Source organism: Epinephelus moara, chromosome 8 (genome assembly GCF_006386435.1).
Source record: "Epinephelus moara isolate mb chromosome 8, YSFRI_EMoa_1.0, whole genome shotgun sequence".
In the NCBI taxonomy this organism is placed as follows: Eukaryota; Metazoa; Chordata; class Actinopteri; order Perciformes; family Serranidae; genus Epinephelus; species Epinephelus moara.
In genome coordinates, this window is record NC_065513.1 from 19,511,673 (window position 1) to 19,572,620 (window position 60,948).

The following is a 60,948-nucleotide window of genomic DNA, read 5'->3' on the forward strand; positions in this document are numbered from 1 at the left end:
TGGTTTACTGACTACACATGTTTTTTTTTGTCTCTTCCTCTTCTTCTCAGAGGGCTTGAGAAACTTTTACTTGATTACGGATGTCCAGGCCAGAACATGTGATTACTGCTTCCACGTGAAGTGAGAGGTGAGTTGGACATCTTCCCTGCTTAACTACAGGGCAAAGAGTGTGGAGATGGAGGGAAAAGGACAGCTAAATTGGCAGTTAGCCAAGCTGGACATGTTTGAAAAAATGAAAATGAGCGCTTTCAGACACTGTGCTATAAGTTAGGACGTGACAGCACGTTTTTTTGTTTCTTTTTTTATTGTTCTTTCTTTGCATCCCCCGCCATACACACTGACAGAGCTGGTGGTCAAGGTTATTCAAAATGAGACATACAGCAGAGATCTGACACACGTACACATGTGCACTCTCCACACACACACACACACACACACACACACACACACACACCAGAGCACGTACATGTGCACACGCACAAAGCACCCTGCAGCAGATTAAAGTTGACCCTTTGTGCTTCAAAAAGGGGTGTGGCTGGACGAAGGGGCCGAACGAGATGAGGGAGCTGAAAGGTTCAACTTTAACCTCATAAAGTGAGCCCAGCTACTCATTAGTTACTGTAACATCTGTTGTGCAGGGACGATGACCCTGTGGTAATGACAGAAGGACACTCCAATTAAATAAACAGCACTGTCTGTCAGGAATGGAGAGCCGCGCAAAAACCTTCAAAGTCACTCCCAAAGTCTTCCTGTTCAGTTACTCGATCGGTGAACAATCACTGGAACGCTTAAATCATCGACTAAAGTTCCCCTATACAGCTTTGACACACAGCCGTTATCCTCTTCTCTAACTCCCTCTGTAATTTTTTTTGCTCAACCTTTTCATTGTCATTTCTTCAGCACATGAAAACTGCAAGACATAACTGTGCAGGAAGTACTAGGCAAATGAGTCACAAAGAGAGCCTCTAATTATGCATCTTGTGTCTCGAAATGAGGAGTTCATGCAGAGTAGAAAAAGCCAAAGCAGTTAACTGTCTCTTTAATGGGCTCGGACAATTAAGCCAGTCCTCTCACAGTCCTTTCACTGGACTTTCCCCTCACGCTTTCCCCAAAACAGTGGTTTCAAGATGAAAAGGAGAACTCTTTAGCAAGTCCACTAATATCATGATCAGTCAGGGACTAAAGCAGTGCTGCCTTAAACAGCAGCAGGCTGTGCCATAGGCTTTTATCAGTATTGTAGTCAAGAAAGACCACCGAAACCAAAGTCATACCCAAGACCAGAGTGTATCGAGACCAAGACAAGACCAAGACTTTGAGGGTTTGAGACCAATCAAGACCAAGACACAGGCAGGGCAAGACCAAGTCAAGACCAAGACCAGACGCGAGGGAGTCCCACACTGCATGACACGCTTATGATAAAATGTGGAACATGCAAACCATAGACACTCCTCAAATTGATCTGAAACATCCACATTCCCATAAAAACACCCACAGAAAAAAAATGAAGAGTCCCCTTCATCCATCTCTTTACTCTGAGTGTACCACAAGAAAAATCTTAATAAAATAATCAAAAGGCATTGCAGATGTGACTTTTGTGTGTGAGAATATTCCTTTGTTTTCCAAGACTGAGACCCTGGAAAGTCCTGGTATTAACATGAGTTTCTTCAGTTATCCAAACACAAGTGGAAAGCCAAGACACATCGCTGTTCACACCTGTGCCTATCATGCGCCTATCATGCGTCTCTAACTGACCATGTGTGTTCCGATTTTGTTACAGCCCCGTGCACAGTTATAACAACCACACACTTGCTAGCTGCTCTGTAGCTTGCTTGCTAGTCACGTTAGCAGTTGTGTCAGTACAGCTGGTACAGCAGTGTCCTTCCATGGGACAAAACTATGGATGATCACGCAACACTTAGTCCAACTCAACATAAAATACAGCATTAGCCGCTGTTACCAAAACCACCACATGCTGCACTGATGACAGTCCTAGTTGGGGATGCATTAGTGTTTGCAATACAAAAGATATGTGGTCACATGCATCCCAAACCGCCTCAGCAAGTGGTTTAAGTGATCGGATCACAATGCGTCTTGGTGGTCATTTACACTTGTATTTAGCACTGTCTACTTGTGATTGGAACACCCAAAATGCATGTTGATACCAGGTGTTCGCAGACTCCGAGACGTTGAGACAGAGTAAGGATTTAGTTGAGTCCAAGACAAGACCGAGATCTTCAAAGTGTGGTCTTGAGACAAAGACTGATTTGGAGTACTGCAACACTGCCTTTTATTCATTGTTCTTTCCAGGTATTGGCTACCTTAAGCCACTTGACAAATAGAAACAGTATTAGCAAATAAAACACAGTCACCTACAATGCAATAAATCAATACAATGAATCATGGGCTAAAGGCTGGCGTGTGTGTGTCGCCATAAATTGACTCACGCATGCCTCAACATAAAGACCAGGTTTAAAAAACTAGTGTATTTAACCATGGACACTTTTATGACTCATATTCTTGCTGTCTGCAAAGGTGACTGTGATGTAGTGGTGATGGGTCTGGGTTATGCTCTTTCTCAACCTGTATGACAACAGGATGCACCCTCTCTTACATGCAGATTTAAAGATTTCATATCCTCATAAGGTTGCAAAGGCATTTGAGATCGGTGACAACAAGTTTCAGACATACTGTATATCTTATATCAGTGACAATGTGTGTTCTTAATGGATTATGTGGTCAATACAGCACTACTACAATGCATTTGTGTCCCTACTCCTTACAGTGAAAATTCTCCCTGGTATAATTTTAACTCTACTGCTAGCTGGGATGACACTTTTAAAATACTAGGCAAAAAAATTAAATGAGAGCAGAAACTAAACACAAAAGTACTGCTGCTGGCAGCTTAATTTAGCTGAATAAGTTATACACCGAAAAATCTACGCTAGATATTGTAATGCAGTAATTTAAATTCCACTGAAATCACACAAGGAATAAATATAACTTCAGTTAACAACACATTTCAGAATAGAAGCTGCAACACTGGTTGTTTGAAGAAGAAGAAAAAGTAATCTGCAATCTACTGGACCAAACAAGAACAGCAATCACAACGACTTCAGCTCTGCACCCAAAGCCTTACAGAGATGACTAATTTCAACAAGAGTGCAGTCCTTTTAAACACACATACATTGCTAGTCTGCAAGGGCTGCCCTCCTGATCTCAGCTCTCATAACGTTGTATACAACATCTTGTTATGTCTGGATTCTGCCGCACTGTAACAGGTCATTTTCACATCTCCAGTATTCACACAGGAGTATGTGACAATAGTGAAAAACTACACTGAGCTCTGTTACAAATGTAAGGCAACTTTCACTGATTATGGCTGTGTACAAGTATAAAGACCCAGGCATGATACAACTTGTGACAGCACAACATCAATGGGGGTGTAACTAGCCTGACTTTCCTTTTCATCTGCTCTGCAGTTTACCGAAGTCATATTTTCTTTGAGGGTCACAACCATGTGACAACGTAGTTACTCCGACAAAAGTTTTACTCTTGGCTTTAAACTTTAATTGTTATTCTGATTTTGGCCCCATGTCCACTCTCATATAAATCTAAAAATATTGCACACTGAGGCTACTTCAAGCCTTGATTTGACTGCAGGGATCAGGCATGCCTGTCCTACGGTAGCCTAAATTGGTCAGTGCACTGTAAACGATAAACTTAATCACATTAAGAGGCAACTTGACTCTGTTTAAAGTACACTTGCTCATCGCCTGCTCTAAGAAACCAGACTCTCCATCCCAAGACTTAAGTCTCTTTTTACAAGATTTCATCCACAAAACATTATTTATGAGTGGTTTACAATCTGACAGATTTCTTCTTACATGAAGAGCTCCCCAGGAGTCACCAAGTAGGAAGGGTTCAGGGGGATTTATGAAACATGGTTTCAATGCAATCAAGATGCTGTCGTGGCTGGTTGGAGGGAGGAGACTTCATTGTGAAAACTCTGAGGGAAAAGTGGACCACAAAAATGTCAGTCTTACGTCACCATAGAATAGACTAGGATCTATTAATCTATAGTCCTAAAAATATCAGACAAGATTTTTATATAGAAGATTAAAACTAAGTATTTTTTAATATAGCCTGTGTCCACCTCAAGTTACCAGTTACTTTCAGCACTAGCCTACAATTGCCTTATGATAAGGAAGTTCACTTCCTTCTTCTACCCCTTAGATGTTATTATTATTCACAGCCTAATTACCCTAATATAACATTATAGCAACTTTGGGTTCTGCAAGTGCTGTCTACCTATCCTCAAACTACCTTTTCTGGTGCACCACAGTGGAACAAAGCATGGTAAATTATCGGTACAGTCAGATTAACACGCCTTTGACAGAAAGGCGCCGAGCCTATGGGTCCGTGCAGCTCTTACAGTCGGACTAATTTCACTCCATGTTTGCTTTGGGTACAACACTCAACGTACATATTTCCTCAAAACACTTACGGTAACGTATGGGCTAACTACTGCGGTGTCCAAACGAAGGCATTTTTGTCTAAAACTGAAATCATTGCAGCTCTCTCTGTTGACACACTTTGACAGATTCAACTGTTGTGCTTTCAGCCAATCAGAAAACGCGGTTTCGCGACGCAGTGCGTGATGACGTTACGTAAAACTGTTCGGTGACGTTACGTATGTTCCGGAGAGCAGGAAGTGTGATGTGGCTTTGACTCACAACAAAAATGGTAAGCGGTGTTTTTACTAATTAAGTGCTTTTTCTCTTTCACAGCGTATTTTGACCAATAGCTATAACACTCATCCAACATCAAATCTGTCTCGGAACAACACTATGGCAACAGCACATGCTTGCATTCGTTTTAAAGCCGGACGTAGAGTTAATGCTAAACTAGCTTGTTAGCATTGGCTAGCTGAAATAGGCTAAAGGGTTAGCCAACCTAGCTATCACATGCATATTTCTGCCCATTAACATCATTGCATTATACTTTTATATCATCACGTAAGTTGCGGTCGTGTATCAACACGAGTCGTGTGATAACTAAGGCTTAAGTTATCATTATCATAAATTAATGAGTAAGATGAATGCGTGCATCGCAGTGTTTAGGGGTGTGTGCCACGTAGCTGCACTGTAGTTCAAGGAGCATGCATTGGAATGTGTGTGCCGTGCGGCTACATACTGTGGATTGGCATTATGAGGTTGTTGTTTATAAGCTTGCAATAACGGAAGTATTTAAAACAAAGGTGTACAAGTCAGTAGGTAACATACGCCTAATAATTTACCTTACTGAGCTGAAAAATAAAGGATAAGCTGACAGTTTTTTAGAACGTTATTCCTGATCAAAACATGCAGCAACAACAAACACAGCAAAGGAAGTTGGATAATCGCTGCAGGCAAAACTCATATGTACATCTCACTTTGCAAAATTATGATGCAAAATACATGCACTTAAGGTTCAAAATGGTTGTAATGCATCAATTGTGCCAACATTAAAATCGTTGTAATAGTGTAGTGGAATAAGTGCTATATGGGGACAAGACCAATACAAATATTATGTCCTTGCTGCTTTTTTTAAATAATTTTTTTCTGTAATTACTATATTCTACTTTATATCATTTTATTTTTTATTTTATTGCATTATCCTTCAGAAAATGCATGTTTGTCACAAGATATCACACATTTCTGTACATAGAAAGGGAAGATGCCAGAAGGGGCTGCATCAAATCATTACAAAGCCCCTTGGTAGCTTCAGAGTGCCTGTACAGGTAGTTGATAAAGTCTATCAGCATCCTTGTCTCTGTCTCTGAGGTGTCCAGTAATGTTTCCACCTAGCATTTTAACCACTCTTCAAAACTTTACATGACTGATCTGTGTAACAACAGAGCCACGCATTTATACCCAAACAGGGAAGGGATAAATTAGCCAATATAGTGGATGAATTATGATTTCACTATAATCCTCATTTAGAATTACGCCCCATTTACTTACCAAAAAGCTGAAACAATATGCTTTTAATACAAAAAACAAACTCTAAATCACAAATCTACAATTCAGTCTGATGTGCTGTGAGTGTAATAAAGTGGGGTCCTGCAGCTTTTAAATGTGCGACATAGTTTAAAGCCATGTAGGGCAATCTTAGGTCTCTGTTTTGTTACACGGCAGCATGAGATTGTGATTTATCTTATGCACCAATACCTTTTTTAAGGCAGGTGGTTGATCTTGTAAATTGTATGTATAGTATTGTAAGATAATTTTGACTGTCAGTCTGGAAAAACATGCTATCTGCAATCTGTTGTAAAGTCTTTGACAGTTCTGTGACTAACTGGGTCTACACTGCCAGCCCACTTTTTTGTCACACAGAATTAATAGCTTGTACAATAACATTACTTGTGACAAGTAGCTTAACATCAGTGTTATTAAATTAACTACAGTGAAGGCAGCATCTCTAATATTTTTTGACGTATTGCTTGTAAGCTGCACCAGATCGTGTCTGTACTAAATATATCATTCTCTTTCATCCTGCAGTCGGCCATTTTCAACTTCCAGTCACTGCTAACAGTGATCCTCCTCCTGATCTGTACCTGTGCCTACATCAGAGCGCTGGCTCCCAGCCTGCTAGACAAGAACAAGACCGGGTATGATCAGATACTATTACAATGAAGCTGCCAGTGGGGTCTTCCGAGTGATTAATTGACGCCTCAAATACCTTCCATTGTCTCTTTGAATGGGACACGATGTTATATCAGACTGCGTTAACAAATCATTGGAGTGTTAATACACTCACCATCAAAGGCAAAGCCTCAGGGTGGGACATTGGGTGGGAAAGGACATTGGAAAAGACCACATCCCAATCTCATGGTCCCTATAATTTCAGTCAGAGCTTGCTACTGTGTAGTGGCACCGCAATTACTGACAATGCTAAGGCAGTTCTAAGACACACAAATGATTTGCGTTTCCTGTTAGCGCTGTACATTGTGCTCCTTTGCTGTCACCATCAACTTTTCCACTTTCACCAGTTGATTCCAGGCAGTTTACTTCTGTATTGCAACTTTTATTGGAGCTGTTTGATTAGTTTCTGTGGTAGAAAACCTAATTTTTACCAACAAAAAATGTCTGTGATGTAGCTGATTCTCCTGGAGTGTAGAATCAGAATGGAGTGTGTGTATATATGGGTAAGGGATCTCTGTAACTCTCTGTAGCTACGAGGGACTCTTGCTTATTTTTTCAGCAAATGAGAGGCTCCTTATTGAGGCAAGCAAAGTAGCAGAATGCCTAAATGTTCATCATCACTGGATCATTATTATTCTTGGATGTAGAAACTCCATGATTCACTTCTAATAAGTCTGGCACAGCCCATGAACAGCCAGACACACTCTCACACACTTACACTCCTCTCTCTCTCTCTCACACACACACACACACACACACACACCATTAGAGCAGGGAGGGACATCCTCTTCAGACAAACACATGAGAGTGAGTGTGGCAGATGGGATGATTTAATAGTTTTCCCTCTTGATTGATTTGTTGACTGAGACATGAGCTGTTATTTGTGTTGATTTGGTGCCACATATTATGCAAATGCTTCTTGTGTGGTAGGGATAGGCCTCAAATCTGAGGGGAAGAATTTGTGTTTTGTACAGAAAAACATCTGTATGTTGTTTGAAAATAATATTTTGTTGGAAAAAAATAGTCTGCTCTAACTGTAGAAAATGCAACTTTAAAACCTATCATAAGTCAATAAAAGATGATTTCACAATGGGATGCTGACACCATCTGGTCAGTTTGAAACTTGAAGAAAGTTGGCTCTTACACATGTACACTTGCAGACACACACACACACACCCTCACACAGGCCGACAAACACATCAGAAAAGTGAAGGCCTGGAATGCCACATTCGCCTCAGCTGTCATTAGATAATAAGACGTGCCTGCTGTCTCCCTCTCTTCCAATGTGTGCACCCCCTTGCATGGAAATGGACATCTGATGGCTGTCTGAGTTTTGCAGGAGAGCAATTACAGTACTCTTGTAAAATTATAAGAGGTCAGACTAACAGTTACTATAGCTACGACCTTGACTTATCAACACAGCCCTTATTTTAGCTTTTAATATCACCACAAGAGTAATTTCTGTCTTTGTATTTTATTGCAGTTAAAGGACAATTAACTTTTACAAAGCACTAATAAATGGAGGCAACTGTTCAAACGTGTAATTTTTTGTTTTATTTTATCTTTTAGGCTTCTAGGAATTTTCTGGAAGTGTGCCAGAATAGGTAAGCTTATGAATGCCCCATTTTCTTTTCTTTGACATTAGGTCATATTTTTTCTTATAATATGATTAATATGCTGCTTCACGATGTAGCCTTGAACTTAACATATTTTCTTTTCTCCAGGTGAGCGGAAGAGTCCCTGGGTGGCTTGCTGCTGTGTCATCATGGCTTTTAGTATACTGTTTCTACAGTAACAGTCCAAAGAGAACGACGAATGGAAATACCGGGGAAATGGACAGACAACAAGGCATGGACAGTACGATCCTAGAAGCACAACAGGACTTCCGGTGGTTGTCACTTAGATAATGTAAAAACGGAGACCCGTCGCCACTCATTGAGCCACGGAGAGAGAGAGAGAATGTGTCTTGTGTAGTGAGAGGGATGAGCTGATAGCCCCAGAGTGTGTCTAGATCCCTCCACGGACTTCCCAGGTCTGTCCTTGTGTTTGCTAATGTGGAATGTTTACTCCGGATGTATGCAAGTGTGTGTGTTTGGGGGGCAATGCTTTCTGTTATCTGCCATTTAGTTTAAAGGAAAGAAGTCACATTCTGGCATCATTGGTGGGATCAAAATAATACATTGTTTGTCCAGGCATTTCAAACTGATATGTTTTCCCCTCGAGTTTGTCACAATTGCATCGAACAGTTTGAAATGTTCTCCAAAAAAGGACCTTCATAAATGCTCATAACTGTTTGTAAACTGAGGTATAATGAGGTGTGACTTCAAATCATCTCAGCGCCCTCTTTGTAACCTGTTCACTTTGTTGTATCTAGAAATGGTGATCAAATTCCACAGCAAACAAAATGACAGTGTAGTTCTTCAGGTGGATATTTGTCCTGCATAATTGCCTCAGAGAGCTACTGATGTTTTTTAAAGTCAGTCAGTTTGCCACTATTTATTAAAGAACCTTTTTGGAAATCTGGTTTGAGAACGCTGATTTTTGTCATTTTTTGCTGTCGACACCTGTTTGTCTGTTGTAATAATGCCACACTTTAAGATGAAGTGTCATTGATAATGACTTTGAACATGCAAAATACATGATGATAACCTGTCAAACTTTTGTCAATCTTCTCTCTTTACGGGCTTGATTACACATACCGTACTTATGTGACTGCTACTGCAGAGTTAGACAAAGTATTTATTTAGTATAGGTCCAGTTTGTGCATGTGTGTGTTCGGACCTGTGTGTAATTGACAACAGAGTGTAAAATTGAATTTCCCCTCGGGGATTAATAAAGTATATAAAATTAAATTTAAAAAAATTAAATTAAATTAATTAAATTAAATTAAAAAAAATATTTCTTGATTATTTTTAGGTTAAAGGCGCTGTATGTAAGAATGTGGCCAAAACGGTTACTGCACTCAAATTCAAAATACTGCCTCGAGTCGTGTCCGCCCCCCCTCCCCTACAGATTCGAGGTTGCTGGACAGCGGCACCCTGGAGACTGATTTGTTTGCCCACGGGCAGCTGCCGTGGCAGGGCCACATCGCCACATCCTTGATCTTCGGTTTTCCAGCGGACCATTTGAGCAAGTCCGGCTTCTCTGCTGCTAACGCTGCTGCTGGGATAGAGCTGAGGAGACTGCTAATGCTATGTACTGGGACACTGCTAATGCTGCTTGCCGTGCTGCTGTAGCTCAGTCGTAACTGTAACTGATGCTGAGACTCTACTGAGTGTGTGACTGGTAGACGGCGGTGGGTGGCGCAACAGGCCAAAACACAAATTCAAAACAAACATGATTTGCGGACTGTAAAAAATTTTTTTANGACATATTAGGAGGATTTTATGACTATTTGCTTTAGATTTCTTACATATAGCTCCTTTAAGAGGAAACTATAACCTTAAAGGAACAGTGTGTAGGATTTAGTGACATCTAGTGGTGAGGATTGCAGATTGCAGCCAGCCTAAACTTCTCCCATGTGCCAAGCGTGAACTCACAGTTAGGATCCCTTCAGTGATTATTGTTCTGGAGGTTTTTTACTGGGAGCCAAATCATCCAGAGGTCTCTTCCACTTCAAAACAAATGGGCGAGGTGATTAAAATCGGTACAAACATCAAAAACATGTTACAAATGTGTTTCTGGCGCTGTTCGGCGCATCTCAGACGGATGGCTAGCCCAGCACCTGCTAATGTGTGCCCACCTTTTTTTCCTCTGATAACTTAAGATCCAGGTATTCAAGATGTTCTTACAGGGAGTCAGATTATCTGCAGAGGTCTCATCCGTTTGTCCATTCTGGGCTACTGTAGAAAAATGGCGGACATGGCAGACTTCGCACTCAATGTAGACATAAACGGCTCATTCTAAGGTAACGAAATCCAAGGCTTCTTGGTTTCAGGTGATTATACATGAATGAAAAACTACTTGTGTATATTATACTCAGTTTCTGCCAATATATCCCCTTAAATCCTACACACTGGACCTTTAAGTTATCGGTGCATTGGGTCACATCCGCAGTGTAGTGCTCATGAAGTGAGCTGGACAGTGAAGAGTTTACGATAACCTCTTCTATAACCTCACAGTCAACACTCATCCTCACAGGGTTTCCTGCACAGAGCTGTTAGCTGATTGTACCACACAACATGACATCCCCAGATACTGTCTGGTATTATTTCCTGTTATGTGCACTTGTAGCGTAAGCTGTATTCGAATTCAGAACAGGGTTTACAGACCATTGATGTAATGCCTTGAAGTATTGGACGAAATTCAGGAGACTGTGGAGGACATGAGGAATGTTTATGAAACGTTACAACCATGTGTAATTGCTGATTTAGATGACAAATCCTCTCAAATTCATATTTTAACTGAGGACAACTGTGGCAGCATAAAAGCAGAATTCCAGATAATGTGACATTATTTCAAACACCACATCTAACAAGCTTAAATTATATGATTCCTATGAAAGCATTGTGGCAAGTTTTGACTATAGAACATAATGTCTGACTTGATTTATATGGTCAGCCACAAAAAATTACCAATTTATCAAATCTGACATGTGCTCTTTGAGGAAATAGTACAACTGCATTATGGGTTTGTCATGAGGAGCTGGAAGGAAACTCATAGAGGTAAACACTCTGTTATTCAGAATAAAAACAATCCCACACACATTTTTCTGTCTTGTGTGTGGCACAGATTTAAATACAGGAGGTGACTTGTTGACACACTCACCTCTGATACTGTGATCACTGATGAGTGTCCAGATCCCAACACCCCCACACACAGCCCCTTGTTAGGGAACGTGGATCCCATATTGGTGTGCATCCGTTTTGGCTCTCCCAGGTTAAGATAAAGCATCAAGTGAAGGCTGCCGGTAAAGTTGTGATTATCAGGCAGTGACGCAGATACAGGAGACACAGAGGAGCAGGAGGCTCTCAGTCATCTGCTGCTATCTTGGGAAACAGAGATACTGGTGAACTGGAGGGACTGGGTCAATGAACCAAGCTAATGTCTTGGGTGATGATGAAAGGAAAACGATACAGAAGACCTGAAGTCACTTACTCCAGCTGATGATAGCAGCTGTTATCACCGGTCTGGTTATTTGCACAAAATTAACAAACTTAAGAATATTGAGTCATTTTTAGTGCGGTGATGAATAATAATCCTACAAAATAATGACAAAGTAAACAGGTGGTTGGAAACTGCAGCGTCCTCGGCCTTGCTTCGAGGCTTTTTGAGGACAAAGTCAAACTGACTAACTTCGATTACTTTTTGAATCAAAATGAATTTTCCTAATCTCCCTTAAACTCTGGGCGCAGTTGCAATGACAAAGACTGTCTGGCGCCTAAAACAACATTTGGACTGTTCCTGCTGTTTCTGAAGTGACTGGATGCACGTCCTGATTTCTGTGTTTGAGTTGGCTGATCAAAAAGTGAAGTGAATGCCAAATGGCTAACGACATATAGACTTTTATTTTCAGTGTGTCAGCACACTGTTACACATGTCGTTATTACCCTCATCCTTTTTGTTTCTTGCTCATGGGTCCCACAGGTTTTGAAATGGTCTTCCCAATGAAGTGTGATGTGCACTGTGCATGTCAAATATGTCTTCTTTTTTTTTACTACTGTTTAATTTGTTTCACAATTTAAAAACAACACTTAAAGGGACAGTTCAACCCAGTATCAAAAATACATATCTTTCCTGTTACCTGTAGTGTTATTTATCAATCTAGATCGTTTTAGTGTGAGTTGCAGAGTGTTGGAGATATTGGCCGTAGAGATGTCTGCCTTCTCTTGAATATAATAGAACTAGATGGCGCTTGACTTGTGGTGCTCAAAGTACCAAAAATAAATACATTTTTAAAAACTCAGCAGCAACGTTTCTGTCCAGAAGTCATGATCCACTTACTCAAGATAATCCACAGACCTTGTTGTGAATGTAGGAACTAGTTTCTCTCTACTGAATTGGACCTGACAACCGTATCACCACGCTAAAGGAAGCGTGCATCTGCTCATGGATGAGAGGCTGAGCTGTAACGTTAGCTAGCTCACTGGTGCCTGTTGAGCTAGCAGTAGATTAGGGCTGCCCCCTAATAGTCGATAAAATGTTAGTTGACCTGAAAGGACAGACACAGGAAGTGGCCACACTCTGTAGGCAGACATTAGTCAGGTTACAAACCAATCACAGCCGACAGATATCTTTCCCTTCTTCTGTAAATATTCAGTCTGATGAATACGAAAAAGTTGATCATGTTAGTGCAGGGCTACCCAGAGCTTTACATCTGTCCCACCAACGATAGGCCTACACACTTATAAACAGCGCCTGGAAGAAGATCAGCTCTGCACTCAGGATTTCAGGTAAATAGGCTATATGGTGTTTGACGCAACTTGCCACTGTGCTCTTGAAAGCTGGCCCAAAAAAGGCACACCCGACCTCATGTTTTCCAGGTGGTTAAAGACGTGGCATTTGCACGGCCCCTAATTTACAGGGCTGGTACCTGCGGTTATTACACAGGCTAGTTAATAACATGTCAGGCAGGAAATCCAAAGTGTGGGATCATTTTGAGAAGGTGAAGGACGAACCCAAGCTGATATGTAAACTCTGCAGGCAAACATTTGCCTATCATTCATCGGCTACAAACATGTCGTATCATCTGAAACATGGAAGTAGCTACATGCCCATTAGCCACTATCATCTGAAACATGGAAGTAGCTACATGCCCATTAGCCACTTAGCACAATCATCACTGCTTTGCTGACAGCGTCATTAACAGGCAGCTCGCTCAGTGTGTGACGTGCACATGTAGATAAAATATAGGCCTATATTAATGAAGGTTCATTAGTACGGTTTTGTATTTCTCTATAATGTAGCACAGTGTTAACAATGTTACTGATACTATTCTTTCTCAGACCTTCAACTCAAACCATTGTGTTGCCACACCCCAAATATATAATTTAATAATTAAATCAATATCGTCAACATGCAGGTGACTAGTTGACTTATGGCCCTAAATGACGACTATTGGTCGACTAGGAAAATTCTAAGTCAGGGGCAGCCCTAGAGCAGATGCACACTTCCTTCTGCGTGGTGATACGGTTGGTGAGTGTAGTTCAATCGAAAGTTTGTGGATTACCAGGCCATGATTTCTGGTAAGACACATGACTATTGAGTTTTACAAAAAAAACTTTTGGCATATGAGCACCACAAGCCGAGTGCCATCTAGTTCCAATATATTTGAGAGATGGCTGATATCTCCAACACTCAGCAACTCGCACCAAAAAAGAAGAGACTGATAAATACTTGGTCCTAGAGGTAAGAGGAAAAATATTGATTTTAGAGTGAACTGTCCCTTTACATTTGACTACCTTTATGCCAACTAATAGGGAATCAATATTCCACCCACGAGATTTGTATTCCTGGCAGTGTGAAGAAGGATTTGAAACACCATCTCGGCCTTCATTGAGGAAACTAACATTCACAGACAATTTAATTTAACAGTTAACCAAATTAATAAGATATGAAAACTTGGTGTTTGTTCAAAACTTTCTGTGGTTTCGGACTCAAGACCTCAGTATTTCTAAAATCCCGGCTATGACCCTGTTATTTTTCATGCAAAAATGTCGATCATCTTTCATAACCGAGCTCCACTTGAGACTCACCAGGGAGCCTTTCTCCATGAACCTTTAATTTTGCAGGGATAAGAGGACCAGCCAAAGATGTGACAGCATGAGGTGGCATGAAATTTAGACATCTAATCCAAAACACCTCATCTAATACAGTGTGGTGTTTCATGCATCATTAATTTTGCAGGAGTAATTGCAGCAAATGTCAGCTGTGTCATAAAGAGGTGAGTATGATGGATGCAGATAGTCGGGGATCATGTCGACCTCACTGATTGGCACAATACTGAGCTCATTCAGTTTAATTTCCTGATGCCTTTTTTTTTTGTCCTGCAGCAATGATGGAAATAATTCTCAGATGAGCCATAAGGATGTTTACATTGAGGTTAAACCAAATGCTCATGACATGCTCATGTATTTACACGTTCCTTCAGCAGGCAACTGGAAATTTGTAATGCTCCTTGTGCAGCTCTACACTGTAAGATATGACAGTAATATCCACAATAACTATATTTATGCAGTATACACCAGCAGCTGCACAGTTCCAGCAGGCGAGCACGTTATTCTGATTTCCTTGTCTGTTTCCTCCTTTGATCAGGCAGGAGAGTCTCTTGCAGTCGTTTTGTGGACTTCAAAGGCAATCAGGCTAATAAAGTCTCTGCTGTCTCCTGCTGAGCGGACCAGAAGTGTCCAAATAGACCTTGACCCTTTAAATGATCAGTGGAGCCTGTTTGAATCACCACACGTTTTTGGAGTCGGAGGGAATGAAAGATTAACAGAGGAAAAGAAATAACTGGACAGAGTGATAATGGCAAGGAGACAGAGAAAGAGGAGAGAAAAATACATGGATAGAGTGGATTATTACACCACTGCTGTATCTCAGTGATCAACCTCCCAGTGACCTCATATTTTGCGCCTGGCTTATTTATTTATTTAAGAGCTTGTGGTGTCTTAGTTTACTGATAGCGCAAGTCCTCTCTTGTGGCTGCTCCTGGTTTCAGTCGCAAGCCCAAACTCCTCTTTAGAGGCTTACAAAGGCCACAGTATGATAGATTGAAAACGCTTGACATCACATTCATACTGTAAAGCCTTTGTTCTGTCCTCACTTCCTCATTAGGAAAGTGCAACCTTTGTTTTCAGCCCTGTTCCTTGATGGAACAAATGACAAGAATAATGTCGCCAGCTGAAAGACACCAATATCCTCCATGTAGGGCAAGTTTGGGTCGGCAAGCCTGACGACAATGCGTGTGATTGACTTTAGACGCTGGATAGTTTAAACGTGTACACTGTACGATAGTTTAGTCGCACCCTGAGACCCCAGCCTTCTAGGTTGCTTTAACTCCTTCCACATGTAATCTTTTACCATGAATTTTATGGTAACAAGAGAAATTTTTAAGCTTGGTCCTGGCAGACAGCTCCCTGTGGCCACGAAAACTGGGGCACTGCATGTTTCCTTTGAAGGTGCCATTTGCAGTTTGTTCAGAGGACATCTCACTCCATGCTCATTAGCCCAAGGCAAGAGTTGTTTCTGCGTAACAAGGCAGTTCCACAAAGCTGGAGAGCCTCAGGTTTGTGCCAGCAGGGATATGTCTGCGGTAGAAATAGATATAAAGTTACTGTGATCTGAATTAATGATGACCCTGAGTCAAAATGTAGACGCTTTGAAATATGACTTGATACCAAGGCAAATGAGACAAAGCTTTCTTAATGTGACAATTTGGCCTCGGATGCTCTGGCATGCTCTGGCTATCAAATGTCACCGATAATGAGTGAGTATTCCATCACGTCATTAAAGCCACATTGAGTTTGTACAGGTCCTTAACTTGTCTGTGAGCACAGTAGTAGTTTCTTGTAAACTGTTTGATGAACACACCTACATTTGGCATTGAATTCATGTGAAAGTGTGGCAGTCTTAACAGGTTGGTTTGAGTCATCGTTTTATCTTTTGATCATCTCATGATGTGTTCAAGTCTGCAGTGAAGGTGTATGCAAATCCTCAAAACCGGTTTTGGCCTCTACCTAAGTCCCAGTCTTACACAGAGCACATTTTCATTCATTCATTCATTCATCTGCTAACCGCTTCATCCTCTTGAGGGTCGCGGGGGGGCTGGAGCCTATCCCAGCTGACATCGGGCGAGAGGCAGGGTACACCCTGGACAGGTCGCCAGACTATCACAGGGCTGACACATAGAGACAAACAACCATTCATGCTCACATTCACACCTATGGACAATTTAGAGTTATCAATTAACCTAGTCCCCAATCTGCATGTCTTTGGACTGTGGGAGGAAGCCGGAGTGCCCGGAGAGAACCCACGCAGACACGGGGAGAACATGCAAACTCCGCACAGAAGGGCTCCCACACCCGGGATCGAACCGGCAACCCTCTTGTTGTGAGGCGACAGTGCTAACCACCACACCACCGTGCCGCCAGAGCACATTTTATGTAGCCTAATCATTTAATTGTTAATTCTTGTATTTAAAATTGTTTTGCTTGTTGTTGCCTGGATTAATTGAAGGTAAAAATAAAAATAAAAGAAGAACAAAATCATTTTGCTTTTAATCTGATCACCTTTTAATATGACTCAGCGCCTCATAATGCAGGGCCATGTAAGGATTCCACATTTTATCATGCATGTGTGAGTCCGTTGTGGGAAGCGTCTCTGACTATCAGAGTTTTAAGTTCCTCTATCACTTCCAGGAAGACCAGGGACTGTTTCCACTTTGGCAGCTCAGACGGCCACCCGAGTCCAACAGGCAGGCTTCCAGACATGAGCTGGGACGTGCTCTCCTTTACTTCATCTCTCGGAGCTGCCATAGGAACCGTGCAGTTGATGGAACAACACACATACAGTAACAGCTTGCGCTTGTAGAGCTGAGTGAAGCCTGCTGATGAGGTGCAGTATTATAAGGCATCAATAGTGAGCATGTTGAGGTTCTGTCACTGAACGCATAGACACCGCACGTATTGATATGCAGGTATGTGGAAACATCCGGACTCCAATGGCTGAAGTGCTGGGGAATACTGTTGGTGGTTTTTCAAAGGAATGACTCTGAAAAGACGATACTGACATGGTAATGGTCAACAAAATGTCTTAACAGCATGTCAGCTGCTGTGCAGGGTATGAGTTAATACCTTTTAATAGATAAAATAAATTCAATTCAATTCAATTAAATGCATCTATTTAATGTGTTAATGCAGTAATTTGGTGTTTACTTTTCCATCAAGACAAAGCTAAGCACTCAAATTACATAATTGCTTCATACACAGTTCTTTAAATAAAAAACTTAACATCTCTGCTGTACAAGAACACCAACCAGAGGTCAAGATGTGTGTCTAGCATTGTCATTACAACCCCAAATACAATCATGAAGAGTTTATAGCCTCTTGTAGCTGCACCTCTCAAATTCTGAATGAGAGGAAACGTTGGCTTCAGATGCACCGACATGCTCTTTCTATCAAATGTTATCAATGATGCGTGAGAACTCAATCGGTGTGTCATTAAAGCCATGCTGGGTTTGTACAGGTTCTGCACCTACCAAATAACAGACTCACAGTTTCTTAGTAACTGTTTGATGATCACGCACATTTGGCACATAAATCCATGTGAAACCGTGGTTTAGTCATTGTCTTCCAAAATTCCCATGATATTTACGATTTTGCAATTCAGGGCGTATACAAAACATCCAAACCAGTTTTGGGCTTTGTGTAGTTACTTACTCACTTAGAGCACATTTTATATAATTACTTTGATGTCGATTCTTTTTTTCAAAATGACATATGTGCATTATTATTGTGATTATTACCTGCAGGTAACAACCACAGACATGAGCTTGGACATGCACTCCTCTGCTTCGTCACTCAGAGCCACAGGAAACGATGGTGAACACGTTGAGATCAAAGTGGACAACACATTTCTTTTGTAAAGCTTCATCACCTCTCTTTCTCTGGCAAAGTGTTTCTCCTCCAGACTGCTTCATCAAGCTTTCAGTTCAGGCTCCACCTCTGGGAAACCAAAGACAAATAAACGTGCATTGTCCATTAAAGCTGTAGTTGGCAACTTTAATGGAAAATAAATGCTGATGTTTGCTGAAACTGTCTCAGTGCTAAATGAGACAGATAATCTGTGAAAAAAATATATACATATATACTCCTCTGCATATTCTATTGTCTCGTTTCTGATGTCCTTACCACATGTGAATGAAAACAACTAATCAGTGCCGAGGAGTCTCAAACACAGCTGTCTATCACGTCAGTCACTTGATGAACTGCAGTCAAACTGTCCAACTGGGCAGCACTGATCAAATATGAAACAAAATTCTGTTACCACATCACATCTTTCTCACCTAAAATGCTGTCAGAAACATATTTTAGTGTACTGATTAGCAGTAAAATGAGAAAGTTGGTCTGGCCAGTGGGCGGTGCCTAATACTGCAGTTGACCAGGTTGCAAATGTTCTCATTTTACAGCTAAACAGTACACTTAAAGATGTTTCTGAAAACATTTGAGGGGTGACATAGGCATTGCAGTAACAAAACCCTGATTCATATTTGATCGGCGTTGCCTGATTTGACTGTTTCAACTGCATATCAGGGGCAATGATTAACATGACTGACAACTGTAGCCCTTTTTACACTGCCAGATTTTCCGCGAATGTTGGGCCGTTTTGCAAGCTGCGAGTGTTTAGACACACAGAGCCGGATTGGCAAGTTGATCCGAGGTGCCCAATTTTCCGCCTCGTAGAGTAGTCATATTGGTGTAACCCTTTTAGTTTAAACTTGTGGGAGGAGCTGTTCATGACGCAGCACGTGCGACCCACTGGCAGTGGATAAACAGGAAACAGCTGATAGCAGGAATTAGTGAGCAGCTAGTAGCAAGAGGGAAACCTGGGTGGGACATGACTTTTTCAACGATTCTGTCTCAGGTGCATCTTTCAGAATATAGTGACAGTGTGTCTTTAAACAAAAGTGAAAAAGAATGACATTGTAAGCACTGACAGTAAGATTTATTCTACACCAGCAGGTTAGAAATTATTCTTGAATCCACCTGCAGCTCCTTTTTTTGTAGGATGAAATCATATAAGCTCATATAAGTCAGATATTAATAGGGAGTGGTCTGCTCTGAAAATAAAAGATTCACTCAGGAGACAGCTTACTGTTTTTGCAGGCTTTCTCCTCTATTTCTGCAAGGGAAGTTTATGGCTGTCAGGAGTCATTTTAAACAACCTTTATAGCATATTGCCTTTCTTGGATAGCAGGCAAGATATCATGTCAGAGTCATGTGGTCATTCTGTATCCTCTGTTAATCACTTTTAAATTGCAATACATTCTCAGTCTAAAGGCTATGTAACATTGAGTAGCAACAGACTTTGATCATTTAATTTAAAGAGTTTCCACAGTGCAGTGTAGAAGGCAGTTTAATATCATATAGTGCAATTAGCTTTTCCCTTGTTCCACAAAAACAGTCTCTGTAAACATCTTTGATTCATCACAACCCGCCCTCATAACCATAACTCACTTTATTAGTCTGTGATCCTCTTTGCAGGGACACATCTCTCTCAGTCTGCACTAAGTTTAACTGACTTTAACTGTTTCATCTGCTTTGCTGGTCTCCATAAAAGCAGAGGCAGTGCAGTGTTATAATCCATGTTGGACTAATGCATCGTGTGCCCACAGTTGTTGACATCGCCAGGCGCGTCCTGGCACAACAACACGTATGACAGCAGTGCTGTTCACAGAGCCGTGGTGAGGAACATCTGGCCAATGTAAACATGCCAGTGAGCTTGAAATCATTAGTTTGAGAATTCTGTCAGATGCCCATCTGAGAGCCACACTCATGGGTGTAACCTCAAATTGAGAAATAATAACATGAATAATCAGTTATATCAGAGACCGTACACAATGCCGCGGGTCTGCAGGGAATTAGAGAATAAACATCTACATAAGACAGATGGAAACTTTAACAGGAAAGACATGTTTCTAATTACTCTACATGCGTGTCACTTGATTTTATTTATTGGACCTCCACATTTTGGCGTGTTGGTCCAATTTACAGTAAATGGTCTTTGGCTGAATGATGGCAACAGCAGTGACGCAACAGAACGGTGACGTTGTAGGGGGCGATTTTCACACTTGGCTGATGACAGGGTTTGAGGCGGTGCAATGAAAATAATACTCCCCTCTGTTGAGTAACAACAGTCTGCTTTGCCGAGGCTGTTTTCTGTAGAACAATTGTGCAAATGTGTTTGAATAACACACAGTGGGTGATACATTTTGTGGGTGTTACCTTTTAAGATAACAAAATCACTTATTTGTGCCAAGGTTGGTGCAATCAGCATGTATATGAACCAATGGGTCCAACCCCTCCACTGACTTTAGCATTAAACTAACATCTGAACCCCTCCATGTAAAATGTAAAAGATACTGAGTATGGTTTCTCGGAGTAATTGGTTGGATGGGCCCTGAATGAGTCTCCTCAACAAATAAAGTCTTCCTATACAGCGCTTCTGTGATCGCACTAATCTGCAATTTGTTGTTGATTTATATGTACGTTCAGGCAGGGATGTAGGACCAAATTCTGGGCCAACACATTCTCACTCCAACCTGGTCATATATAAACCTTTGGTCATGGACTTTCCACGTCCAAATACGACGTGAAAGGTACCCTGGGTGTGTTGGTTGTTGACGTTCTGGGACACTGTGTCAAGTTCTGCCTGTTACATGCATTGTCTTCTTTCAAAATACACTTCCATTTTCACAGGAAATTTACCGTTTACATACAGTCTCTTTCAAAATAAACGCACTACGTCAGTACAACAATGCAAATGACGTTTTTTTTTCCTCCAACATCTAACGCACGTGGTTAGGTTTAGGGAAAAACAACAGGGTTTGGCTTTATAATCTTACAGGTCTGGAACATCACTCTGCCGGGTGAAAGACAGTGTTTGTTGGACGCATCCACCACCCCTTCTGCCCACCCTACTCGGACTTTCGCTGCCTTAACTTTTGTTCTTGTCATGCCGCATTTCCCCCTGACGCCACTGGGCGCCACTAAACTATAACAGCACCTGGCTGTGTATCATGCCAACGTTATAAGATGGCTTTTTTCTTCAGTGTCTAACGCTGCAAGTCACTGCCCAAGCGCCAGATTTCGACGACTTGGAAGTGAGACCGGGTTGTCTGGGCCCTAGGCATTCTCTGTGGGCTCCCCGCCCTTCCTCTCTCGATCCATCTCTCCTCCTCTTCTCCATCTCTCTCTTTTTTGCAAAGTCAGTTTGCTTTCTTTCTTTCTTTTCTTTTTGGAGCCCTGATTTCTCTTTCTTGGGGACAGAAATGACAGTGTATGTTGGTGCTCCAGCAGCATAGGCAGTCATTCACTTGGCTCTAGCTGCATTTCACAGGGCTTATTGCAAGAGTGGACTAAACCATCACCGTCTTTAAGGGGTGAGAGGGAGCTCCAGCTTATTTTAATTTACTCTAATTACTTATATTATAAATAAATAAAAAGTGCAAACAAAACCAAACATTTTATTCCAAGGTTCTTGAGGGCCCACCTTCCCATTGGGGCCTTGGGTAATCAGTCCCATTTTTCATCCCACTGCAACGCTCCTGCATCCAGGTTTTGATAGTTCTTGACTTCAATGACCGGTGATAACTTTGAGTCATGAGAGTACTTTGGCAACTTTCAGTGCTGTAGCTGAAGTCTGAAGCATTGATGGTTCAGAGGGCACCTTTACCATCTCCCTCATTACCTGGGCTCATTGTGGGGGGTTGTCATATCCAGAAACGTCTCATGATGGAGTACCCTGGATCAGTGTCATCTGTATATATAGGATAAAATATGTCAGGGTGGAGCTAAAGGGGAGGCGGACGATGAGTCGACTCACTGACTCACCACTTGCGAGTCATTGGCTGGCGCTGGAAGAAGAAAAATGAAATACAAGACTTCAACACTGTGTTTTTCTGCTCAACTTAACATGTTTCATGAATTAGTGAAATGAAAAGAGAGCCCCTGGTCTGAGTAATTAAAGTATTGGGGAGAAACTGCGGTAGTGTTGTGGCTTGAATACAGAGAGCATGAATTTGCAGTAACACACTGGCTGGGATTTTTATACATTAGAATATTCCAGAAAAGAAAGGCAGTGTGCCACTTGGCCTCTGTGCTCCATATCTGGCTCACACTGTCCTTTCTTTCTTCTTCTACTTGCTCTAAAATCCATTACTCCTAACTACAACTGTTTCAACAGTCTTTAAAAAGAACTTTTGATCCAATGAAACTTGATATCTGATACTATGATTATAATAATCTATCCTTTAAACAGATTCTAGAATAGATATCCTCTAATCTGTGCTCACCAAGAAGTATCTAAATATCACTCACACAACTTTACTTCCTCAAACTGTTTATCTACGCAGAACAAATTATTCACAAAATGAATGGTGTCAACACGTGCCTGTCAGGTCACACAAGCAAGAGGATGAGTTATCAGCCAAGACGTAAACTGTATTTATTTTTTATTTATTTATTTCCTTAACACCATCATGCAGCACAGATGATGCAGAATGACCTCTTTTCACTCTCCAAACAATCTCAGTGACTTGACAGCTTAAGCAACAGCTTCATGTGCCCATAGAGGCCACGACCAGGGGCAGAGCCAGATGTTGTAAACATTCAGGGCTGAGTCCAAACCTGGGGGGGTTATTTTCCATTTAGGGCGGCTATATTATTTTTCAAGCCATTTGAGATGGAGTGCCAAAAAATCTGTACATCATTTGCAAAAACATGACAGTTGCCAACAAAAAAAAAAAATCACCCTGTAGAGCCTACAACCTATTTTGTATCTACTTGCTCACCAAATGAAGCTCAGCACAAGTTCAATCAGTTCATCCATTCATTCACTCTTCTACTTATCCAATCAAACTTTGCCACGATCTCTATCAGCCAGTCAGGATGCCACTGCAAAATTTCAAATCTGCTCTCTCCTCTGCTGCTGTCAGCTGCCATTTTAGGCAGAATTTGTCACGCCCTCCTCCACCCCGTTCACCTCCAGCCATCGTATCCAGAGTCCAGGACAAGGTCAACAAAGGCTCATTCCTCTACTCATCCAGATCATCGGCATCTTCTTCTCATCTCATCTTCACCACCTCTACCACCACCAGCGTCTAGACCCCGTTGGGTTCCATATTCGACTATGGTTTCATCACCCTCCTTAAATCATACCATCTCTATGGGGTCTAATCGCCAAAGACTTTCCACATTTTTCATTCTTATGTGCACATGTTAATAAATATTCTTTTTACAATAAAAATCGAGTCTTTCCTGATTGAACTGATGAAGATGAAGAAGGTAGAAGGTAGAAATTCGGCATAACCAGCATCACTTATCTTGAAACCTATTTTGGTCATACGGTGCTGGACTAGAGTTCACAGAATGAATTTATAGCTGACAAATCTGCTACGTTTGAATCCATGCCATAATAACCTGGGCTGCTCTAATTGCAAGTTAAGGATCCCCAACAACGCCAAGTAAATGTGGTCTTCAATACTCTGAGTTGAATATTAGGCAACAGAAGAAGATTTACTCAATTATATTAGATTTCTTAAGTGAATAGTGTAGTAGGGTAAACAGCATGGGCATATATTATTACCTGGATGACACAAAGTTGAAGGTATTTCATAATGTTTTGGCCCTTTTCAGCCCTATAAGTGGACTTGGTGACTCAGCATTTTTTGAGCACATGTGAACACTCCAGGAGAACTCAGACCACCTCGGGAGTCTGCGGTGCGGTTCGCTTAACCTGTACCTTGTGAATGCAAAGCGCTCCAGATTCGCTTTGCTCTTTGCCATTGTATTTAGCCCTCTAGATCACATGCTATTGCACTGGGACGTTTGAAAAAACACACGACGACCTGTAATGCCTGCAAGGACATAGGACGAGGAGTAGTTTGGTCCACAGAAGATACTGCACATCTCTATATGTAGACAACATCAGATGGCAACAGTCTAGAGCACACAAAAAGGCTAAGCTTTTCCTCCAGTTTTAATTTCATCAGAAAGCGCGGGGCTTCATAACCGCACTGTAGAGCCATGTCACAGTAAAAAAAAAAAAAAGTATGTCAATATACATAATATATAGACTATAGTGTGAACAGAAAGAGGACTGAGGCCCCATCACAGCTGAAGTTGACCAGAAAGAAAACTGAGTCCTCTTTCAAATGAACTGACAATGTGAACACAACAAAGTCCCTTTTCTGTCGGTCCACTTTTTGGTCCACTTTCAGATGACTGAGTTTGGTTCATTTAAAAAGGACCAAGTGTGAAAACAACCTAAATGTGCAAACACCCTGAGTTCTCTTGGAGGGTTCACATATGTGCAAAAAACACTGAGTCACAGCTCTGAACCTAAAAGATTTGGGGCTTTTGAGAAAACATTCGGGGCTGGAGCCCGAGAAGCCACCCCCCTCCTCCCAACTCCACCTCTGGCCACTAAACACTGTTTTGATTGTGAATGTTGGAACATGTTCATACTGAAGAAGATGGCAAGGAATGGATCAGTGGTGTGCAGCTGAAGAAGAAGTGGTTTGTAAAGAGAATAATGGAGTGCTCTTTTCATCCACATCTGTAGAGGCACTTCATAGTGTAAAAACTACACTGACACAGATGTGAAGTTTTAGAGGTGAGAATAAATAGCTTGTGGGGAAAAAGTCCATTGTTGAGGATGCATGCAGCCTTTAATCCTTCTTCAAACAAAGCAAAATAATAGCACTGAAAAAACACTGGTTAAAAAAACATGTCCACAAAGGCTTCCTGTGTTGTACTTATAAGGAAACACTTGTGAAGACTTAAACAACACTTAGATTAAAGCTGTCAAGCACATTACGTAGGCAACACAAGATAAGCTACATTGAGACAAATTTAAAGTGTCCAGTGTTACTGTGGGATCACAGATAAATAAATTCTTTGGAGGCGGTTTGATCCAATACATCTTCAGTCCCTCTGATGGTGTTCTTGGTTTAAGAGATTAGTTCAGTTCCACGCCGCTAACGACTTAATTTGTTTTTCCTTTATTATTCCAGTTGCTCTGTTGAATCTTCTAACCACCATTAATTTCTTTCTGTCCATGGGCGTGACTGGTATGTGATGTAGTGACGAAAAAGAGGTCCAAATTGCTGAGCGAGGAGGAAAATTCACAGCAAAATGGTTGAACACAACGGGTCACAGCTGTCTGTAAGATATATGTTGTTAGCCTTCACATATTCTCAGAGTTTTGTAATTTCCAGATAGGACGTCAGTTGACAGGGAACTCTTAATCTTTCGTTTCTGTAAAGAGCAAACGTGTGATTGAGTATCATTCATGCTAATACTGCATGTGTTCAAGTGAGAAGAAAAATACTTTTGCCCAGATGAGACAAGTTTTTCAGATGTGGGAACTGCGAGTGCTACAATGACTCCTCTGTCCTCCCCTGGTCTCTCAGACATGACTCAGGCTGAGAGAAGGAGATGATGTCTCGTAGTAACAGGCTTCCCTGCTCCCTCCTATAACGCCACAACAGCAACAGTCACGAAACACATCTATGTTGGTCATATAGATTTAAAGACTAACAGCACCTCAAGCTGTTCTCCTGCATTGTTCATACACATATCTCTAAAAAGTAATGCACCAAAATCCCTATATAATCCACGTAGTTACGAGCCAGTAATTCATGTTTTCACCATGTAATTGAGAAGGCCTCAATCAAGTGACCAAAGCACTGATTGAAGTGAGAAAAGAAGAAAGTAGTGGAGAGCAAAAGTTCATGTAAGGACACAGGTTGGGATGGTTGATGGGTCAAACAAACACAGGACTTTTCCCCAGGAGACCAGTGTTCTGAACTATGTAAAATCAATTGAACTTGAGTTATTTAAAGGTGTGTCACCACTATGTGTCTTTTCCTATACCTAAGTATATAATGTCATCCGTAGGGCATTAACTTGTTGAATATCATATAAACTGTTGTATGAGAATACGTTACTCTAGTTGTAGATACCAACTCTTCCCTCTTCAACTCTTTAGCCCCATTTCCACCAAACACTTTTGGTATGGTACATTTGGAACCAAAAGTAACCCTTCAGACATGGTACCTAGACCCTAGCATTTCCACCACAAACAGTACTCTTTAATGCAGGTGGGGTTGTTGTCACTCACTGCTCCACCCAGTACTCACTGTATTTCCTCCTTTATCAGTCTGCACCTTGTTTATCGTCCACAGAACGAGATCACACGCCGACATTTTCAGAACAAAATGGAACAGGCTGCATCGAGTGTGTGTCTTGATGGGATATTTGAAAGTTTGCGCATTTAGTCCTTCTAAAGCAAGCTCAGGGGTTTAGTGTTGCTGGAGCCCACAGTAACGACACTTAGCAACACTTTTTTTTTCTTCTAGTGAGGATTGGGATATATGCAATTCACAAAATCTAGTCAAAATTGATTTATATTTTTTTACGCTTGAAGATCCACTCTTTACTAAAAGTGTATGTCATCCAAGAGAGACAATAAAAACTGAAGTAATGGTCAAAGTTGTCACATGAAATTAAAGGTGTTCTGATGGATTCACAGCGTCAACTCATACATTGAGTAACATTGCAAGTAAAGGATCCACCTTAAAAGTTGCTGGCAGTCGGCCCAGCGAATTAAGGTATTTTTTCTCAGACTTCAGCTGCTGCAAGAGGCAGCAAGACATCCTTTCATTTTATAGTTACAATTAACTATATGTAAAACTTGCTGCGGTATGAACAGTGGTTACATAAAAGCCTCAAAAACAGCCACAACTCAGCCCTGCGCAGAGTGACCGTCCGCTATTGACCAATCAATGGACAACAGCAGTGTTCACAGATCCACCTTTTAGTACCAGATCTGTGTGCTAGGTACCCCAACAGAGGGGGGGACCTAAAATGGGGACGTTATGGAACAGTTCCGTTGGTAGCATCCACAACTTTTCACAGTGGAAATGGAAAAAAAGTGTACCAAACTGAAATGTATCATAAAGTACTGCTTGGTGTAGCCCTGTTTTATCAAATTGCAAAAAGATCCACATATACTGATAACAGATAAAAGACCACACTGGTAACCGTCAGTTTATCAAGTCCCCATATAACTTCCTAGAAATAAGCCAAGTTTGAAAAACACACACCAAAGACACGTCATATTGTCATTTGTCTTTATGGAAGTGCTGCTTGACAGTTTGAAACAAACAGTGCCACATGTTTTACTCACTCTCTTAACCACTCACACTCTTAAAACTTCGCACTCATGATGAGCGGTGAAAATAATCACCTGTGGTTTACAGATAGCTCGGGAAATAGTTTGTGTTCGACCCAAACACATGCAGGAGGGTGTTAGTTTCCTCAGTCTGAATTGTTTTCCTCTCTTTTTTGTTTGCTGAAGACGTGATGTTTAGGTTCACATTAACAAGTCAGTTCATTAGTTATTTTCATTTAAGAAACCGGGTCCTCTTCATCTTTAAATGATTGGCTGAATACACACCCTTTTAGTTTAACGTTGGTCACTATAATCTTCTTTTCTTGCTCAAACTCATCTTGTCCTTCACACCGATCTTGTTTAAGCACAACTTTAATTTAATTAATTAAAAAACAAAAAGAATAATACATATGGTACTTTTCTTCTAATGTCAAATACAGAAGCTGTGGTCACACTAGGTACTTCCAAACAAGAGGTACCAATTACAGTGGTAAGTACCTTGAAATAAGACTTTAGAGGGATGGTAGTAGTTGTGCAACAGGATTACAGACATATGTAGAGTGTCCCTCTCTTACACACGCATGCACCACCCCACGCTCACTCTTGTTCTGTGACCTGAAGTGTGCATCAAGGGATGGTAACAAGGTCCATATGTGGTCACTTCCTCCCTCCACTGCCCTAACATGAGGGGGCAGTATTAACAGGACTACAGAATCCATTGATTTACTCTCCAGGGGAGGAGGGAAGACACAAAGAGCGGCTTACAAGCTTCCTGGCACGATAACTTTCTTTGACACCGGGATGTGCGTAAAGCAGAAGAACTGGAGGCTTATTTTGCCTCTCATCATGGATCACGTAATTGGTCGAAAAGCAAAACAGAGGTACTCCCCCCCCCCCCCCTCCCTCAAAGCAACTGTGACTGTAATGGTCTTCAAGAGAAAGGACAAATTGATAACAGAAAGCTCCAGTGACCTTTTCCAGATGTTGGATTTACAGTATTTTGCGTAGTCATGGATCAGCTTGCTCCTGGCGATACAGTGCCCATCTGTGCTTGTTGCAGAGTCAAGTCAAGCTCCAGCAAGTCAGGTTTTCGCATGAGAAAGCATTTCAGGTATCACACAAGATCTAAAACATTGGCTCACACACCATATTGATTGCGTCATGTGGGCACAGTGGTGAGAATTTGTCATGAAAGTGCTAGTTTCGAAGTTTTAGGGAAATGGGTTTCCAGGTATCAGGTTTTTAGTTAGTTTTAGGTGACTCATCATGAAGTACTGAACATGTTCGCACATGATGCTGAAAACATGGACCAGCAGGAGGGAAGCATGGCCTATGAAACAGGCAGTTGCTATGGGTATGCAGACACTTCTCCTATAGCTTTGGCTTTGTGTTGTTTAGAGTTGTTAGTAAATAACTACTGTGCCTTGGATACCATGTTAGTACAACACACAGCGAATCTTCCATTTGAGTCGCCATCATCTGCCAGTGAAATTAATGCATTGTTTGTTACTTACAGTACTGATAAATAACTGTGTGCAACACCCACAATCCATTTGTTGATATTTTTCCCATCCAGGCCATTTGGATCTAATTAAAGGCGACATGTAAACAGCTCTTGTAATCCGGGAGACTCCGACGCAAACAGATGATTTATAGTTAATAATAAAATCACAGAAACAGGAGGGGACGAGCCAGTGATACGTACACAGCATCCATTACGTTCTAAACCAATAGATACACTCGGTTTTCCCATGAATGCATACAAAGGGCTGTGTGGATTGTTGACATGTGTCAAAGGATTAGTGTCACATTCTTCAAAACAATTGCATTTGTTTATTATCGTCTGAAAAGGTTTCCGGTCATTCTCTGTATGTCGCAGACACTTTTGCACAATCCCCAAATGTGCCATATTTTGTGGTCTTTGATGCGTCATTGTGGGAAGCTGTCCCTGGTTGTTATGTCACATAACAACAATAACAACACCCATATGCTGTGTCAGAGGTAAGTGGCAAAATGGGATTTCTTGAATACCGCAGCACTTCTTGGAACTTAAATTAAATTATTTCTGACATACATTTCAGGCCAAATTTGACCTGATTTGACATTTGACGGAAGTAAAGAGACCTTAAATGACATGTGTCTAGCCTGAAATTTGATTACTTTTCCTAAAGCAACCCAAAGTTTGCAAAAATGTAAATATTTAAGAACTTTATGTTTGTATAGGTGCTACAGATTCTTGCACATTGAGGCTGTTCAAGGTCAAATGTGACCTGCATCTGTTGAAATGGATTTTAGATCCACCATCTCTTTGTATATTTTTGCTGTTGAAGGTTAAGTAGGCCTTCCTGAGCTGCAAAAAATACTGCAAAACGGCGACAACTTGCTGCAAATACAAATTAATTAATTGAATGAATAGTAATTGGTTATGATAATACAGCAGCTGTGAGTTTTTTTCATTATGACTGTTATGTTTTTTAATGTGTCACAGTAGATAAACCAGTGGCGTAATGCCTAAAAAATACACCCTCCCTGCTCTCTAAAACATTAATTAAGGATTAATGGCCCATTTATTAATGTCAGATAGGCTATTTATACATTCTAAACACATCGACAACAAAAATTCGATATAGACACTTGTTTTGGGGGGATTCTTTGGCTGGGTCAAAACTAACCAGACCATACTGTGCAAGTGTAGAATATGAACACTAAGGGTTAAAAAATGTTTCTTGCACTAATTCATAACTCATAAACCAATAATTATCAACAGTTTCCCCCCTGGAGTCTGCAGACGCTTAATTTCCTGTCCTATTGATAAGATAAGTGTTTATAAAGAGACACTGTGACGTCTAAATTAATGCGCAGGCTGTTTGAGGATAAAGACGAGCAATAAAACGGTCACATGTATCTTTAAAAAGATTTGATTTCCCTCTATCAAAATGAAAGCCTTCAAAACAGCTTTTAAAGCTTTAATAACAGACAACATCAGTGAGGACAAACATCTACAAACTGAACGTTACTTCTCTGAGCATGAGCAGTTCAAACAGTATCTGTGAGCATTTGTTATCTTGTATATTCTTCACAGTAGTCACCTATCTTACCTTCTCTTTCACTGAACAGAGAATTTGTTCCATTTAAATTGCAGCCAACATGAAACTACGAAAATAAGAATGATTTTAAAAGTGAAGTTTGAGCAATGATTTATTGTAACAATTAGGATCCATCTCATATTGAATCTGGCTTACACCAGAACCATCAGTGGCCCTGCGAGGGTGCCAAGACAAGAGAGCCAAGGTCTCACTGACCAGGTCTGTCGGTCCGGGTCCAGCACTACAGGCATAATGAGGAACACATGGCCTGACAACCACGAGCCAAGGCAGATCTCAGGACGGTGTGTGAGAAGTGGAGACACAGAGATGTACTTTCATTAAAACGTATTAATTAAATGGCTCTGTTAAGAGCACTTTGTGCACATAAAAGTCATAAATCATGATTCAGTGCAGTAAAGACTCCTTTTCCATCTGTTTTCTGTCTTCTACCTCCATCTAGTGGTGTTAGGAGTAAACAAATAACCACTCTATAGCATAACCTGTTGCCAGCTACAGTATTTCTTCATCTTAAACACAGGGTATAGATATGACTTGTTTGATTTACTTAACTGTTAACCTTTATAGCCCCTGTACATGCAGTAGATAAACCCAGCAGATGGCCTGACTGCTTTTGAAAAAATGAAGGGAACCGATTGTTAAATCACACTTTGTTCTCTACTATCATTTAATAAATGTTCATTGTCATTACTGTATTCATTTTGAGATATTAGTATAATTAACTTTAACAAACAGCAACACAGGTATGCACATTGCCGGCCTCTGTGTGCATTTGATTTAGCAAACTCAGTGTCTTCGTTAAAAACACTCCTCAAAACGTACTTTTACAGTAAATCTGTTGTGTGTGTAGTTTCTATCCTTCTTTTGTCATTTTACTATTTATTTATTCTTATTACACACTGATTTATCTGGTCTGCACCAATGTTTAATGTTTTTATTGCTGTTTTTTACTTGATGATGCACACTATTTTGCCTCATAAAGCACTTTGTAACTGTGTTTTGAAAGGCGCTATACAAATAAAGTTTATTAATTTTAGAGCAAAATGCGGCATCTGTACTTTTACAGCATAGCTGATCTCAGCCATGGTCGTCTTTATTGTTATTAAATATCCCAAAGTATCAGATTTGGCTGCCTTAACAAGATAAAATACACACTGTTAAACATTTTGATGAGTAGTTACTTCTCTCCAACCTCCACCAGAGGGCAGTGTGCCACTGTTGCCTTATGGAAGGGGGCAACCAGGTGAGTGTTTTTCAAGGTCAGTATTACACATCACAGTGGTTATTTGGGCAGGTAATAGGGTTCTGTGAGTAAACAGCAACATAGTACAGGACCAAAATCATATCACAGTTGTCCTGATAGGTACACATTAGTTTACTTAGATAACACTCTGCTGTCAGAGTCAGTTCAACCAATTATGTGCCAGATTATGATGTGTTTAAATGAGTTGATGTTACTAACAGATCCACCACATCGTTTATGAATGCTTTCTTAATTCCAATCACATCAGCTAAGACTAAATATGCCATAGGCGGCGGAAGAAGACATCACTATTAATAAGCCTCCCACTGACACACACACACACAGCATACACTGTGTCAGGAAATGACAGAGCGAAGGGTTGGTCTGTCTTTAGCAGGGCTGCAGTGGTTGCACCATTTGCTCACATGCTGGCAGAAGCATACACACACACGCACAGAAACCATCTCTGAACTCATCCATGAGAAAAGGATCTGAGCTGTGGAGGAGCTGAGTTAGCCGCACAGACACACACAGATAGACACACACACACACTGAACGCCTGAGCCCCCATTGGTCGGCGTCTCTCCACCCCACCGCGGGAGTCTCTGAGGGGTCTGCTGCAGTACTCTGCTCCAGGGGCCTGGAAACGCTGGAGTGAGCCATTTTTTTTCCCTTACTTCTATTTTTGGGCTGGATATCGGAGGTCCACAGCCTCCCTCATTTTCCACTGTTTTCCGACATACTGGTTCCCAGTGTACGCTGCTCGTAGAGCTCTGGTGCCTTCTCTGCAGATACAAACAGCAGTAAGGCCTGTAGCTCAGACAGGCAATATGATACCACTGAGACAACAGGAATCTGTGCAATAAGCTAGTGAGGAAGGACGCATAAATTGTGCCTCTGCTGCAGGGCCCAGGGGCAGCAACCCAGTGCTCAGCCAGCCATGTAGACTCAGGCCTCAGCTAAAAGAATTTGGAAAGGACCCTTCCTGCAGCCCATCCCCCCATAAGTGAAGACATGACTTAACCAGCCTCCTCCCAAGTGAGCGAGGAATCCACGACCAGTGTTTTGCTGTTCAATCTAAAGGTTTTACGCCTCCTGTCCTCTATTGTACTGACACTGACTGCTGTGTGTGTGTGTGCTTAAAAACACTGCATCGATCAGCAGACACTACACAGTATTTAGTTTGCAATAACACTGTGATGGTGTGGGGAGTATCAAGAACATCCTGGATGAGTACTGAAGAGGACAATCCTCACATCACAAAGGCTATTTAGAGCTCCCTCTACTTATCACAGGGGTGTTACACCTGAGGGAGGACATTAGGAAATAAAGGCAGGGAACAATAGGTGAGTTGTTTGTCATTAACAAGCACAGGGGTGACTATAGAAGTGAATAGTTGTACTGAAATGTGCATAACAGAATTATACACATGGGCAAAAGTTACAGGCATGTTAATGTGTCTGCTGTGAATATTTACACAGACAAAAATGATAACTGAAAACAGGCTGGTGCACAGAAAATGCCTGCACGTTGTGGGTCTGCAGGCACAGCCGGCAGGGGATCAATCAATCTCATCAGGGGAAGCTCTTCATCCTTAGTGCTGGAGTAAAACACAAGAGTATCTGCCCACATTCATAAAATAGAGGGAGGTCCCTAATTCCACAATAGCCTATAGGGCTTCAGATTCATGTAGGAACCTGTCAGAGGGAAGAAGCATGTTTATGAATGAACAAGCTGCTTCTCTGCCCGAGCTGTGAGTGTAGTCTGTTTAGCAAACGGGTGAATAAGGAGTCCCTGTGTGATGTGGAAACATCCATCATTGCATTTTAATCATGTTGTGTGCCTTTTACGCATTTCCTCATTATGGATGAATACATACAAGCTGTAGCCTAATAAAGTTAAAAACAGATGAGGTTTAGGGGGGGAGTGTGTGCAGTTTGTGAGCTGTGAAAGTTTTCACCCTGGCAGCTGTTAGGTTCAGACAGCTGATTGACAGTATGTGATTTTGATGTTTGGATTTTTACGCAGTGGTTTGTGTATCTCCGCGGCCTCAGAGATGGGTATCCGGCTTATTGATAGTGGTGAATGCCAGCGGGCATTAGAACAGCAAGCGGCCATCTGCCAGCCTAGCGAACTAGCAACCCCACCAGCTGCAGTCGCAAAACGCCCTACAAAGCAGGACATGCATGCAGCTTCTGACGTCTGCGGCCACACTGCGCTACAAAGCCCAGAAAAACCAGGAGCGGAAACAATGAGAATCAAGCTTATAGACGCCGCATAGGTCCACGACCAGCAAGTTTTTTGAGAAGAGGCTGCCGTTAAGTGCACATCAGTTCATTTCGGAGGACCGGTTTGTGCGATTATGTTCCCATGTTGAAAAAATATACATAAAAAGACTCATGCAGGGGCACTTTAATACCCCGACATGGCGACGGCAAGAAAAGGGAGAGAGCTTTTTACTATTTTGGAAACTAGCGCGGACACAGAAAGTACCACGGTGTGCGACAGCCAAGACTCTCCGCTTAATCTTTCAGCCGATGTGAAGTGGTTTGAGATTCCGTACAGAAAGCCAGACTCGGACGAGGAAGACGAAGTGCGGGAGGAGGAGGACGGCGAGGGGGAGAATGGATTCACGAGCACAGCAGCAGCCGCGGCGGAGACTGCAGACGCGGCCAGCTTCATTGCAGGAGGCTGCAACATAATTTTGGTCACTGGTAGTAATGGGATCAAGCACGACGAGGAGGAGTACGCAGAGGACTGTTATTATTCTACCTCCACTAACTGCTCTGATACCACCTCAAACGATTCGGATATTGATTTCTCCGATTTGGAGGAGGAGGAGCGCAGGAGTTTTTTCAGCTTTGAAGATGACTCGGACGAGGACTGCACTTCTGCCGACTTCTGGGGTGAACCTGATCAGGTAATTTCAATCGAACCTTTCTCCGCTGTCAGCGGCCCTCAGCACTCGCTGGGGGACGATGCTGACACCCGTGACTATTTCCGGATACTCTTCCCAGATTCTCTTTTTGAACACATGGTAGAACAAACAAACAAATACGCCCTCTATCGGCAAAGGAGGAGTGGAAAATCAGACCCCCACTGGCACCCCACTGATGTCAGAGAGATGAAAGCTTATGTAGGTCTCAACATTCTGATGGGCATCAATCAGCTTCCAGACACTGGCATGTACTGGGCCAGTGACATTTTCATAGGCAACGCAGGCTTTAAAAAAACTATGACAGCCAGGCGCTTTGAGAAGCTCACCCAGTATCTCCAGCTGTGTGACCGTGAGGCTGAGCCTGTGCGTGGGGAGCGTGGGTATGACGCCCTCTTCAAAATCAGGCCTCTCCTTGATGTGGTGGAGAACACCATGTGGGATGCATACACACCCAATCGCTGTTTGACCATAGACAAGTGTGCCATTGTGATGAAGGGACGTTTCTCCCCCACCCAGTACATGCCCTCCAGGCCCCTGAGGAAAGGGCTGACTGTGTGGATGCTGTGTGACTCGCGCACTGGCTATTGCCACCGGGCCAAGATCTACGTAGGCAAGCCCGGTGAAGATGAGGCAGCCGCCTCCCTGGGCTACAGGGTGGTGACCTCCCTAGTGCGCGGCCTGGAGGGTCAGTACCACCATCTCTTCATGGACAGCTTCTTCACCTCAGTGCCCCTCCTCCAGCGGCTGCTGAGGGATGGACTGTACGCCTGCGGGCCCACCCAGCCAGGGCGTAAAGGTTACCCAGAGGTCCTGCGCCCACGTAATGTTGGAAAGCTGTCCCAGGGTGAGTTCTACCAGTGCCAGCGTGGCAACCTGGTCGCCACGGTGACACGGGATGCCAAGGTGGTGAGCTGCCTCTCCACTAACTCTGCCCCAGGGATTGTGGGTATCAGCCCGGGGCGGCAGCAGCCTGAGACAGACGGTGAGGGGGAGAGCGACAGCATGAACTGCTCAGGTTTGTCCTTCGGTGTACCTCGACCTCTGCCCCTGCTGCTGTACCAGGAGAACATGAGGGGCGTCGACCTGTGCGACCAGCTGAGGGAGTGCTACCAGGTCGGCAGGCCGTGCAAGAAGTGGTGGCGCTACTTCCTGTGGTTCTACGTCAACCTGTGCATCGTCAATGCCTACATCATCCTGAGGGAGAGCAGAGGGGGCACGCCGCCAGCAGGGTTCAACGGGAAGCAGTTCACCCAGCGCCACTTCCGGGTGCGCCTGGCACAGCAGCTGATTGGAGACTACCAAGGGGCGAGGGGCATGGAGCGGGCAGCACGCAAGAGACACGCAGATTCACCCATAGAGTACGGACACCGTCTGGAGCGCATGTCAGAGCGCTCTCGTCGCTGCAGGAACTGCACCAACAAGGGCCTGCGACATGAGAGCGTGTTCGGCTGCAAGATATGCAATGTCCACCTATGCAGGGGAGGGTGCTTCTCTGAGTTTCATAAATAACGTTGAACTGCTTTTTGTTTTTATATCCTTTGTGTAATCAAACAACTTGTGTCAAGGGATTTTTTTAAAACAGTAAATCAATTTGTAATTCCAAAGGTTACCACTACAAGTGCACAATATAGTCACACACTTTATGTAGAGCTAGTTTTAGGATAGAAGTATTATTGCACGTATCATAGAGAAAATAAACGGAGAAACAAGTAGATGATTTGAATTAGTATAGAATGTTTTGGCAACTTGCCTTCTGTAACACTGACAGAATTGCCTTGTGTCACTTTTTTATACGTTTAAAATAATGAGAAGGATTTTATATGAAAAAGAAGAAATCAAAACTTTTCTGCACTTACAGTAGATCAGAAAATGTTTACTATGGGAAGTTTATCTCTCTCCTTTTCCAAAATAAAAACTTCATTATGATGTACTCCACTGGATCATCTGTGTCTTTATGTGGCATTAAAGCACGAGCAGCATTGCCGTAGTTAATATTAAAAAGGGAAAAAAACAATATCAAATCTGAGCATTAAATGAATTTACACAGCTTTGGTTGCTGCTAGTCCTTCACACGCATGAAAATCTGTGTGTCTCTGGGCCTTCAAGGGGACACAGCTTGGAGCAATTAGAGCCCCTCAGTACTCTGCAGCCAACGGACCTAGTAATGCCATTTCTTTCTCCAACCGCACTACTTACACAGAGCCATCTGTGGCTCTGCTCTGCTGAGTCCAAACTCAAAATGTGGTACTTGTCAGTGACATGATTGGAAAATGGAAGAAAGATGACAGAGACACACTTTTTGGGAGAAGTATCATTCTGTCTAATTGGTTAAAGTGAGACGAAGGGGCGAGGACATTCATTTGAGTCATGTGAATCAGCAATTAGTTAAAGGAGGGTGTTGGATCAAAGCTATCCCTGGGAGGAGGACAATTGAATTAAGAAATATTTGTGACTGGTGTTAAACATAATGTGCTTTTACATCAAAGCGTCTCTGCCCACTGTTATCAGGCGAGCGAGCTGAAGGCTGCGTGTAGGCAGAGATAGGCCGCTTCAGCAGGTCAGACTAACCGTCTCCAGTGACTTTCTGAGGTCTCTCTTCTTCCTCTCTCCCTCTGTAGCACACTGCCTCTCTCTCTCTTTCCCTCCTCAGGCTGTGCTGTGCCATCCTACACATTCACACACGCATACACACACACACACACACACATACACACATTACACACACACACCCTCCCTTCCCCTTCACTCCGCTCTCTTGCTCGCTCTCTCAGCCGTTCCCCAGCTGGGAGAGGGTTAGTCAACTGGACGGCCATCCCGCTGATCTGCGGGAGCCCCTTTGGGGAGTTACCATGGCAACCGTGGCCGATGAAGACAGGGAGTCGCCAGCAGGCCCGCATGGTTGTCATGGTACTGGCTCTGGCTACGGAGGTGGGAGGTGCCAGAGGCCACACCTCCCTACCCCTTCTCCAAAACCAGGCAAGGCTATGGTGTGTGCATGGTGTGTGTGTATGTGTGCATGTGTGTGTGTGTGTGTGTGTGTGTGTGTGTGTGTGTGTGTGTGTGTGTGTGCGCGTAGGGAGGGAGCTGGCTGGCTGACAGCCTGCACACTGTACACGGAGCCAGACTGGTTACCAGGCAGGCTCTGCTACAGCACAGCCAACACTACGACTGCTGCCAAAAATGAGCAGAATGACATGAAGCTGCTGCTCTGGAGACGTCTTCATGCAGGTGTAGGATTCAGGGATTAGAGGAATCTGTCACACTGTGTTCTGAATCATACCAAACCACTCTGAAAGTTTCTGTTTTATTGAAGAACATGAACCACACTGCTGCTTTGCAGATATCCTCATGCAGGTGTAGGAGGCAGAAGTAGCTAAATCTGCACTCCATAAAACCGCACTGCAAATTTCTCTTCAATCATGCAGCAGTCAGACCGTGTACTTTCCATTTTTTCAACATTTGCTGGTAATGTCAATGGCTGTCAGTCCTCCTCTACCCACATAGTCATTATACTATCAAAGTTACTTACAACAAGTGATACATTAAAAGCTGTTTGACATATTATTCAAATTACATTTTATGTGTTTCCACTCAAATATTAATACACTTTCTAACAGGCTCAAGTAACACATGATGACAAGTCAATTGCAGCAGATGTGAGCGGAAATATGAGCTTAATTTTTCAAATCCCACAGCAGTGGTGCAGAGGACATGTGCACCAGAGCAGTGGGATCCGAAGCCTGTTTTTGTTGGTCACTCTCCTGCTTTTGTATTATTAATGTTGAGAGTAGAACATTGACAATTTTCCTCTCTGGTTTGTGAGCTGAACGTGAAATGGTTTGGACTTATTTGTGCGCCACAATCAAACACTGTTCTCTCTCTCTGGGTAGGTGGGTGTGCTGTATGTGGTGTCACAATAGCCAGATCTAATGTTTCCAGGATGGATCCCAACCATAAAATGCTCAGCTCAACATGTTTCCCCTCCTGGGCAGGGAAAGATCTCTGAGTCTCTGTCAAGAACATGGGCCTGGTTTCACTTAACCGCTGGTTGGGTAACACATGTACTGTTAGAATCATGAATGTGCCTTTGTTCAGCACTTTCCTCTTTTGCAAAATGAGTCTATGGACAAGGACGAGCGTGAGAAATCCTGAACATCTAATTCTCAGATCTTACTGAGTCATTGTATGTCTCTTGTGTGCTGCAATGTACAGTCCCAGTCGCAATTGTGAGGAGATGACGAACGACTTCTTGAATGTATATTATTCATATCTGTTCAAATGCATCAGTGTTTCATACAGAAGAGGCCTGTCTTCACCTTAACAAGTTTATGTTATTAAAGGATTAATTTTTTCAACACACTGGTGGAGCGTAGTTATGTAAATTTACTCAAGTATATGTACAATTTTTAGGTACTTGTACTATACTTTTCCATTTCATGCCAGTCTGTACTTCTACTCCACAACAATTCAGAGGAAATTATTGATTTGTACTCCACCACATTTGACAGGTGCCGTTACTTATCAGAAAAATATCTGACATACAAAACCATGTCGACTATAAAATGTATAAAACTCTAAAACTGAGACTATAAAACTTATTAAACAGAGTACATGGTTAAAGATCAAACCAACCATTTTAGTTTGTCACCCTCGCCAAAAAAGCAGTGTCTGGTTAGGGCGCATTTCACATGTCAATGATTTGTTAGCTGTTCCACCAATGAGACATTTCCTCTCTAAACTTCTCACATGGTTTCATTTAAACGACTGTTTGAGGATCAAAGATGTTAAATTCTTCAAGATTTTACCCAATAAAAGAGAGCAGAGAAGATTAGAGATGATTCCAAAGACGGAACAGACATATGTAGCACATCACGTTACATTATTCTAATTAAATTACCTAAATATGTATAAAGTAGTGAGACTGGCTCTGCTTCAAACAGCTCTAACAGTAAAATGCTATAACTATATATATACTATATAACTATAGCTATGCTATTTACAATGTGATACTGGTCCTTTGATTCAAATGAAAGATCTGACTACTTGGATTTAAGCACATACACTCTAATGAACTGTTACGACAGGCTAATTAGTGACACACATCTCCATCTAGTGGACAAGAGAACACACAATGATCTCTCAGTTACTTGAGGTGGTTTCTTTATAGCAGCTATATATGTGTTATTTTGAGTCCTGTCGCTCTCTGTCACACAACATGCATGCAACTGTGGTTTGAGCTAATACCATGGTTCTCAAACTGTGGGGCAGGCCCCCCTGGTGGGCCATAAAGCCACAGCAGGAGGGGCGTGGATGACCAGGGAAGAAATCTACAGTGAAACAAAGCTGACTAAGTATGATGTATGCAGGGAAAATAAACACAAAAGTTTGCCGGTGCTGTCATGCTGACCTTTATTTTACTGAAATGCAACATGAATCTTTTTTTTATCAGTTGTTTCCCCAAGTATTGTTAATAATTGATCAAAAATTGTGGGATTTCAGCTTCTGAAAGGGGAACACGACAGACAGAGTTTGAGAAACAGCTGATCCAATGCATATTTTTAACCAGGGAATTTTCTAAACCAGATGGATCTCTTTGGTTTTTGTTGATGTGGTTTTGGTGAACCCAACAGAATGACCAGAGGAAGCTTGATCTCCGAGTCTCTTGCCAGAGGGACATCGAGAGTGACCTGCAACCAAAGGCACACAACTGTTAATACTGTTAGTGTGGAGACGAGCCACCGAGGGCTGTCCCCTTTGACCCCTCCTTTCTTTCCTCCTCTGTTTCTCCCCCTCATACTGCCACTATGTGGTGCTGTTGTCCTGATGCATACTCCTGTTCAGCTTGACAAAAAGTCACAGATGTGTTTTTGCAACCACTCTGTATACAAGCCAGAGTATTAAATCCATGACACAATATAGTGACTATAAATACCTTGAGTCTGTACTCGAGCTTCATCATGCTGCAGTTGAAGAAGGTAGGGTGGAGCTGTGGGGGGACACTCAGGACTTTGGTTATGGTCCGACTGCTGTCAGCTGCAACTGAGTCTCCCGTCCCAAAGAGGGTGTCGTTTGTGTGTACTATCCTCTTTGACTGAGCTACAAAGGTTTGCTTTTCACACAGGTAGAACTTGGGTGTTACTGAGCGTGCAGATTCATTGAGTACCTCCACAGAGACTCCCACTGCATCACCTATTTATATTGAGGAGGAAAAAAACATCATTAATGATTCAGTTAAGGCCATTCAGAAAAAAATATGATTATAGTGACATCTGTTTACCTTGCTTTACTCCCATTTTTTCAGAGGTAACATTAATAGTAACCTTTGCAGAGCCATAAAATGAAATCCTGGTTGCATAGTGTCGCTCCTACCAAATAGAGACATAAACTGTCAGGAAGCCAAATCTTTAAGTACCAATTTAAGGTGGTATTAGCTGCACAGATGATTGCTATATTACATACTATAATTATATCACGTTTATAAACCAAACTGGACGCACAAGATCTAAAATAAAAGCCAGATTCATACCTTAAGTCCGATGATTATCATGTCTGATTTGGAGGCAAAGGGGAACTCAGACTTGGTCAGAAAAGGAAACTCAATTTTGGTTTTGTGGACGAGCCAGATTGACTGAGTCAGCTGTGCTCGCAAAGTATATGTGATTTTGCCCCATTTCCCCTCGTAAGATGAAGGCATATCTCTGTGGGGAAATAATCCAAATACATAAAGGAGGTTATATTATTTCACCAGCTGGAAAAGAAGTGTTCAATATACTATAAATATTTTAAAAAATCAATATAAACAGGTAGTACACGCACGTATTTGGAATCACAAAGGTGAATGGATACACATTTCTTCCAGGGCGGATGATTTCTGAACCTTATAAAGAGAAACATTTCTGTTAAACACACACTCATCAGTTTGTTTACAGACTTTAAAATATCTTTCACATTAAAAGTGTTAAGGTGTTTCTTTTGTTTGTGCCACAAGGGAGTGGTAGTACCAACCATCTCCTTTGTTTTTATCCTGAAGAATAATATGTTCAAAATAAAAGTATTTCTTCTTGTCGCTGTGTGTCTCTCTGGTTCGTCCTTGTTGCTCATGCCATGTCACCTTAGCTTTTCCTTTGGCTCTGACCAGAAAACACTGCACTTTGGTTTCCTTGCTGGTCACCACTGTCACCCTGCCAGAGAGGACGTCCCCAGGAGAAAAGGTGCCGCGTTCATTCACCTTGTTGTAATCCACAGAGAGATGCTTAACAGTCATGACAGGACTCCTCCTTTTGTGCAAAAATACCTCATGAAGTGGGGCCTCTCTTTGATGAACAAGGATCAGGCGAGGCTAGCATCTGCACTGTAGCAGATAACTTGTCCAAAAGCTGTATCTGTGTCACACATGATCACATGACCAAGAGCTGCAGGTGTCACTTTCACGCAGGTAACTCTAGCCAGCTGCCTTGCAGGCGAAATTAGGCCAAATGAATTAAGACTGGCATCATGGATCCACTAAGACAAACGATTATAACAGTGTGTGCAAATTAACTGGTATTCCTCTGTAATTCTTATTGAAACAATGTAAAAACCACAGTACAGCACTAAAAAAAAATATGGGATTTATTCTGCTTATTTGTTCACTGACAATATTATATGTTAAGTATTTATTATGAGACAGTAGAAACAAACATGAGGTCAATATTGCTGCTGACTCGGATAACATGATATACTGTTAATCTTAATTAGGGGGATGACACAGGGCTTACACATGGCAGGAATACAATATCGATGATAAAGGAAGGGACCAAGCGTCCTTTTAGAGCATATGTCTTTCCTGTATTGATGACTTTATACGCTAGAAAGTGTCCTGCTCCCTAGAAGATGGTTCGGCATGCATAAAACAATCCCAACTGACTGTTTCATTACAGGATATTTGATCAAAGAAATATGTAGAACAACTTGGCAATGAAATATAATGAAATTGCATCTGCTTTAAGGGTAAAAGAGTAAGAGTCAGTACACGTTCAACAACTTTTAAGCTGACCGTAACATGCTGATGTTTACTTTTAGCCTGTACTCTAGCTTTGAGATTGAGCAGTTCAAGATGGAGGGCAGTTTGTCTCGAGGGATGGTGATCACCTTGGCCACAGTCCGTTTGCTAGGAGATGCTGCAGGCTCAATTTTCTGCTTTAAAATAGATTTTGTGCAAAATCTCCACACTGGCCAAAGGATCTTTTCTTAAAAGATGATTTTAGACTTCATGATTTTAAGTGAGAGGGGGGGATATGGTCTGCATGTTGCATACAGCTCCTTTGAGCAGGCTGATGAACATTTAGTTAGTGTGAACATAACATTCCGACACATGGAATTCAGTTCACGGTTTAAAAATGGCACCGACGCGACTGGGAACGGACCAAGAATCATATGATTACTATTTTTACACAAAGATATCAACTATTTATTCAAAGCATCTTCAGTTACACAGCTAAAAATATTACAAACATAAGCATACACAACAATGTGTACCTGCAGGCAATGCTGGACATTTTACACTAAAAAGACATGGTTTGACAGCAGATCAGCTACATAGCATAGCTGAAAAGTCGATATTTTTTTCTGGCTCCAGAGGGAGCTGCATGTAAAACTTTGGTTGGGGCTGCAGACTACATGAATAAAGCAAAGAAATCTGTGGCAGTGGAGTTTAAGACGTGAGCCTGCTGTAGCCTGCTGCTGTGAATTATTAACCTTATTGCAATCAGGAGAGTTATATAGTAAAAAGAATCTGCACATAAGAATGAAAAATGTGGAAAGTCTTTGGCAATTAGACCCCATAGAGATGGTATGATTTAAGGAGGGTGATGAATCCATGGTTGTATAGGGAACCCCACAGGGTCTAGACACTGGTGGTGGTAGAGGTGGTGAAGATGAGATGAGAGGAAGATGGAGAAGTGCGTAGAGGAATGAGCCTTTGTTGAGCTTGTCCTTGACTCTGGATACGATGGCTGGAGGTGAACAGGGTGGAGGAGGGCGCAACAATTCTGCCTAAAATGACAGCTGACAGCAGCAGAGGAGAGAGCAGATTTAAAATTTGGCAGTAGCACCCTGATTGGCTGATAGAGATCGTGGCAAAGTTTGATTGGACAACTGGAAGAGTGAACGCCCATAGTCAGCAGATTAGAGGAAGCAGTGGGAGTGGGATGGAGAGAATTGTGAATGGATGAGCACAAAGATTCCTGATTGAACTTACGCTGAGCTTCATTTGCTGTAATCGGTAAATGAGGGGTAATTTGGATATGCTCCGTAAGGAGGTGGGGGATCCAGAGCTCCAAGTGTTGCTTGTGGTTGTGGTACCATGTTCCAGGCTGCTTGGTTTTGGTTCCCAAATGTTTCAAATCCAACGCCTGCAGAGGGAGGCATTTGTTTCTCAGCAGGGCGCTCAGGTAGGATGACTATAGGGAGTTTGATCTCAGGGTTTGAAGCAAGTTTGACATCTAGAATGACCTGTGGGAAAAAGTTATATTGTTGGAAATTATCTTCTTCTTTATACCACCAGAGTTATTGTACAGTCACAATTATATACATAGTGTGCTCATGACTTACTCCTTTGGCACACAACAAAAACAATGGTGGGTTCAAAAACTCATGTTGAAATTCATGTTTGGGAAGTTTTTGTGTCAATCTAGTTCAAGACAGTGAGGCTTTACTATGTTTCTTATTCCTTTGTTTTGTCACTAGAGGTCCCCTCTGGTTTTCTGGAGGTTTGGTCTGAGGAGTTTCTGGAGTTCATTAGTCTTCACTGGAGTTTCCTGCGCTGATTACTTTTAATATTTGCTTGGTCATCTAAGTAACAGTCAGAGGAGAAAACACTCCCTTTTGTCCTTTTGTATATTATATATCAAGGCATGGCAGTATAGCTATTTTAACAAAATAGCATTCAAGCATTTAAATATCTCAGGAAGAGGAAATGCAGGATTGCCTCCCGCAAGCTACAGTGACATTTACCTTCAGTCTATACTCCAGCTTGATGATGGAGCAGTTCAAGATGGAGGGAGGTAGCTCTCTGGGGATGGTGATCACCTTGGTCACAGTCTCTTTCCTGGAGGGTTCAACAGCCTCCACCTTCTCCTTAAGGATCTCATTTGTGCTAACTCTCCTGCGACCCTGGGCGAAGAAACTCTGCTTCTCGTACAGTATGAATTTGGGCTTCACTGAACGACTTGATTGGTTGCTGATTTCAGCCATGACCTTTAGATCCCTACCTGTAAAATGGAGGAAAGAAAGGTTATCAATTTCAAAGCCCAATCAGTAGACGATCACAATTCTGACTGTGTAAGAGGATAATGTGTGTGCAGTGAGTTTCTGTATGATACGCATTAGGTTGACCTGGATGTGGCCAGATAGTATCAAGCATTAAATAGGCTGAACTGTGATGTCATGGTTTCCCAGCACACTTGTACATCACATGAGCAAAGTGAAAAACCACTGGACGTCAACAAAAACAAGATTTTAGCTGCCGATAAGTTCTTAGTGAACATGCATTTTCTCTATATCCATATCCAAGGTGAGCGTTCATATACAGACCCATTCCAGGGTTAACCTGAATATTTACAGCCATGCAAATTAATATCATACTGTAGCAAACATTAGAGCTGGACTGATGAATCAGCCAGGCTGTTATATTGGTTGTTATTAGCTTATTGCAGATATTGGAACAACCTGCCTGAGGATATTAGGCTTGCCGAATCAGTGACCTCTTTGAACTTTTATCATCTACCTATATTCTTCCACCAGAATTACCCAGGGAAAAAACTTTCCCTCAACCCCAAACTTTCCCTCAAAAAAGTACCTAGTAGGGGGGTTAGGACTTTTCAGATTCCCCTGAATTCTTGAGTGGCGGGGCTGTTTGCTGAAGAACTTCCGTGCCAGTGTGGCTGCAAACTTTATTTCATCTCTACAAGCTTCACTTAGTTTGTGTTTTGATCATTTGAAGAAGAGAAGCTATAAGAAGTGGACGGACGACAGGGTCTAGCCTCTTTTGAGCCTATTTGCCGAGCAAGAAATTCAGCAGGACTTCGAGTTGGTGACTCGGCACGACCGAGTCTATGGAAGTGTAGCCAACAAGTTGGTGGAGCTAAATATAGGGCACATGCAGAAACAACTTCGTGAAAAGTTGAAGAAACTTAAGCAAGATTATTAGACGCTCCCCCATACATCATCAGCCTGATTTGAAAATAAAATTTCGGAACGGTTGAGGTGCGGTGGAAACGCAAACCACACAGATTACCAGGAGTTCTTTTACCCTGGAAATAAAAGTTCCTGGAAAATGAACTAAATAAACTAAATAAATTTCTATCTGTCATCTTTTTACTATGGTTTTGCGTACTCTTGCTTGTCTAAATTTCACCTTAATTTTGTCTTGCTTTAGTTTGGCATTAATGTTTGGCTTCCTACTGTTATCTTGCTTTTGGGGTATCTTGTCTCTGCTTTGCTTTGTTTGTCAAAGTTTATCAGTACAGAAATGCAAAGCTAGCTCTGACGTCATTCAGAAACAGTGTTACCATTACATACTGCAGTTTGTCACACTAGATCAGACATGTCTGGCTGGGGGGGGGGTGGCAATTTTAAAAGGCCCACGGTTTGTTGCTCAAAAAATAGTGTATGTGACCCACCATACAATATTCATGCCAGATCACTTTGCATTTTTCTGCCTCACGATGGCGGGACTATCATACAGTTTGTAGACATGCACCAAGTAGGAAGTACGCAGGTGGAACTAATGTGTTTTCATAAACAGATGGTAAACAAGCGTTACTTAACAGCAGACATTTCCTGCTGAGCAGCAGACATTGCCACAGCAAGGAAGTGTGATGTCAACAGCGAGGGACGCCGCTTTCGAGAGTGGTGTAAAGTTAAATACTTTTTCACTAAAAGATGAAATGGTTGCGTTTGTCTCATTTGTATGTGATTCTTTTCTTTAATAACCCGTATGATTTGAAAAGCAGCCAGCCCTCCAGGTGTTCTCAGATTATCTAATCTGGTCCCCATTCGAAACATCCCTGACTGAGTGTGACAAGTAGATTTTTTATTTATTTATATTTTACATTTTTTAAATTTAAATATCACACTAAAATCTAGTACAATCTTATCAAATCTGCTGAAAACTGTTAGGATTATTTTTAAAAAATAATTATAACCATAAATACATAGTCCCATATGATGCCACTATACAACATTTTCTGTCTGTCCACTCGATCAAAACCCTGCTGAGTGGCCTGCCCCTGTGAGTTAAGGTGACAGCCTCCTCCTGCTTCCCACAGCTGGGCCATGGTTGAATTAACCTGCTAGAGTGCACCAAGGCAAAAACTTGTTGAACATGTATTGACCCCGACCCCCCCGCTCTGTACACCCTCTGTGCATTGTTGTTTATCCTGTTGCTTTCACGTTCCCACCCAGACCAGTGCACATTGTTATCTAGCTGTCTCTGTAGAGAAAGATTTCAGCACTGAAGGAAGAACAGCTGTAGTTGCAATGTAGATACAGCTCATACACTGATCTATAGTGTTAAGATGGAGAGAGCAGCACAGGAAAAATAATCTTGCATTTTAAGGTATGGAACTGCTGCAGTGTCAAGGAATGAGGTTCTCTTCTGCTGGCATCAAGTCCACCTCATGACCCAACAAGAACATTTTTTCAAGGCACTCAGTTGACTCACCTAACAGGTTAGGTAGGAGTAGGGTGTTATCAAACAAGAGTTTGTCACTAAAGTTACCTTGACGAAACATGTAGGATGTTGTAAACTGTTCCTCTTTGAGGTGAGGGATTATTACCTTGCTTGTATCCCATCCGCTTGGTTTGAATATCCATTGAGATGTTCCCAGAGCCGAAAACTTTGACAGATTTATCCTTGCTACCATACTGAGGGTCCTAAGAACAGACGCACACATCAGAGTAACACGGTCAGATAACTGTCTCCTCTGTTACGAAAACATTCCTCACAAAATAGTTGTTTTTCAAGACTATTTCTCACCAGAAGTCCTGGAATATCCATGTCAGCTTTGGACACAAATGTGAAGTGTGTTTTGGTCTTTTTTGTCAGCTTCATTGATTGTTTAAGCTCTGCCTTCACTTTGTGAACAATCTTGCCAATGCAGGATTTGAAAGATGATGGGATTTTTCTGTGGAGTACAATCACGAGAAAGTTAAATGATTTGAAAAGAAGTAAAACATCAATCTAAAATTAGAAATTAGGTAAAGAATAAGCACCTGTCGGGAATCTGGAAGGAAAAAGGGAACACATGTCGTCCTTTACCAATGATTTCAGTTCCTGAAACAGAATTATTTTAAGTCATAAAACAGTCTATATAGTCATTGCATTACCTACAATGTGCTGCATATCAATATATGTATCATTTAATACGTTACCATCTTGTCTTGACTCTCTCAAGATGTGATGTTTGACATCATAATATTTCTCATCAGCCCAGTACACATGAGTATGATACTGCCCGTAATGTTCAGTCCAGCGGACACGAGCTTTTCCTTGTGCTATAAAAACAAGAGACTGGACTTTAGTTTCCTTAGACACCTCCACAATGATTCTCCCATTAATGGTATCTCCATTTGTGAAGATGTTCCTGCTGTTGATGGCATCATATTCAATTGAGAAGTTCGTGATGGTCATTCTCCACAGAGCAAAGTCAAAATCTCCTGTGAAACCAGGAGGAAAGTCAAGCTTTGTGAACCCCGAGCAGCTGCTCCGCACTGTTTATATGATCTCAGGCATGCAAATCGTGTTGAACCTGTTTTCCCTCTTGTGCCCACAGCACAGATGCGACACACACACTGAGACTGGGAGTGTGCTCTCTTGACAGCCACCTCAGTGGACGGAGATAATACCTGTAGTTTACACCTGGGCTCATGACTGTCACATGCTACGCTTTTTCAGTGTTTCACATGACACATTTTCCAATCAAATGAATAAGTTATTATTAGCACGTGCTCTCTGACATGATGGAAATTTAGTCCAAGGGGTTGCAGTTGGATGACTCAGAATAGTCACAGTGGGGGAATGGAAATTATATAAATGGCTAAAAGAAACTTATTTCACCGGCTTTCTGAGCAGCAAAAGTTTAATTTTTCAATAGGTCAGTGTCAAAGACAAGTCTCTACACAATAACCTGGTTACTGATAATCCACAGATGTCACTTTGACAATCATTTGGGAACAACTCTTGAGTGGGTTAAACACTAAAACATTGGTCTATGGTGTCCACTTTCTTACAGACATTTCTTTAATCAGAATTCACCACCACACCACAAATGAAATTCCATTCACTGTATTTGGGTGGCAGCATAAGTAGCAGGTATAAATTCACTAGGCCAATTTGGGTTCATCATGTGTTCATTTGGGTGCAGCACATGTGAGCCAACTCTGTGGAATCAAAATATTTGAATTAAAAGACTCCTATATACACGGGTGCTGTTTAGTTAAATAGAATTTACATTACATTTTGTCTACTTGTATTATGTTATTATATAAATCTTTGAATGCCGTTTTCTCAAAATGAGTTTTTTGGTCATACTCCAAATCGAACATCTCAGCCTCTGTAGCACCTATGTACACCAAACTTTCCAGTTATACAACTAGCTATATTCTGAAGATATTCACAGAGGGATTTGTTAATAAATCATTCCTATCCTGATTTATGTGACATTTTATTCCCAAAAATATGGGCGAAAATCAATTTTTTTAAGGCTATGGACAGTTTTGATTTTCTAGGTAATAAAAGCAGATATCCTTAAATCTCTCGGTAATTTTTTTTCATCTTATATGTAAACAAAATGGAAAAAAAATTGCACCTGGCTTTATCAGATTTTCAGATTTATCTTCCTAAAATCCATGCAAATTAGCACATATTTAATGAGACAATGCCTAATTTGCATAATTAAACTTTAAAATTTTAAAAACTTGTAATACATTTTTTTTTATACTATTGTAAGTAATCAACTGGGGAAGTTTCATAATATCTATTATTTTAAAATTTTACCCTATTCACCTGCAGTGTCTCGCCTTAACAGATGATTTTTTATACTGTCTTTTTTTAAATCATAAACACAAATGCAAAGAAAAATCAAACCAGTCTTTCTGTTGCATTCATGTGTTGCATCATAACCAAATTAGTGACCTGGCGGAAACCAGCGAATGGAAAAAGTGAGCAAGACTCTTACCTGTTTTGAATAACCAGTTCCTGCAACATTTGGGGCAGATTTTAGAGCACAACAGTAGACCAGTTTAATTGCTATTATTTACCAGACAGTGGTTCTCTCTCAGTCAGATTTGTGCGTGTATAAATATTCCTTTGACACTGACCTACCCTTCAATTATGTGTGTGGAATGGAAGAACATAGAAAAAACAGGAGCAAGAACTTGATTATCATACACTTTACTTTGTTATAAAAGGATTGAGGTATATTTTAAGGCCACAGGAGAGTTCAGTGAAAACAGGACAGAGAAATGTAATGGACAAAAATGGCGACATTCAATCACATCACTGAGCACAAAGACTGACTACAACTAGTGTTTCCACCCATCAACAAAACAGTTTATATTCCAGAGAAAATATCATATCTTTGCTTCATTTACTCACTCACTCAGACATATAGAAATGAAGCATCAGAGCAGCCCCCTCAACACTTTTTTTTTTTTTTTACATTATTACAGGACAGTTTTTGTAAGAAAATGAAAAACAAAATTAACAAATCGGATTTTATTCAAATTAGTAAAAAGATGGGGATCTTGGGGGAGTACTTCAACAACTAACTAACAGAGGCTGAGATTTCCTGACTTTCAGCCCCTATGAGTCCAGACAGAATATGCTGGATCCTACAATTCCCATCATGCAACTGGACAATGTCTTTCACAACACCTGGTAAATGCCCTTATCTTTTAAAGTCTGTGCAGAGTTTTCTGTCAGTTACTTTAAGGTTTGAGATAACCCCTATGACATCATCAGAGGCCATCACAAGGGTTATTCCTTCAAACCACAGAGAGCTCTCGTCACAGCCACAAAAAACACGTTGGACAGTTTCCACAGGTTGAGTAGCCGAACCCTGATGTGTAAACTGACCTTCATGTGTGAAATCATCGGAATGGCCTTTTAATGCAGAGGGCAGAAATTAATTGTACATTAGTGTCATTCACTATCTGCATGGCAGCGTTTCTACATACAGAAAATATCACAGTCTCATCTGAAACAGGAGAACTATTAGATTCCAAGTTGAAATGAAATGAAACATGCCTCTTTTTCAACAATATTTACACCTCTGAAAGTTAGGATACGCACTGGTGTTTAAGTGCTCCCCGCTCTTTCTATGAGCTAGTGTGAGCTTCGCACAATCACAGACGGCTGAATCCTGCAGCTTGAAAGAGATGAAGCCAGGGGTATCTGAAATTCCGCAAGGACTGTACAATACATAATGCTCCCATGTATACAGTACAAAAGAGCTACAGATCATAGCAGCAGTTTCTATCAACCAGGTTTCACTCCAAACACAAAGCTTTGAAAGAACACAAATGCCCTCTAGCACAATATGATGCAAAATTTGAATGATTTAAGAGCAGTAAATGTATTGTAGCACCTAATATTTAGCGGACGTCTTAACAAAATGCATCACTAATGAAAGTGATACTGTTAAGTATCTTCAGTCTCATCACTAGTATTTTTTGTCAAAACCTGACAAAGGCGGGTACATCCCATATGATCCATAGGGAGGTGGGGGATCGAAAGGTTGGGGTGCTGCTGCTGCTGCTGCTGGTGGTTGTGGCGGCACGATGCCCCAGACTGGTGGGTTTGTGCTCCCAAATGGTTCAAATCCAAAGCCAGAAGCAGCAGGTGGTGGTGCCTTGGCAGCAACCTGAGAAGCCGGCAGGATGACTATGGGAAATTTGATCTCTGGGTCTGAGGCATATTTGACATCGAGGTAGACCTGTGGAAAACATTGATGATGTTACACTGTTGGATTTTATTTAATTACTAGAACGACCAGCATTGTGTACATTTACAAATATTCACACCGTTTGCGTAACTGACTCCTTTGGCAAACACCACAGACTATGAGACAGGGGTGGAGACCCAATATCCATTTATTTCTCATTTTCATTTTTGCTGCTACATTATTCAGAAGTTTAATATTTAAAACACAAGTGAAGGCTTGCTATTCAGAGGTGTGCTTACCTTTTATTGTTACTCTTTCTCAGTATTTTAGTGATGTCATGAGTTAGATTTGGGAAGTTTGGGGATTTTTTTTCTTTTCTGAATTGATGGTGTAAGATGATCCATGCTGCACAGACTGTAAAGCACTTCTACCCCTTTTCCACCAACATGGAGCAGATTCTTTTCTGGTTCCTGCACCTAATGTTGAAACGTCCGCAGCATTTCAACCTACATAAACTGGTTTGGAACCAAAAAAGTTGGTTGGAACCAAAAAATAGCAGGTTTTTGTTGAGCTGAAGTGGGAACCATGACAACATCAGTAGGCGTGTCATATTCTACAGGTTGGAAAGAGACGATTGGTGTGTCTCAAATCACATACTTCCGTTAGTACACTTACATGTAGTATACTATGTGCACTATGTACTCATTGGCGTAGTGCACGAATTCCGACAGGGTATTGTTGTCTCAAACCAAACACGGCCGTTGTGCACTCACCGGAAATGACGACCGCAAATTAGCTAGTTAGCAAACTAGCATTAGCATTTGCATTATCGTTCGCGGTACCAAATTATTACAGACTGCTAAATTAACCCAATAAACATATTGCTGGCTTATACCCGACAACAGTATAGTGGTGCTTAGTGCACAAAACACATGTATTTGTACAATGCAGTGACGTTCGCCGTTGCACAGTCCTCAGCCGCTATTTCCAGTTTGAAAAGTGGTCCCTCCCCTTCCGCTACGTAGCCAAGATGGCGACCATTGAGGGCGTGAAGTGTCCATAGTTCCACACTCAACTTCTTGACCGTTTTGAGTGCACCATCCAGGTACTCATAGTGCACTGCATTTTTCCATACTTCTCAGTGTGAACGCACTTATGCACTCAAAATATTAAGTGTAAGTATGGAAATACGCGATTTGAAACACAGCAGATGTCTTATTCATGATAGTCTTCTACATCAGTGGGTCCCAAATGGTGGGTCGTGGGTGCATTCTGAATGGACCACAAGTGACTTGCAAACATGTAAAGTTGTAAAAAACACACTTTATTTTTAAGTACATTGAATTTCCGGTGCAAAGCTTGTATTTTGATGTGCTGTTTCCTGCTGTAGAGTGAGCAACTAATGGATAGCTACTTAACACAGACAGCAAACTAGCTCGACGACATGGCCAAACTCAAGTATGACACTAAATATTGATAAAGTTTGTGATCCAGCCGCCATGTTGGATACAGTTGAGCCAAAAACTTCTCACAACCAGTAGACTACACTAAAATATGTTTTTGAAAACATTTAAGGCGAGAAACAGGCAATGTGGTAACAGAATCTTGATTCATAATTGATCGGCACAGCTAGTTTGACAGTTTGACTGTGATTCATGAGCAGGCATTGACAAGACAAGACTGGTAAGGCCATTGGTGCGCTACAAGACAATGCTAAGGGCATCATAAATAATGTGGTGACAGAGACATGTGCTTGTTTTGAGGACACTACGTTTGAATAGTTGTTTTATTGTGGATTTTTGTATTACACTGTATTTACTGCATTTTAAATGTGTTCTGATTGGCTGCTACCTCGGCCAGGTCTCTCTTGTAAAAGAGATTTTCAATCTCAATGGACCTCCTGGTTAAATTAAGGTTTTATAAATGTTACTATATAATGACAAAAACTCTGTCTGTGTGTGTGTCTGTTCCATGTTTTTCTCCTCACTGACTTGGTCAATCCATGTGAAATTTGGTACAGTGGTAGAGGGTCATGGGAGGATGCAAATGAAGCAATATTACATCAATTGGCCAAAGGGGGGCGCTATAGCAACCGATTGAAATTGCAAACTTTGAATGGGCATATATCATGCCCCGTATGTCCTAGAGACATGAAACTTTGCACAGAGATGCCTCTCCTCATGAGGAACAAATTTGCCTCAAGAACCCATAACTTCCAGTTATATTTCCGCCATTTTGAATTTTTTGAAAAACACGTAAAATCGATCTCTTATATCGATTCTCTTATTGACCCCATCAAACAAAATGGGGGCGCTAGAGAGCTAATTTCTTATCTAGGCCTAACCGCCATATTGATTTTTACTAAACTTGGTAGATATGTAGAACAGGACGCCTCAAGGTGACTGGAGAAATTTAACTCTAATTGGCAACTGGGTGGCGCTATAACAACAGAAAAATGCTTAAAAATGGCTAAAATTTGACTGATCGCTGTGGCTCCCCCTGTGGCCCAATGTTGTGTTTTTTTTCTTCAAATTTTTGGTATGCCTAAGTCACGGCATGGTATGCTGTAACCGATGGGTATGGACTAGTAAATAAATAAAATAAAAAACAATGGAATAGGAAGGGAAATACCTTTTTTTTCAAATTAATATAGTAACAGTTTCGGCAAATATGACAAAGTTATTTTTCCTGAAAGTTACCAGTTACGGCTTTATTATTTCTTCTATGCTTGTTTTCTGGATAAAAACCAAATATCTGTAATAACAGATCAAAATACTACTGTTTATTTTTGTTGTGCATTGTACAACACCATCCGTTAATGACACATCCTTAATTATAATGATTAAAACTGGTGAAAACTTGGGCTGATTCACTAGATAGCACCAAGGGTCCATGAATCCTGAACAGAGCTAACGAAACAGAGCTCATTAGGTGGAAAAGGGGTGTGTGAAGCAAACTTGTAATTTCGGATTATATAGGAACAACTGACTTGATTTGAAATGTAAAAAATCCATATAATTGTCTTGAGACATATGATCTTTTTTGTTCACAGTCACATAAAAACAAGCACACACATTTTGAATTAGAAACTTACCCTGAGTCTGTACTCCACTTTGATGTTGCTGCAGTTGAAGATGGTGGGCTCCAGATCATGAGGGATGGGGAGGACCTGTGTGACGTTTACGCTGGTAGAAGGAGGGATGGGCTCACCCACCTCTTTAAAGAGGTCTTTAGTACTGAGTCTTCTCTTCCCATTTGCAAAGAAGCTGTGCTTTCTGTACACACAGTACTTGGGCTTGATCTCGCGTGAGGAGTTGTTCTGAACAGAGGTCAGAACCTTTAATCCTTCGCCTGAAAAAAGAGAAATATCAAAACAAGCCTTGGCATGAGAGTAAACAGAGTCAGTGTCACTTTAAGGGCTCTGACCTTGGAAGAAACCTGTTTTTTCAAGATTCACGTCCATGGCTACTGTTCCTGAGGTGAAAAATTTCATTTTCTTATCCTTAGACTCGTGCTGCGGCATCTGAAACAAGACCAAACATAGTAATGCAATACACTTAAACAACAACAGAGAGAGAAATAAAAAAAAAACTATCCTTTTAGCTTTTCTCTGGTGTCTCACATGTCCTTGTCTGGCGCCCCAGCACAACAAAAGCCATACAAATGGAGCTAACTCAACAGTTGTGCTGTTAAAATAACCATTAGATAACAGGGAAACAAAAAAGAAAACATTTCCATTTCACTACATGGCCTAAAAGTGATAACTCACTCGTGACATTGAGTATACTAAGTGCATTTCAAAGCTTGTTTGTACATGGCTGGTTTACTGAACATACCCAGTCAATATATATTTACACCCGGAGGCTGCTGGCATTGAAGCACCTTGAACACCTGGGCTGCATTATAGTCATTCAGCAGCTGTCACCACCACATTTTTTCGTCCCTGTTGGACTGACAGGAATGAAGATGTAACTCAGCATGTACCATCAGCCCAGGGTCACTGCTCAGGTCCGCCTTCGACACAAAGTTGATCTTGGTTGAATCATTCTTGTTAATCCTCATTGATCTGCACAGCTTGGCTTCCAGCGAGTAAATTATTTTACCAACAGAGCCAGTGAAAGAGGAGGGCATTTCCCTGTGGCACAAGAGTGGAAGAACATGATGAATTGACTGGGCACTTTTTATGCCTTGCACATACAAGAAAGCTGGCTATCGAATGAATACACACACTCTACAGTAGGTCTATAAAAGCTGAACCCGAGGTTGATCTATTGAGATATTTTTCAGAGGATAACGTATGTAAGTATTGTTAAATAAACTAAGTCTGGAGAACATACGGGTCTAGCCAAGTCATTATGGAACCATTAAAAGAATGATTACTTACTGGAGCGGGATCTGAAAGGTGAACGGGTAAATGTGGCACCCTGGGGCAATAACACTGCTGTCTGAAAAGCAACAGGAAGTTGTAAAGCTGCTGGTGAGGGAGAACATCTTCCAACAACTGTTTATTTCACAGTCAGTTTCAAGTCTGGACTAGCGCTTTGGATGTAGGTGGACTTGGTGTGGTGGTACAATGCAGTTTCTTATCTGAATCAGAGCTGGCTGACCTCGCCTACAGCATCAGAGGCCTGTACTGCGAAGCAGGATTTGGAGTTAACGAGGTAACTTTAGGGTTAACTCTGGGTTTTCAGTGCTATGAAGCTGGTTCCATTTTTACCAGAATAAATCACCATGGTAACTTATGATGAACAGCTAATCTGCTTCGGGTTAACTATCAGATTAAAGCCTGTCAACACCCCGACCTCTGACAAATCAGATCACTAAAAAAAAAAGTATCTATGGACAAAAGTCCGAAGTCTCAGGTAATAAAGAGTAGCCTATATATTGTGACAGGTCAGTAGAATCATGTCACTGTTCCAAGGCTGTATTTCCTCTGGCTTTATAACAGAGCTTCTAACAAACACAGAGATTGTTTACAACACTAAACACATGATTTTAGCAGCATTTTTACTATGCAAAGTTTATTTTAGTCTGCAGTGATAGTGCTGCTATTTTACACTCTGATTCCATCACTGCAGCTCAAAATAACATGAAATACCTGCAATGAAAACTAGGGGAAAAAGACAGTATTTCATTTAAGCAATATCACACGAGAGGGAGTGATGTTGTACTGTCCATCAGTGGATCAGCGGCCTCGTGCCTACGACCAAATCACAGCCGTGACGATATCACAGTACAACATCACAAGTTCGAGTGTGATATTGCTTTTATACAACAGTTCAACAGTTAAATATTTTATTTATTTATTTTTTTTTTTTGTTTAACCTTTATTTAACCAGGTAAAAGACCCATTGAGATCGAGATCTCTTTTACAAGGGGGACCTGGCCAAGAGGTCAGCAGCCCACGTCACAATAAATAACAGACAGGCAATAAACAATATGATAGAGCAGCCAATAACTAAGGTCAACGGTTGACATTTAAAGTGCAGCAGTGGAAGTCACAATAACAATTTTAAAAACATAAGCAAGGCTGATTAAGAAATGTTGAAAAATGAGGACAAAATAGATAATTTAAGCATTTTATTTGTCTTCCGCCAACAAAAATAGTTCCCTCAGGACTCTGCTGTCACCGTTGCTATATAACGCAGACATGGTGCGCCAGGCACTTACTCTTTATACACATTTATCTGCACGTTTCCATTAATTGTGCAGCCGGTGAAATAAGTCTCTGGTGACTGCATGGTGGACTGTCGCTTCACAGGCACAGCCGACTCTGCCTTCTGATCTGACAGTATGTTGCTTTTCTCCAAGTCATTGAGCTCCGCTGATGAAACACTGACAAACCTGGATGTGTGCTCAGATGGATTCAGCTTCTCCTCTCCCTCATCTTCCTCTGATGACCATTCATAGTTCAATTCAAAACTTATTTTAGGAAATAAATCCATATTTTTGGCTGTTTGACAGTGGATGAATTAATTAGCCTACAACGCAACTGCTGACCTAACTGACACTAACCGTCAGTTTTGATTTGATTGTTGATTGCAATCAGCTGTGAGGCGGAGTGATACATACACAGTGAAATAACCGTGATGTTGTACTCCAATATCATCACGGTTTTACTGTCTCTCGACCAATCAGATTGCAGGGCCGGAACTAACTGTTGTATAATAAATAATAATAATAATAATAATAACAATAATAATAATAATAGACAGCCAATGTTAGGGTTCATCAAACCAGATACTAAAAAAGATATCCCAGGTAAGTTGAACTGGCTTCGTAGCACAGGCCTCAGGTCAGATGTAATAACAGAATAAAAACACAGGAGCTGGAAAACCAACACAGCTTTGAAATGTTTTCACAAGCTTGGTAGGCAGCAGAGAATAAATGTACACCCGCAGCTCTTTGCTAATGGAATTGTGGGTTGTTTTTAGTTTGTGATAGCACAACAGAGTGGTTGGTCAACACGGCCTCGGCTTCTCAGCTCACTGAAGCAATAAAGTACTGTAGACGAGCAATTAAAAGCTAAAATAAAACACAATTGTTGCATTACAAACCTGTATCAAGCTATTCTTGATTTAAATAACAACTGTATAGTAAAACACAACTGAGCCAGAACTGTGATATACTCACGTGTGTCTCCATTCACAGTTGTCAGCAGTATTTCGTTGTCATCTTCTAAAGAAAGCATTGACAGACAACAAATGTAAACAACATTTGTTAAGTGAACTATTAAACATTTGGTCTAAAATAAATGTTAAAATATAGTGAAAAAACAAATGGCCATCACAATTTCTGTCAACCTAAGGCAGGGGTAGGCAACCTGCGGCTCCGGAGCCACATGTGACTCTTTGGCCCCTCTGCAGTGGCTCCATGTGACTTCAAAAAATGATATGGAAATGAATGACGTCATTTTTTAAGATGTTCATTTTCACTGATCACTGTTTTAGGCCGAAAGTGATTCTTGAATTCTCCAATTGCAAAAATGTGTAGCCTATACACTGAATAAAAAAATGTTTTAACATTTCGTCAACTAAAATGTGCTTCGTCATTCTACGACCTGGCGCATTTTCCTCTATATTTTGCCAAACCTCAGTAGCAATGGCTGGTCTTGAGTCTCCCTAGATAAGCTAGCTATGAATTCTTAATCCAAAAAAGGGGGAAAATGAGAATTTGTTGGTGTGTGAATAGGTTAAATTGATTTCACCACCAACACTGCAAAGTTTAAGAACTAAATAACCATAAAAAGCTCCAGGCAGATTATTTTTCATTTTGTTTTGGCCAAAAATGGCTCTTTTAATGGTAAAGGTTGCAGACTCCTGACCTAAGGTGACATCTAACCCCAGGGAGGTTGAGATTACACACAAAAGCCACAAATCCTCACAAGTAAGACGCTGGAGGCAGAGATGTTTTTGCACTGAGTAAATGACTTTAACAACTGACCCATGATGCTTATGAATGTCCTATCCGCTGAGTAATCGATTGATTGACTAATCATTTCAGCTCCAATCATTTATCAGCATTTAATGGAGTCATACTTTGACACTATGATCATATTGTGTTTGGGGTTTCCACAGTGTTGTTTTCCAAAATAATGAGTTTGTTTTAGGCCTATGTGTGTGTGTGTGTGTGTGTGTGTGTGTACAAAATGTACAGAGCATTGAGTTCTGTACATTTTTGTGAGCACTTCTGCAAACATATCACCATCCATTACTTCTGTCTGCATCTCACCTTATCATATCAACAGTTTGTTTGTGTCTTGTCCAAACATTTACTGTTTGCGCGCCATGAGACTCTCTTTCGGGCAAAGGTATGTAAACAGGGTGCCGCCTACAATTAAATTACTCGGCACAGAGTATGCCTGGAATGTTTTTCACTGTCCCAAACAACTTCTGCAGACTCGCATCTTAACATNCGGCACAGAGGACGGGGGGGGGGGGTCTGCCTGGAATGTTTTTCACTGTCCCAAACAACTTCTGCAGACTCGCATCTTAACATTCACTCTGTTTTGTTCGCTTTTGTTTTGAAACTTCTGCAACATAGCAGAAACATTCATCAAATTTTTGTTGCGTAATTTACGCACTTACCTTTGTGATCCTTGTCTCGCACAAAGTAGTGTTTGATGCTGAAATATTTATCCTTGGAGTGGTACACGACAGTGGTCTGACCGTGGCGCTCGGTCCACAGGACTTCTGCTTTCCCCTTGAATTTAATTAACAGAGAGTTGATCTCACAGTCTTTGGCCACCTCCAGCGCGACTTCACCCGAGACAATGTCGCCATTGGTGAAAGTGTTTTTCTCATTGATGGGGTTATAGGTGACTTTGAGGCTCTTCACGGTGCTCGACATGGTCTGTAGCTCACACGAAGAATTCCCGACGAAATGTGAGGCAAACAAGATAGAGACCACATCTGACTTCCGCGTGGGTGTGTCCCAATCGTGAGGAGGAATTTCTCCTCCCCCCCTCTCCAACCCACCACCCGCGCCACTTATTCATTCATCCACACGTTTAATTATTGAATCATGGTCTGGCACTTCTCATCTGTTAGATAGACATCTCATGAAGTTAATTATGGGATTTTAATTCGATTTAGTCAGGCTACTCCATGGCCCTACCAGTTCATTACAGAGCCATATTTAGGGGCAGGGGTAGGGTTTCAACTCAGTTTTATTTATAGAGTCCTATATCACAATTCACAATTTACCTCAGAGGGCTTTACAACATACAGCATTCTTCACAGTGGATAAGGAAAAACTCTCTCCAACAAAACTCTTTTACAGTGATAAATTGGTAGAAACCTCAGGAAGCGCAACTGTGGAAGGCTCCGTCCTTCAGGGTGGACAGACGTACAATATATGTCACGCGTACAGATCATTCCATTCCATTTTCATTGACTTATCCATGGCAGGGTCACGGGGGCAGCAGGCAAAGTAAAACACCCCAGACATTCCTCTCCCTAACAACGCTTTCCAGCTCCTCCTGGGGGACCCCAAGGCATTCTGGGCCAGGTGAGATACTGTATGTAATCCCTCCAGCATGTTCTGGGTCTGCCCCGGGGCCTCCTACCAGTGGGACGTGCCCAGAACACCTCCAACTGGAGGCCTCTCCTCTACTCTGAGCTCCCTCCGGATGTCTAAGCTCGTTATTCTATCTCTAAGGCTG

General features: G+C 41.6%; 5 protein-coding genes across 8 annotated transcripts in view; 2 read left to right on the forward strand and 3 right to left on the reverse strand.

The window, feature by feature from the left end:
• Positions 1–4,634, reverse strand: part of LOC126394132 (DNA repair protein XRCC4-like) — a 37,450-nt gene extending 32,816 nt beyond the window's left edge. The window contains exons 1-2 of one of the 2 annotated variants that reach the window (XM_050050770.1): positions 4,505–4,634; positions 3,885–4,006 (exon numbers count right to left, since the gene is read on the reverse strand). The gene's annotated coding sequence lies outside the window, so the exon portion shown is untranslated. The remainder of the gene's footprint in view (positions 1–3,884; positions 4,007–4,504) is intronic. The other variant, XM_050050769.1, reaches the window with a different exon arrangement.
• tmem167a (transmembrane protein 167A) lies at positions 4,628–9,202 on the forward strand. The gene is made up of 4 exons (XM_050050773.1): positions 4,628–4,743; positions 6,540–6,649; positions 8,253–8,287; positions 8,408–9,202. Exons 1-4 carry the CDS (start codon positions 4,741–4,743, stop codon positions 8,476–8,478), a joined length of 219 nt encoding a protein of 72 aa, XP_049906730.1. The 5' UTR covers positions 4,628–4,740; the 3' UTR covers positions 8,479–9,202.
• A 25,145-nt stretch (positions 9,203–34,347) lies between these two features.
• LOC126394213 (piggyBac transposable element-derived protein 4-like) lies at positions 34,348–36,369 on the forward strand. The gene has a single exon (XM_050050908.1). It carries the CDS (start codon positions 34,348–34,350, stop codon positions 36,367–36,369), a length of 2,022 nt encoding a protein of 673 aa, XP_049906865.1.
• Positions 36,370–40,255: 3,886 nt separating this feature from the next.
• LOC126394129 (arrestin domain-containing protein 3-like) lies at positions 40,256–48,680 on the reverse strand. 3 transcript variants are annotated; one of them, XM_050050766.1, is made up of 12 exons: positions 48,274–48,680; positions 48,115–48,175; positions 47,879–48,026; positions 47,679–47,775; positions 44,854–45,110; positions 44,099–44,352; positions 41,866–43,995; positions 41,677–41,737; positions 41,387–41,558; positions 41,138–41,225; positions 40,793–41,049; positions 40,256–40,547 (listed from the first exon to the last, which is right to left on the reverse strand). In XM_050050766.1, exons 1-6 carry the CDS (start codon positions 48,530–48,532, stop codon positions 44,107–44,109), a joined length of 1,068 nt encoding a protein of 355 aa, XP_049906723.1. In that variant the 5' UTR covers positions 48,533–48,680; the 3' UTR covers positions 40,256–40,547; positions 40,793–41,049; positions 41,138–41,225; positions 41,387–41,558; positions 41,677–41,737; positions 41,866–43,995; positions 44,099–44,106. The 3 variants fall into 3 exon arrangements, with proteins under 3 accessions (XP_049906723.1, XP_049906722.1, XP_049906721.1); XM_050050765.1 differs by having other exon boundaries at positions 41,866–43,905; positions 48,274–48,679; XM_050050764.1 differs by having other exon boundaries at positions 41,866–44,352.
• A 1,568-nt stretch (positions 48,681–50,248) lies between these two features.
• Positions 50,249–60,183, reverse strand: LOC126394125 (arrestin domain-containing protein 3-like). Its single transcript, XM_050050758.1, has 7 exons — positions 59,873–60,183; positions 58,419–58,463; positions 56,170–56,230; positions 55,770–55,920; positions 55,212–55,308; positions 54,880–55,136; positions 50,249–51,836 (listed from the first exon to the last, which is right to left on the reverse strand). Exons 1-7 carry the CDS (start codon positions 60,132–60,134, stop codon positions 51,564–51,566), a joined length of 1,146 nt encoding a protein of 381 aa, XP_049906715.1. The 5' UTR covers positions 60,135–60,183; the 3' UTR covers positions 50,249–51,563.
• Between the last annotated feature and the right edge of the window lie 765 nt (positions 60,184–60,948).

Excerpts from the sequence above, each read along its gene's own strand:
- tmem167a (XM_050050773.1), top strand. Across the intron at positions 6,650-8,252 it reads CTAGACAAGAACAAGACCGG|GCTTCTAGGAATTTTCTGGA; the intron begins GTATGATCAGAT and ends TTTATCTTTTAG. Across the intron at positions 8,288-8,407 it reads CTGGAAGTGTGCCAGAATAG|GTGAGCGGAAGAGTCCCTGG; the intron begins GTAAGCTTATGA and ends TCTTTTCTCCAG.
- LOC126394213 (XM_050050908.1), top strand. The coding sequence starts at position 34,348 with ATGGCGACGGCAAGAAAAGGGAGAGAGCTTTTTACTATTTTGGAAACT.
- LOC126394129 (XM_050050766.1), bottom strand. The coding sequence starts at position 48,532 with ATGACCATCACGAACTTCTCAATTGAATATGATGCCATCAACAGCAGG. Across the intron at positions 48,027-48,114 it reads TCCTTCCAGATTCCCGACAG|AAAAATCCCATCATCTTTCA; the intron begins GTGCTTATTCTT and ends TGTACTCCACAG. Across the intron at positions 45,111-47,678 it reads GCGGATGGGATACAAGCAAG|GTAGGGATCTAAAGGTCATG; the intron begins GTAATAATCCCT and ends TCCATTTTACAG.
- LOC126394125 (XM_050050758.1), bottom strand. The coding sequence starts at position 60,134 with ATGTCGAGCACCGTGAAGAGCCTCAAAGTCACCTATAACCCCATCAAT. Across the intron at positions 56,231-58,418 it reads AACTGTGAATGGAGACACAC|ACAGCAGTGTTATTGCCCCA; the intron begins GTGAGTATATCA and ends GTTGCTTTTCAG. Across the intron at positions 55,921-56,169 it reads ACCTTTCAGATCCCGCTCCA|GGAAATGCCCTCCTCTTTCA; the intron begins GTAAGTAATCAT and ends CTTGTGCCACAG.